The 72,089-nt window shown below is 46.2% G+C and overlaps 1 long non-coding RNA gene and 1 pseudogene across 1 annotated transcript; both read left to right on the top strand.

Moving 5' to 3' along the window:
- Positions 1–60,605: 60,605 nt before the first annotated feature.
- On the top strand, positions 60,606–64,613 carry LOC136507268 (uncharacterized; annotated as a pseudogene).
- On the top strand, positions 62,339–63,549 carry LOC136509635 (uncharacterized). Its single transcript, XR_010772405.1, has 3 exons — positions 62,339–62,706; positions 62,982–63,071; positions 63,150–63,549. It is a non-coding gene; the product is annotated as an uncharacterized lncRNA (long non-coding RNA).
- Positions 64,614–72,089: the final 7,476 nt, after the last annotated feature.

Genomic DNA, 72,089 nt, shown 5'->3' with positions numbered 1-72,089 from the left:
TGATCACTGCTACGAGCCAGAGTTCGGTCACCTTGGCAACTCTGCCTACGCCTGGATAGAATTCCGGACGCATCCGATATCGATATCTGATGCATCCAGTCACGTCAGGAACACTGCCACCTAAGATAGTACCGGACGCGTTCGGTACGGATGTCGAACTCATCCGGTCAACCCGTGACTAGCTCATTCAACTCCTTTTCAACTCTATCTTCTTTACCCTTGCTCAAATGTGCCAACCACCAAGTGTATCACCTTGTGCATATATGTTAGCATATTTTTACAAATGTTTTCAAGGGTGTTAGCACTCCACTAGATCCTAAATGCATATGCAATGAGTTAGAACATCTAGTGGCACTTTGATAACCGCATTTCGATACGAGTTTCACCTATCTTAATAGTACAACTATCGATCCTAAATGTGATCACACTCGCTAAGTGTCTCGATCACTAAACCAAAAAGCTCCTATCAATTTCACCTTTGCCTTGAGCGTTTTGTTTTTCTCTTTTTCCTTTTCCAAGTCCAAGCACTTGATCATCACCATGGCATCACCATCATCAAGTCATGATCTTCATTTGCTTCACCACTTGGAGTAGTGCTACCTATCTCATAACCACTTTGATAAACTAGGTTAGCACTTAGGGTTTCATCAATTCACCAAAACCAAACTAGAGCTTTCAATCTCCCCCTTTTTGGTAATTGATGACAACCCTTTCATAAAGATATGAATTGAAATTCAATTGAATCCATGTTGCTTGCCCAAGCATATTTATCATGTGTAAAAGGATATGAACAAGTTTCATGAATTACAAATGGTAGCAATTGCTCCCCCTACATATGTGCTAAGATTTTGGATTGTAGCTTGCACATATGCTTAGATAGGAAATATAGGAGACAATGTCTACCAAATGATGCTAAGGTATAAAAGATGGACCTTTGAAGCATGATACCTATCAGAGTGCACCAATATACCATCCTTAGCACCATTAGTAACTAGACATACATAAAAGCTAGAATACCCCATGAGATCAACATTAGAAGTAAGGGTCTAGTTTTCATAATGTGAGCATGAGTCTAGCTACTTAACCTATGCATGCTAGTTTTTCATTTGATCATTCAAACCTACAACTAGCATACACCACACAAGCATGGATATTTAAATTTAAAACTTGTGCCATGCAAGCAAACATATGAAATGCACATTCAAATGCATCCACCAAGTTCATGAGCTTGCTCCCCCTACTTGTGTGCTTAAAATTTTAATTGATCCCCTTCCTTTGTCATATCTCTCCCTCTATGTTAATTTCTCAATTTCTCCCCCTTTGTTATCTTTTCACTATCTTTGTACACTATTTCTCCCCCTTTGTCATCAATGACCACAAAGGTTCAAAATGTAGATAGGTTGAGATTATCAATGTAAATCAATGGGATGAGGATCATTTTCACAAATATGGTTCAATCTAGAATACTTGCCAAAGAAATTTCACTCGGTTTGATCAAAGGACAAGCTTCTTCACACCTCCAAATATGGGTTATCTTGTACCATGTTGAGTTAAACACTTAGAGCTAATTTTTTAGATAAAACACTAGGTTTACAAGCCCACAAACATGTCATATGCTACCACTAGACCAAATTAATCATAGAAGCAATAGTGGTACCATTCAAACATCAAAATCATTTGATTTTCATGAATGAGCCTATTAAATGTGAAAGATGACAAGATGCACGAAATATATCCTTAGCAAGGATGTATGCCATGCCAATCAACTTTTACCTTGGATTGCTCAAAGGAGAGGCATATCATATAAGTGGGGGGAGTGCATCAACACATATTTGAGAAATCCAATATGTTCAACTCATTCCTTAGCTTGCAAAACCTTTTCTCATCCAATGGCTTGGTGAATATATCGACAAGTTGATCTTCGGTGCCTACACTCTCAATACAAATGTCCCCCTTTTGTTGGTGATCTCTTATGAAATGATGGCGGACATCAATGTGCTTGTTCTTGCATGTTGAACTGGATTGTTGGTTAACTTGATTGCACTCTCATTGTCACATAGCAATGACACTTTCTTGAACTTGATTCTAAAGTCACTCAAGGTGGCCTTCATCCAAAGTATTTGTGCACAACAACTACCGGCGGATATGTATTCGGCTTCGGCGGTTGATAATGCAACACTATTTTGCTTCTTGGATGACCAAGAAATAAGTGATCTTCCCAACAATTGACATATGCCCGAGATGCTCTTCCTTTCAATCTTGCATGCCGCATAATCTGAGTCAGAGTAACCAACTAGCTCAAACTTTGCTCCTTTGGGATATCACAAACCAACATTTTGTGTATGCTTGAAGTACCTCAATATTCTCTTTGTAGCCTTTAAATGACTTTCTCTTGGTGAGGCTTGAAATCTTGCACACATGCATACACTAAACATAACATCCGGCCTTGATGCGGTCACATAGAGTAGGCTTCCAATCATAGACCGATACAATTTTTGATCCACCATATTGCCACTTGCATCACTATCCAAGTTGCCATTTGTTCCCATTGGTGTACTAATGGCTTTGCTATCACTCATGTCAAACTTCTTGAGCATGTCTTTGATGTAGTTGCCTTGACTCACAGATGTACCATTCTTCAATTGCTTGATTTGAAGACCAAGGAAGTAACTTAACTCTCCAATCATGGATATTTCAAACTCATTAGCCATCATCTTTCCAAATTTTTTCACAAAAGTCTTGATTAGTTGATCCAGATATGATATCATCAATATAGATTTGCAACACAAATAAGTCTTTGCCAATCTTCTTGGTAAAAAGAGTGGTGTCAACCTTGCCCATCATGAACCCTTTAGAGGGTAGGAAGTCCCTCAATCTCTCATACCATGCTCTAGGTGCCTGCTTCATGCCATACAATGCCTACTTCAACTTGTACACATGGTCGGGCTTCTTGTCATCTTCAAATTCGGGAGGTTGCTTAACATATACTTCTTCATTGATGTAACCATTGAGAAATGCACTCTTAACATCCATTTGATAGAGTTTGCTAATAAGATTCTAATTGCTTCCAATCTAGCAACCGAGGCATATGTTTCTCCAAAGTCAAGACCTTCATCTTGTGTATATCCTTGTGCTACCAATCTTGCTTTGTTCCTTACTACTATCCCATCTTGATCTTGCTTGTTTCTAAAGACACATTTTGTTCCAATCACATTATGTCCCTTTGGTCCCTCTACCAATTTCCATACTTGATTTCTTGTGAAGTTATTCAATTCTTCATGCATAGCATTCACCCAATCAACATCCTTCAATTCTTCATCTATCTTCTTTGGTTCAATTGATGACACAAATGAGAAATGCTCACAAAATGAAGCTAATCTTGATCTAGTTTGCACACCTCTTGAAATATCACCAATGATAGTGTGCAATGGATGATCCCTTGCAATATTAGTTGGTTGGAGTATTGGAACTTTATTGCTTGCACTTGCTTGATCATTGGATTGAAATGATGCACTAGCCACTTGATCTTGTTCATAATCATGAGACCCACTTGTACTATTTTGATTTGTATCATCTTGCACATTTGAGTTAGAGAGCACTTGCACTTGATCATCTTCATCATCATTCATTCGACTAGGCCTCAATTCACCAACATCCATGTTCTTCATGGCATTTGAAAGTTGAATGCCTTTAACATCTTCCAAGTTCTCATTCTCTTATTGTGAACCCTTGGTTTCATCAAACTCAACATCCTGAACTTCCTCAAGTGTACCACTATCCAAATTACAAACTCTGTATGCTTTGCTTGTAGTAGAATAACCAAATAGGAATCCTTCATGACATTTGTTGTCAAAATTGCCCAATCTAGTGCCTTTCTTCAAGATATAGCATTTACAACCAAAGACGAAAATATGCAATGTTGGGCTTTCTACCATTCAAGAGCTCATATGGTGTCTTCTCTTTTAATGGGTGACAATAGAGGCGGTTGCTACAATAGCAAGCTATGTTGATAGCTTCGGCCCAAAAAGACTGACTCACATTGTACTCACTAAGCATAGACCTTGCCATATCAATTAGTGTTCTATTTTTCCTCTCAACAAGGCCATTTGATTATGGAGTGTACTTGGCCGAGAATTGATATCTAATTCCAAATTCATCACATAGCTCATCAATTCTAGTGTTCTTGAGCTCACTACCATTGTCACTTCTACCTCTCTTGATGGTTGTTTCAAACTCATTGTGAATGCCCTTGATAAATGGTTTAAATGTTGCAAATACATCACTCTTGTCCACTAGAAAGAATACCCATGTGTATTTAGTGTTTTCATACACTATCACAAAGCCATATTTGTTGCCACCAATGCTAGTGTATTGAGTTGGCCAAAACAAGTCCATGTGCATAACTCAAATGCTTTACTAGTGCTCATCATGCTTTTCTTAGGATGGGTGTTTACAACTTGTTTTCTGGCTTGACAAGAGCTACAAAGCTTATCTTTCTCAAACACTATATATTTCAAGCCTTTAACCAAGTCATACTTGACCAATCTATTCAATTGTTTCATTCCAACATGACCAAGCCTTCAATGCCATAACCAACACATTGGATATGATCATGTCATTGGATATTGCAATCTTACCATGCCCTTTGACCTTGACTTTGCCATTGTCACCAAATGTGATACTATCATAACCATCATTGCCATTGGTATTGATTGAGTTAAACATTCTTGCATCACCGGTCATGTGTTGAGTGCACCCACTATTAAGAACCCAATGCCTTCCTCTGGCTTTGTAATTGACCTACAAAAGAAGATCAATTCTTTTTAGGTACCCAAACTTGCTTGGGTCCTTGAAGGTTAGTCACTTGGCTCTTTGGTACCCAAATGGCTTTCTTCTTTGAGCCCATCCATGGTGCACCATTGAACTTAACCTTTACACCATTTGTACCTTTAGTGTCGGGTTCATAAATCCAGGGTCCCTCATGGACCGGCTTCCCAACAAAGGCTTGGCCCAGCAGATAATGTTGTGAACGACGCACAACTCCTGGGCCAGCCCAAATACCTAAACGACAGGCCAGAAGGGCGATCCAATCTCTGATCAGAAGGCCTGGCCGAGGAGGAACGGTGCCCGCTTCCGACTCTAGCCTGCCTCTCCAACCGGAAGGCCTCACTAAGGAGGAACAACGCATGTTTCCGTCTCTAGCCTGCCTCCTGATGGCCTCTCTGACTGGAAGGCCTAGCCAAACACCACTTCTGACTCCAACCCCCGTCTTCGATCGGGAACGCACCGAACCCCTGCTTATAGCTCTTCTCTGACTGGCGTAGTTGGAGCCAGCTGGGACCAACCGATCGGGGACGCTTGCTTGGTGAGGACTAGGAAACAAACAGAGCAAGTAAGGCAGAGCACTCAAGTTAACTACAATACCAAGGACCATACCCTATACACATGTAGGACAGTACCGACATGACATGTCAGAAGAGTGCCCTACAATCTTCCAGGCATGTTAGAACCCAAGCAGTGTTGTGGGCGCCGACATTTGCCCTACAATATTATGGGCGCCCGCAACTCCCATACCAGACGAGCATGATAAAACCCCTTGCATGCCTCTAGGCATCAATAGTATGGCAGGCACCGACGTCTGTCATACTAGAAGAAGACAACGCAACCTCCCACATGCATATGACATTAACAGTGTTATGGGCGCCTATAATCATCTTGTACCTGATGGCGTAGGCAACAAGACTTACCATACGTACACTCTCTCTCACTTGTAAGGCCATCCCCTTCATCTATAAAAGGGTATGTGCTCTCTCTCAAAAGAGGAGGATCAGTCCACAACAACTCAAACAACACACATGATCCGAACGGCCAAGGATCCCAAGAAACAACAAGCGTTCGAACACTTAGCATATAGCGGAGCTCCTATCACTCTCGGCCCTTCAAACTAGAGTTCGATCAGACCTCTTGCACCCCCATCTTTCTCCCTTCCATTTGTAACCCCACAGCAAACTTCGAGCACCTAGGCTCAGGAATAAAGTCACCGACCGACTCAAACTAGACGTAGGGCACGTTGTCTGAACCAGTATAAACCCTGTGTCATTGAGTGCTAGGCCACATCCGATCACAATGTATGGCAAAACTACAAGTATTTATGTGTTGGTCATTTTTTGCATCGACAGCTGGCGCCGTCCATGGGGAGGATGCTATATGTTCACACTTTTGGTCATCGGATGGCCCACTTTTTCGCCATCTTCACCATGGCGGGCTCAAGCAATACGGCTTGCTTCGGCTCGCTGGAGTTTCCCACACCCCCACCTGTTGAGATGTGGGTTCCACCCATCTGCGAGCCATCCTAGGCCTTCCTCTTCGGTAGCCTAGACTTCATCACCGACCGGTTCGGCGTACTACACCTCCGCGAGGAGGCACTTGTTCTGGCACCCATCAATGGGGCGTCCTCCATCGGCTCTAGGACACACTATGACTTCAATGACGAGGCGCCTGCGCTTCATTCCGAGCAAACAGTCTGCTCAAACCTCGCTGTAAGTAATGTACATACTGTTATTTACTCACTATTTACTATCTTCCATCAATTATCTGGAGGGACCGCATTGTCCGCACCATAGCCACCATACAACCGGTTCCCCTACGGCCTCGCATCCCCCGTGGACGCGGACGCCCGGGGGCTCTGAAAAATGCTAACGCCACCTCCTCTCACATCCAAATTCGTGGGGATGGCGAGCTACACTCCCACCTATTTCTATGAACTCGTACATGACGAGGTTGAGAGTGACAGCTCTAGCATCGGTGACATGGCACCTAGCCACCGTCTGTCCCAGGAGTGTGCTATGGTGGACGCTCCGGGACAGCCGCCAGTGGTAGCAGAGTCCATGCAGACTAACACCCCTCTAGACCCTCGTGCGGGGGCCCTTGTGCTCGCACAAAAGCATGGCAAGGAGCTACGACAATGGCGGCAGAACCAGTCGCCCCTTGCGCCGGCATGCTCGACGCACCACGCTGCACCCCGTGCGCGTAACCCAGCGAGCGGCGCCCGAGGCCGCACCCGCCAGGTCCAGCGCAACATCATGGATGGGGGAACAATCCCCCATAGTTCGCTCGGGCTGGCCAGAACATCACCGCCATGGCAATGCTTCTATGCAGCCTTCCTGAGCCGAACGACCCCTAGGAACAGGCGATCCACTAGAACCTCTAGGCACTGGTGGAAACCACCGTCGTTCAATAGGCGAAGAGCTCCGCATCGCAACAACGACTCATGGCCTCTCTCCCCACCAGGGGAGTAGGGACACACCAGACAAATCGCTCCATCGGCTCACCACTACGGCCGCCGAGCATGGCGTAGGAGGCCGCAGCCATGCCACGGTCTGACCTGGTGCCCGCTCCACACCGGCCCCCTATGCACGAGAGGCTTGGGCTGAACTAAGACGCTCACAGCGTCAGCAGCAACTAGTGTCGGGCCTGGCATGATGATGACGTCCATCGAGTGGCAATGAGGGCAGGCGACATAGACCCCGGCTAGACCATCTCGGAGAGTGGTGAAACGCACCCCAGGTGCGGTCGCCGGCTGGACGATCGGAGCCCTAGCCCAGATGGCCTGGGACCACGGGCCTTTAGCCGATGCATCAAGAGAGCGCTGTTCCAGAGCGCTTCCGACCACCCACCAACATCGCCAAGTATACCGAGGAGATGATCCCTGGTATATGGCTTGAAGACTTCTGGGTCGCCTACCGAGCCAGTGGAGTGGATGATGACCACTTCATCATTCAGTACCTCCCTATTTACATAGGGGAACATGTTCGAGCTTGGCTCGAATTCCTCCCATGTGACAGCATCTGCGACTAGGCGGACCTCAAGAGGATCTTCGTCGGGAACTTCTAGGGGATGTATGTCCACCCTAGGAACTCCTGGGACCTCAAGAGCTACCAGCATGAGCCCAACGAGTGCCTACGGGATTACATTCATAGGTTCTTAAAGCGGTGCAACTCCCTTCCTAATGTCATCGACATGGACATCATCAGTGCATTCCTCTCTAGGACAACCTACGAGTCCCTGATCCACAAGCTCGGCTGCCTAAAGCCCCGTACCACCTACGACCTGCTCGATGTCGCCATGAACCATGCCTCTAGCAAGGAGGCAGTCGGAGCGGTCTTCAATGGAGGCCAGGACAAAGTCAAGGCCAAGCATGAGGATCAGGACGAGGGCCCCACCACGCAGAGGGGCAAAAAGAACAAGAACGATCGGCGTCGACCGGCCAACCCCGTGTTGGTCACCATGGCTGATCGCACGGGCAAGCAGCCCCGGTAGGGCCTGCCTGACTACTTCAATGAGCTCATGGAGACTCTGTGCACCAACCACACCTACCCCATCAAGCACCTCTACATGGACTGTGAGCTCCTCAAGCGCTTTCTACGATAGGCCGACGAGCCGTAGGAAGGAAAAGGCAAGGAGGTAGCAACAGAGAAAGGGGGCACGGTGGGCAAGGATTCGGATGACTGAAGGTCCCTATACGGCGACCGAGTTGATCCGACCGTGCGCCTACCGACTGAAGGACGACAATGGCAACATTCTCACCAACACTTGGAACAACAAACAACTACATCGTTTCTTCCCCTAAAATTCGGTCTTACCATTTTTTACTTAACGTTTGCTCCTATAAAGCACCCCAACCCGAACGCTTTTGGCCTGGGTCGCTCAGGGGCTCCATGGGGGTGCGATGCCACCTCTCTTTTTACTATCATATGATAAATACATTTTTTCCGAACGAAAGGGTAGTCCATTCCTTTAATTACCTTACATAACTTTGCTTTAAATATGCCGACCGACCGCACCCCACCTCTACCTATGGTTACGAGTAGCTGAGCCTTGCGGGCCATGCCCGGGCTCTTAAGGTTGCAGCCTATGGTAGAAACGGGCAGGTGCAGAAAAGAAAAGAATAAAAAACAAAGTTATGCTAAGGTAAAAATAAGGAACGGGCGGGACAAGCTTCCCCGAACAAAGTAGTTCCATCACAAAAAATAAAGTTACTGTATCCATGAATACACAGAAGCACTTTACTCAGGGGGCTCCCCCACGACATTGTCTCTTACATCGGCTAAAGTATTTCTGCTCTAAAAATTCTACTGTGGCTCCCCGATGGCATCGGCTACCGCCTCAACCGGCAAGAGTAGGGGCTACTCATCCTCCGACTGGGCAACGTTCAGCTCAGTCCAAGGTGGGGTGACATCCCCTTCTGACCCAGGCTCCACGCCATCCACAGGATAGGCGATGTCCTCCTGACGTGTGCCTTTGGCCATGTTCGCACGGCGAGCATCCATCAACCACTGGGCGGAAACTTGCTCGGCCACCAACTTTGCGTGTGGCAGCAAGCTCTCCCCAAGCGATTGGATGTCCTCAATGCTCCAGCCGTCAGCATACCCACTGTAGATGGTGGTGAAGTCTAGGTCTGGGTGGTACATCGCCACCGAAGTCAACACCCCCGACGTCCCATAGAACAGCCCATCGGTGATGAGGGCCCGAACCTCATTCGGAACCTCTGCCAGTCGGATGGCGGGCGCGCTGGTACTTGGCGCTGACCCGAAGACCTCCAAGATGACGAGCTAGGCAACATTGCGTATTCGGTCAAGTTCCCCCTCGAGAGCACATCGGTCTTCAAGGGACTTGGCCAGCACTTTTGCATTCTGGCCAATTGTCGCCTTGGCCGTCTCTAGGTCCTACTCCAACGACTCCACCTTTCCGCCTAGCTCTGGAAGAAGGATGACAAGCTCAGAAGGAGGCTAAAGAAAAAAAAACCAAGACACCAAAAGCAGAAAGGGTACGTACCAAGGCGGGTGTTCTCGAGGATGGAGAGTCCCTCCTCCTACTGAGTCACCTGCTCATGCAACCGGGAGTTCAACACCTTAGTCCCAAGCACCTAGCCCTAGAGCGCAAGCACTTCCTGGTCGGCCTCTAACCGGGCCTTCCTCTCCGACTCTAGGGCCTTCCACTCCACCTCTAGGGTCTCCAGGGTACTCTAGAGCACCACCTCGATCTCTGCTAGGGACTTCTATAGCGTCGCCTCAGTCTCCGCCTGGCTGACCTTCGCCGCCTCAAGCCCCCACTCGGCGGCGGTTGCTAGCTCCGCCACGAGCAGCTCCGCCGCCCAGTCTTGGTACTCACGATAGGCGAACTCTAGCTCGCGCTCGAGCTCGACGACCCAGGTGTGCTCCATCCGGAGGAAATGGGACTTGCAGTTCGACATCTCCTCCAGACCCTACAAAAATGAGAAGCAAGCGTGCTGAGGCAACCGATGAAAGATAAAGGGGTCAAAGATAAACGTAGAAAACTCACCTCTACGACACAATGCAGGTCAACCATGACCACCCGCTGAATGAACTTAACCCGCTCCTAGGCCTCCTCAAGCTTCACTGACAGTTGGGCATGATTGGACTCCATTGCGAATCCTCTTCCTCCAAGCACGTCCCAAAGCTGATCCTCCTGCTCATCCCAAAGGATGAACCGAACCTTCCTCAGGTCCTCGGGGCAGGGCCACACCAGGTCGGTGGCTCCTAGCCCACCGAAAGGCCCAGCTGACGATCTGACCATCGCTAGCTCCTATGATAGCACTGGTGGCTACACCTTGTCACTTGCTTCACCGTCAGAAGGGATCTCCACCACCTTGATTTCACAGGCCACCGGTAGGCGTTCTGGCTCTAGCCCAGTCGTATCTCCCCCTAGCACCTCTAGATCCGACCGGGAGGGCGAGCCATGCGGCCCTCTGCCCGACAAGGTAGGGAGCCTAGTCTCCCTCTCCTCTTCTGCCATAGCCGACAGAGGATGGGCCGCAAGGGTTACCTCCGACGCGGCCTCCACCGTCACCACTGGGATCACCGCCAACACCGTCACCGTCGTTGCCACCGTACTAGCAACAGACCCGAGGAGCGCCGCCCCTAGAAGGGAAGGACCCACCACCACCACCCTGCTCTCCCTGCCACTAACCACGTCGAGCTGCAAGGTGGGCCACCAATCCTCCCACATAGGGGTTGGGGCGATGCTCAGCCCCGTCAGCATCTGGCCGCTGCCGAAAAAATACAGGTCAGTCACACTCCAGAAAATTCAATAGCGAGATCGAAAAGAAACAAAGAAGGCATACTGGGATGGAGGCGGTAGGGCTCTGAAGCCCCAACCCGACAATAATGGGCTTGCCAGGCGAGGACCGCTCCTGGGCCATGACCCACGCCCCTCACTTCGACCAGGGGGGGGAGTCGACCCGACCGGTTCCTGCTCAGCTTGCATGTCGCCACGACTGCCGGGTCGAGGCGCGCCGACCAAAGCAGCTGTCGGGGCATCCCTCGGTTGTGGGTCGCATGCTAGCACCAGCCCCAAAGATGTACGGGCATGAACCCACACCTCTAACCGCCTTGCTTGCTCCGATGCACCCAGAGCAGGTGGGGACAAGGTCGGCGACGCCCCTGAAGGGCGCGGTGACTACATCCGCTTTGCCTCCCATTCGCCGACGGCGTCCACTCTCGCAGCATGCTTCCTCAGCGTGGGAACATCTGCCACCTGGCCTTCCTCCTCCTCGGAGAAGATCCCATCATCGCCCACCTCTGTGGGGTCCTCCAACTCGAGCTCTGACTCGATGTTGCTCCTATTTTCCCTAGCCCACACACACCGGGCTATCTCCATCTCCTTCTCATGCTTCCATCGAGCCTCCTCAGCTTTCTTCTTCTTCCTCTTAACCGCCAGCCCCTTAGGAAGGTGCGGCCAAGACTTATAAACTCTAAGTCCCTATGAAACAGGTGACTCAAAATAAAAAAAAATAGGAGAGCAAAAGGGAAAAGAACATGGAGTAAAGAGAAGGGAGCATACCAGTTTGGACACCATCACGACGTTGAGAGGTCTAGGCTTTCCATCGAGGGTCTCTTTAGGCCTCACCTGCAGCACTCGGTCAAGGCGACTCCAGACCTCGTCAATCGGTAGTTCCTCCGGCGACGCATGGTCGGGGTCCGTCGGGTCATTGTACTTCCACATCGGCCATGCCCTCTCCACCAGCAGAGCGACCCGATGGTAGAAGAGGGTGTGGAACACCCGAACCCCATCAAGGCAGCACCGCACGAGCTTCTAAAGCTCCACCTCAATAATCTCCACCTTCTTCTGCTGGCTGGTAGGGCCCACGACCAGCTCTCCTACCTCTTCGGCCTCCTGCCAGTGAAAGGTGGGAACAACGCCTCCTCCGGGTTCCTAATGTAGAACTATTGCCCGTGCCACCCTCGATTGGAATCGTAGGGGGGTGTACACAGGGTATGAGCCCGACGCGCTTGGTTTCTTCTGTAGCATGAAGCCCCCCACTAGCGTGATCATGAGCAGCTTCCCCTCCAACAAAGCTCGCCTAGAGAACATCCACCAGAAGAAGTCCATGTGTGGCTCCATCCCAAGGAAGGCCTTGCACATAGTAACAAAGCCAGCGATATGCAGCACCCTAGTCGAATTGAGATGCTGCAGCTCCAGGCCCCACTCATTGAGGAGCCCATGTAGGAACTAGTGCACGGGGTATCCTAGCCTGTGCTCATGAAAGGCGAGGAAGGAAGCAACCTCGCCGGCCCGAGGATGCGGGAAATCCTCCCTCGCAGGAGCCCTCTAATACGCCACCTCCTTCAGCGGTAGAAACCCCTTCTCAGCGAAGGCAGCCAACACCGATTCCCTCATGATGGATGACCTCCAGCTCGACATTGCACTCCGGGTTTGCGAATGGATCTGTGAGTTTTCTCCTCTCCCTCGCTCTCCCCTTTTCTCTCCTAGGAACCACCACGACACTCAAACGCTCTAGGCAAGAAGGAAGAAGGAGAAGAGGCGACAGATGAGGAATAGGCGAAGGAAGAATACGGAAGCCCTCTCCCTTCCCCTACTTAAAGAAAGAGGCACAACAGTTGGAAAAGGCGCAATGATTGGGGAATGGTAAAACGATGGGGGCAAAAACCCTCTCCCTTCCCCCATTCAATGTGGATGAGATATGATGGGACGTGCTCTGATCGATGGGATGCACCCTGCCCTATGGAACGGTGCCTGGTCAGATGGGACATGGCCTGGGTATGGCCCCCCACTACCACACGCCGAGCGTAAGAAATAAGGCACCACTGCGCGCAGGTGGCCCTCCGCCTTTCCAAGCAGGACTTGGAAAGGCCCAAATGACGAGATCTCCACCAGGAGAGACCAATGGGCTTCTTGAGTCAATCAGACGGCTCAGAAGAATGCCGAGAGACAGGTAAGGAGCAGAGGGATGCCCCATGTGGGCCATGTTGACTCCGTCATGAACAACGAGCATGGATCCCGGTTGGACATATCTGATAGGAGCTCCTCAAAACCCATCACTCGAGTCATCAAGGAAACATTACCAAACCCCCCGCTATTTCTTTATATGAACATTCATTCATCCGTGCACGCATTCATTCATTCCATACATCCAAAAGCATTGCATATGATTGCATATGTAGTTAAATGCATCACAACGCTCCGTGTTGCCTCACGAAGCGGCAGTTGCCTCATTCAACATGAGCAACGATCGACCGGGGTTTGAAGGCCTGCCCACGAAGGGCTCGAGGCCGCTTCACGCAAATAGAGCTAGGGGAGAAAATGTAGATGAGCCCCGAGCAGCCCTTGCCCAGTCTGCCCCAAAGCAGACAGGGTCATCTCAACCTTCTTGTTCGATCCTAACCTCTTGCCAAACCCACAGGATCTCCATCGAGGGGAGGCTAGAGGTCCACCTAGGTTGATCTCTGATATGACCCAGGCATCTGTTGGGTTGTAGGTTAAGGAGCAGTGGAGTGCCACATGAGGGCTGTGCCATCCCCATCATGAACGACAGACCCAGACTTCACTGAGTGCGTCACTCGAGCCATTGAGGCAGGCAATGTTAGCTCAGCCCCTCTAGTTGTGAGAAACCACAGACGGGGTAATGCACAAAACTCAACCGACCCCTACCAAAGCCCAACAGGGCTCTGGGGCTCAAGATCCCTAAACTTCCTCGGCTGCGCCCGACGCCAGGATCCACGAGCTCCGTATCACCCGATCCCTAAACTGCCTTGGCTGCACCCGATGCCAGGATCCACGACTCCGTCTTGCCTGATCCCTAAAAACTACCTCAGCTGCGCACGATGGGTCCACGAGTCTGCCTCACCCGATCCCTCGGCTATGCCCGATGCTAGGATCCATGACTCCATCTCGCCTGATCCCTAAAAACCATGTCAGCTACGCATGACGGGTCCATAAGTCCACCTTGCCCAATCCCTCGGCTATGCCCGACGCCAGGATCCACGACTCTGTCTCACCCGATCCCTAAAAACTGCCTCAGCTATGCATGATGGGTCCGCAAGTCTGCCTTGCCTGATCCCCCAGCTACGCCCGACGATAGGGTCCATGAGTCTGCCTCGCTCGACCCCTAAAACTACCTTGGCTATGCATGATGGGTCCACGAGTTCGCCTCGCCTGATCCCTCGTCTGCGCCCAATGCTAGGATCCGCGACTCCATCTCGCCCGATCCCTAAACCACCTCGGCTGCACACGACAGGTCCACGAGTCCGCCTCGCTCGATCCCTTGGCTGCGCCCGATGCTAGGGTCCACAACTCTGTCTTGCCCGATCCCTAAAACTACCTTAGCTACGCACGATGGGTCCATGAGTCTACCTCACCTGATCCCTTAGCTACGCCTAATGCCAGGGTCTACGAGTCCACCTCGCTCGACCCCTAAAAACTGCCTCAGCTGCGTAGGATGAGTCCATGGGTCCATCTCACCTGATCCCTTGGCTACGCCCGATGCCTGGGTCCATGAGTCCGCCTCGCTTGACCCCTAAAACCTACCTCGGCTACGCACGTTGGGTCTGCGAGTCTGCCTCGCCCGATCCCTCGGCTACGCCCGATGCTAAGATCTATGACTCCGTCTCGCTCGATCCCTAAACCACCTCGGCTGCGCATGATGGGTCCACGAGTCCGCCTCACTTGATCCCTCAGTTACGCTTGACGCTAGGGTCTATGACTCCATCTCACCTGATCCCTAAAGCTACCTTAGCTATGCACAATGGGTCCGCGAGTCTGCCTCGCCCGATCCCTTGGCTGCGCTCGATGATAGGGTCCATGAGTCCGCCTCGCTCGACCCCTAAAAACTACCTCGGCTATGCACGATGGGTCCGGGAGTCTGCCTCACCTGACCCCTAAAAACTACCTCGGTTGCGCACGACTGGTCCACGAGTCCACCTCGCCCGATCCCTCAGCTGCGCCCGATGCTAGGATCCATGACTCCATCTCACCCGATCCCTAAACTGCCACAGCTGTGCACGATAGGTCCGTGAGTCCACATCGCCCGATCCCTCGGCTGTGCCCGACGCCAGGGTCCGCGACTCCGTCTCGCCCGATCGCTAAAACAACCTCGGTTGCGCGCAACGGGTCCTGGAGTCCACCTCACCTGATCCCTCGGCTGCGCTTGACGCTAGGGTCTACGAGTCTGCCTCGCCCGACCCCTAAAAACTATGTCGGCTGCGCATGATGGGTTCGTGAGTCCGTCTCGCCCGATCCCTCGGTAGTGCTCGACGCCAGGGTCCGCAAGACCGCCTTGCCTGACCCCTAAAAACTACCTTGGCTGCACATGACGGGTCCGCGAGTCCACCTCGCCCGATCCCTCAGCTGCGCCCGATGCCAGGATCCATGACTCTATCTCGCCCGATCCCTAAACCACCTCGGCTGCGCACACTGGGTCCACGAGTCTACCTCGCTCGATTCCTCGGCTGCGCCCGACGCTAGGGTCCATGACTCTATCTCACCCGATCCCTAAAACTATCTTAGCTATGCATGATGGATCCACGAGTCTACCTCGCCTGATCCCTCGGCTGCGCCCAATGCCTGGGTCCACGAGCCTGTCTCGCCCGATCCCTAAAACCGCCTCGGCTGCACCCGATGCCTTGGTTAACAATTCTATCTCGACCATGGTGCATGCACACACGCCCGCTGAAAAAACCCCTAGGCGATTCTACCCAAATCGCCTGGGGGATAGGGGGCTACACCCACGGGTGCGCTCGTGCGCACCCGCTGACGAAACAAAACTTCCCCGCTAGCTAAAACAAAAAAACCCCAAACAATTCTACCCAAATCACCCGGGGGCTCGAGGGCTACACCTGCGGGTGCGCTCTCCGACCAGAAGGCCTGGCCAAACTCCACTTCTGACTCTGACCCCCCATCTTCGACCGGGGATGCACCGAACCCCTGCTTATAGCTCTTCTCCGACTGGCGCAGTCAGAGCCAACTGGGACCAATCGACCGAGGAAGCCTGCTCGGTGAGGACCAGGAAACAAATAGAGCAAGTAAGGTAGAGCACTCAAGTCAACCACAATACCGAGGACCGTACCATGTACACCTATAGGACAGTACTAATAGGACATGTCAGAAGAGTGCCCTGCAATCTTCTAGGCATGCTAGAACCCAAGTAGTGTTGTGGGCGCCGACAATTGCCCTACAGTATTGTGGGCGCCCGCAACTCCCATACCAGATGAGCATGGTAAAACCCCTTGCATGCCTCTAGGCATCAACAGTATGGCAGGCACCGACGTCTGCCTTACCAAAAGGAGACGATGCAACCTCCCACATGCATCTCACATTAACAATGTTATGGGCGCCTACAATCATCTTGTACCCGACGGCATAGGCAACAAGACTTAGCATATGTACACTCTCTCTCTCACTTGTAAGGCCATCCCCTTTATCTATAAAAGGGGTTGCGCTCTCTCCCAAAGGAGGAGGATCAGTCCACAACAACTCAAACAACACACATGATCTGAACGACCACGGATCCCAATGAACAACAAGCATTCGAACACTTAGCACATAGCGGAGCTCCTATCACTCTCGGCTCTTTAGACCAGAGTCTGACCGGACCTGTTGCACCCTCCATCTTTCTCCCTTCCGTTTGTAACCCCACAGCAAACTTCGAGCACTTGGGCTTAGGAATTAAGTCACCAACTGACTCAAACTGGACGTTGGGCATGTTGCCTGAACCAGTATAAACCCTATGTCATTGAGTGCTAGGCCACATCCAATCACAACGTATGGCAAAACTAGAAGTATTTATGTATTGGTCATTTTCTGCACCGACATTTAGTAAGCACATAGAAAGAGTCAATCTTAATTGAGGATACATTAGCATTTTTGCTCTTGTTCTTGCACTCATGCTCTTTATGACCAACTTGCTTGCAACTAGTGCAAAACCAACCATTGTTCTTCACAAAACTAGTCTTGTGAGGAGCAATGGCTGCCTTGCCTTTCTTGGGGGTATAGCCAAATCCCTCTTTGTAGAGAAGAGCTCTTTGGCTACCCAAGCACATAAGCAAGCGGTCCTCATCACCATAGGCCTTAGCCAAGGTGTGAGTGAGCTCATTGACATCCTTCTTGAGGCTCTCATTCTTAACTATTAGTGAGGCATCACAAGTGAAACCATCACTACTAGATGAGGTGGCAGTAGAAGTGCTACAAGAAGGATTAGTGGGAGCAACAATGATAGGCTTATAGAAAAATTCATCAATTAAGTCACAAGTTAAGCCAACATTACATGTCTCAATATGCTTCTTCTTATTTTGCTCATTAAGCAAAGAGGAATGAGCTTTTTCAAGCTTCTTATGAGCCTTGCCAAGCTTCTCATGGGCTTCCTCTATCCGCTCATGAGATGCATTGAGCTCATCAAAGGCTTGCTTAAGGGATTTTAGTTCATTACACAAGATTTTACATTCCCTTCTCTTAATGTCAAAGTGTTCTTTAGCATCATCTAGCATGTCAAGTAGTTCATCCTTAGTTGGTTCATCATCATCACTATCACTTTCATTTTCATTTTCTTTTTCATTATCATATTCCTCATCACTTCCATCATCACAAGTTTGTACCTTAGTGGGCTTAGCCATGAAGCATGATGGAATGTCGAAGAGAGAAGGCTTCTCATTGATAGCAATGGTTGCAAGTGCCTTCTTCTTGATGGTCTTGTCATCTTCACTATCATCGTCATCACTTGAGGAAGCATGACTACCACAAGTGACTACATATGAACCACCCTTCTTCTTCTTCTTGAAGGTCATCTTGTCCTTCTTTTCTTTCTTTTCCTTCTTGTCCTTCTTCTTGTTCTTCTTGTCATCATCTTTGTCACTATTATATGGGCATTGAGAAACAAGATGATCTCTGCTTCCGCAATTGAAGCATCTTCTTGACTCTTCCTTGTTCTTAGATGAAGACTTCTTTCTTCTAGCACGGTAGCCCTTCTTCATCATGAACTTGCCAAATCTCTTAACAAAGAGAGCCATCTTCTCATTATCCATCTCATCAATGCTCAAGTCTTCATCTTCACTTGATGATTCTTGCTTTGCCTTGCCCATGGATGATGTGGCCTTGAATGCCACACTCTTCTTCTCCTTCTTTTCTTCCTTCTCATCATCATTTCTATATGTATCATCCATCATTATATCTCCCAACACTTGGTTTGGTGTCATGGTGTCCAAACCACTCCTCACTAGAATAGTGACCAATGTGTCAAATCTTGAGGGTAAGCATCTCAAGAACTTATGGGAGAAGTCCTTGTCCTTCACCTCTTCTCCAAGTGCTTTGAGATCATTGACAAGCACTTGAAGCCTATGAAACATCTCTGGCACACTCTCATCCTCCTTCATCTTGAAGCTTGTAAACTTCTCCTTGAGAATGTATGCCTTTGCACCCTTCATAGCTTGAGTGCCCTCAAATGATTCCTCCAACTTCTTCCATGCCTCATGAGCTCTCTCAATGTTCTTGATTTGCTCAAATATTCTCTCATCCAAAGCATCATGAATGACACTAAGAGCAATGTCATTGTTTTGGAGTAGCATCTCTTCGGCAGCGGTGGGAGCCTCTTCATCATCAATCTCAATCTTGGTCTCCACCACCTTCCAAACCTTCCTATTGATTGACTTGATATATATTGTCATCTTAGCCTTCCAATAGGGATAGTTGCAGCCATCAAATTGGGGTGGCTTCTTGGTGTTGTTGATTTGAGCTATTTTGACATCGAAGGTTGTTAAGCTTCAAATCACTATGACCATGGCTCCGATACCACTTGTAAGGTTCTAATGGCTAGAGGGGGGTGAATAGCCTATTAAAATTTCTACAACAACACTTAGCAAACCAGTTAGACAAATATGAGGCGAAGCGAGTGTTGCGCTAACCTACTAAAAATGCAAGCCACCTACCACAATTCTAGTTTCTATTGTCTCTATCCACACAATAGCTATGTCACTACCACTAGTACAAAAACGAGCTGTACTCCCGGTTGGGAAACCCCTTCAGTCCTAGTTTCCCAACCGGGAGCACGAATGCGGGACTAAAGGGCCCTTCCTTTAGTCCTGGTTTCTCGCCCGGGACTAAAGGTCCACCTTTAGTCTCGATTGGTAATACCAACCGGGGCTAAAGAGGCCTCCTGGCCTAGCCACGTGGGCCAGCCCTTTAGTCCCGGTTGGTATTACCAACCGGGACTAAAGGTTTTCTTTATTTTTTGTTTCTATTTTCAATTGATGATTCATTTTGGTTTTCGAATAGGTTTTCGAATACGCATTCTACGCTGCTAATAATATACGTATTCTACACGCTTATAATGTTCGAACATTTTGTACAAACTAAAGTATGAAACTACCATATATATTACATGCATATACATATATTGTATGTTATTTTATGTACATATAATATGTATATATATTACAAATAAAGCTTGCATTGTATATTCTATCATATCCTTGGGATAACAAATTCACTCCATCTGGTTTGGCTTCCATGTTTCGTTCACATTATTGTAGAACTCGTCGGCGGGGTTTAAGACCTAGTCATTAAGAAATCCTGCTATGGTCTCTTGAATTGCTTTTAGTTGGTCACATCGTATGACTTTTTTCTTCAACCATAGAGTCTTCAATAAAAGTTAAAGGAAAAGTATTAATATATATATATGTGTGTGTGTGTTGGTCACGTGATTACTTATATATATGAGCAATAAAAGAAATTGTGAATATATGAATATATTTATATAACGTACTTTGAGGATCTCTTCAGGAGTTCTTTTTGAGTACGCCATGATGAACTTGCAAACATAGTATCCGCAGTAGTTGTTCCCATGTTCTTGCCTCAGAACCCACTTTTACGAGAAAAAAGATCCGGTGAATTGAAAGCATGCATGGTATTAATTGAATTATATATATATATAAATGTAGCTAGTACTTACTTTGTGTGTGATTACATCCAGTGGCGCTTTGCAATGTTTCATGTGGTGTTCCTCAATGAAACTTTTCCAAACACTATGCCCAATAAAATAAAAAATTAATTTGGCCTTTAATAATTGTTGCAGTTAAGAGATCGGGGTATATATAGTTGCTAGAGAGACCAAATTACCCTTGGATAATATCTATCATGTCTTAGTGCTCTGTTTGCTCTTTTCTTAATGAGTCTAAGATGCTCAATCGACTATTGGCCATATCGATGACCATCAATATCCAGTGATTGCTGCATATGTTTTTATACACAAATATGATCGACATTAACTAGAGTCAACATATATATATATATATATGGGAGATAGCTTAGCTAGTAAGCAAATAATTGAACAAATGTCCATATGATCGACATTAATTATTTAACACTCACTTGAAGTTATAGGGGAAGAGTATGTCCTTGTTTTGTTGGTTCACTAAGAACCTCATGAGATTTTTCTCGAGTTCAACTTTCCATTGAGGCGGGGGATTAGGGTGTTTGAATATGACAATTGGATCAACGAAACCAACACCATTATCCTTTCTCTTTTTGAGTTCTGTCATCTCATATCTGCATATATAAAAATATAGTGTGAGGATATATAATTTATATATATACATGTAGCTTTATATATATACACTTTAATAGTAGAAAATAATCACACTTACAGACAATAGCAGCTAATGAGACTTTTGTCGAGAGAGTCCAGGTGGCATAGTTGGTGTAATTTTGAAAACTCGACATATATAACGTCATCGCCATGGAAGTAATGTTGGTCTCTCCCCATTCACATGCCGCCATGTACCACTTGTTTAGCAGGTACATTTGCGTACCTAGTTCTACTAAGGTCTCAGGGTTGTATAGACTCTTTCCATGTTCAAATTTCTTCCAAGGATCCACTTTCAGAGCAGATGGTCCTTCAGCGAGCACTTGGGCAAGGACCAAACCGGTATCCTCGTAAAACCGAGTGAGGTCCTCAAATGACAAGAGGGGGGATGTCCAGTAAGTCTAAGTTTGAACCATATTCATTATAAATGACAAGAGGGGGGACTAATTGTTGCGATTATTGTCCGAGTTGTGCAACACCTTTCCCTGCTCTAGTCTTTTTCTGCGCCGCCTCAAATGACTTGGTGAGAGAGCGGTCGTAGTCTGATTTTGGCAGGGTCTTTTGAGATTCTCGCTTTTTCTGGTCCACCTTCTTTCTTAGAAGATCTGGAGGTAGGTAGAAGTATGGTTTCTTTGGGTTCTCCCTCGCTTCTCGTTGCTTTCTTACTTTTTCGAAGAAACTGTTCATATCTTTTTGTACTGTAGCATTTAATCCCTTTTCACTTTTCTCGTAAGACAGTTTTTGGGGAATAACTAGATTAGAGGAGGCTTTCTTCTTTGCCGGCTGGTGGGCCAATGGCTTTGTTTGTGGGGTGGACCTCGTATTAGCTGGCTGCTTCTTGGTCATCAAGGGAGGCAGGGCAGCCGTTGGAGACCTCCTTGGAGGCATTGGAGACCTCCTTGGAGGTGGCGGCAGTGGCGGTGTTGCCACCTGATTGCCCGGAGCACTATGTTGGTGGAGGCCCTACTGTGTGAGTACAAAAAAGAATAATTAGATATAAGAAATTGTTATTATTAATCATGCATGTCAATAGAAAGTTAGTGAAAAAAATTATTTCGTTCACTTTTGTCCGCACCTATTGTCTGACAGTTGAGGAGGCGGAGGTGGACTAGAGACCCTAGGAATAATGATGTAGCGCTTGCGCCATAGTATGAATGTCTTCTCTGCTTCTCCTAGAGTCTGCTCCCCATCACCTCCTAGAATGTCAAGAGCTAGATCACTAAAACCTTTGTTAACTCTATCCACTGCGACGCTAACATATCTAGGTGGTATTATTGCCCCATGGATTCTTGGTGTCTTGGTAGGATCTGGAGGAGAAAAAACACCGAGAGCCACCATGATTGTGGCATTCCCTTTTGGAATATGTAGCTCACATGATGTAAATGGTGCAGTGATGTCATCCACAGGGAAACGTAGCATTGCGTCATCTTGATTTGGCAACTCCGTGGAAGCGCAACTGCTTTTCAACTGATCAGGGGGCTAATATTAATGTTGATTCTTGGATCTAATGCTCGCCTTTGGGCACTCATTGCTATTTGCACTTGATTTATGATTTTATCCTGCATTCTAGCTTGCATGTCTTTTTCGCGCTTCTATGCTTGAAGCAACACCTCCCGTGACTCACGAACATATTCCTCCAACCTGCTGATCCGCGCTGCTTCCTCATCCTTCCTTCTTTGCCAGCTTTTGTAGGTATCTCTGTCATTAGAGAAACCATGCTCCCAAGAAATGTTCCATCCTAAACCTCTTGTTCGGCCACTGTGTTCAGGAGTCCCGATGGCATACATCAGTTCATCCTTCTCTCTATTGGGCCTGAACGCACCAATAGCTTTAGCTTGTAGAGCATAAGAAAATCTGTGTTGCTCTTTCAATTTTTTGGCCATGAACCAGCTTCCTGGTCTCTAGGTCCAGTCTTCCCCCATGAGTGAAAAACCAATTCTTCGCGTGTTTGGGCCAATTGAGTGATTCTGGTGTGATACCCTTAGCAAGAATGTCTGCTTCCATTTTTTCCCACTTGGGAATGGCAGTCGCGTATCCACCTGATCCCATGCCATGGTGGTATACCTTCTATCGGGCATTCTCTTGGTTCCTTCTCAGCCATTCCTCACCCTCTTCTGATGTCTTGTACTATACAAAATCATTCCAGTAGGGCCTCAACTTCGCGAGCGAGCCCCTAGTATTGAAATTGGGCGTTAGGTTCTTCTTGACGTATTTCGTGTATAGGGATTTCTTCCAAGTCTAGAATTGTGTGGCCATCTTCTTCATAGCCCACTTTCGAACTAGCTCCTTCAATTCATCATCGTTGATATCATCATAATCATCCTCTTGCAACGTGAAATGTTGAAGGATATCATCCCAAATTAAATTCTTATCAAGATCAGAGACAAAACTAACATGTGGCTCGTTGATCTTTTGCTTCCATTCATGGGCACTGATCGGAAGTCTATCCCTTACAAGGCACCCACAGTGTTGCACGAATTTCCTTGCATATGGACCAAGTGGTTTGCCTGTCTCGATATTGAATTCCGATATTATGTAGCGCCCCTTCAATGGCTTTTTTGGGCCTCGAATATTTTTGCTTTTCGCCATTGTGGTCGTCGATCCAGAGGGCTACATATAAAAAAAGAATAAATAAATATCATGTGTACACATAATAGAAGATGGATATTCAAATATATATATATATATATAATATTCAAATATATATATAAATATATATACCTCGCCAGTATTTTCTTGCACAATGTTTTCTTGGTTATTTTCAAGAGCTAGGTATTGACTCCCGTCATCTACATCCTGCTGGTCACCATCGGCAAATTGAGTGCCGGTGTTGATAATATCCATCATTTCTTCATCCATGTTGTCTCTCGGGGTAGCCATCTAGCTTTTACACCACTAGATATATCTATAAAAAATAAAAACCATATATCTATAAAATGGATCGAGTCATGTGCTTAAAATTAATTAAATAACTACACTCAAAATTCAAGTCTCCAAACCATAACTCACTCCGAGTCATGTGCTCTATCTATTTTTCTATTTTTTCTATGCCAAAAAAATATGCACATCACACACACACTCACTCACTCTGACTCACTCACTTACACACACAATTTACTGATCATCACTCACATACATGTACAACATGATCATCATTATATCACACACATATATACACTATATACTCATCAACTCCGGTGAGGATGAGGAAGGAGAGGATGCTGACATACGACACGCGTGAACGACGGTGGCATGTTGTTGAGTAACTGATAACGGAAGTTTATAATGTGACAAGGATGACATGTCATTTATAATGTGCAATTGTTGAGTAACTGATAATGGAAGTTTATTCATTACAAGCTCATTGAAACGGTAAATAGTTAGAAATATTCAATCTTAGCTAGGATATCTGGTTCATCGGAAAATCCAATTTTCGCTAAGAAATCCCGTTTGTCAAAAACTCTAGCTTCTAGAACTAAGAACTATTCTTGTCAAGCCACGCGATAAGGATGCCATGTCATTTGTAACACACGATTGCTAGGTGATTCTCAAAACAAATTAGAACACTATATACACGAGTTCCACTGTTTACCATGATTAGACTGCAGCGGCACACCATGAGATTTTGACAAACAGTAATTTGGATCAAGCTCAGCAAACATAATGGCATCAAATTCACATTTTGCCAAAGGCGACAGTGGAATGCCAAAGAAGCGATGCCAGCAGTGAAAGCAGTTTCATAGACATGTAATCGGATGAATTTGGCCCCCTAGAACTAGTCGAAATACCCACATGTAATCAGACAAATTAAGCACCTAAACCAAAACCTAAGCCCGAAGACTAGTCAATGTCTTGTCAACATTGCTCTGCCATACCCAGCAATGCTCTAGGAACCAGAATTTAGAAGGACATTTGCGTTAGCTACAAAACCTTCAGTTAAAGTAATCATACATGCTATACTACAACATAGATCCAGTGAGGATGGCACGGAGACGAGGCATTGCTGGATCATCGATCAGAGATGATGAGACGTGGAAGACGTGCTCCAGCAAGGGAAACGATGAGCACGCGATGATGCACGCATGCGCGTGAAGCCAGGGATGATGTGCGAGTGACGAGGCGATGATGACGAGGACGAGGCACTTCGGCGAGGACGAGGGACGAGCGGCTAGCTAGAGAGAGGAGGCATGCCCGTGCGGGCTGGGGACGAAGCGTGTGTGCGACGAGGCAGTGCCGGAGGTAGGCGCGTGCGTGGACGACGACAACGATGGAGGCGGATCTAGATCAGATCTGGGTGAGGGTGAGGACGACTGTGGTGGATTTGGATCTGCGTGTCGCGCTCGGATGGGAGAGGCGTGAGCTGGGCCGCCGGCAGAGACGTCGAGAGAGGTGCGCGTGTGTGGAGGTGGTGCTAGAGGCGATGAGGAGCAGTGGCGGTGTGGTGGCTCTCGGCGAAGAACAAGAGATGATGGAGGAGGAAAGAGAGGAGGCGCTATATAGGGGGACCTTTAGTCCCGGGTGATGGTTAGGTGAAGCCACAGCCCGGGACTAAAGGTCCTTTAGTTCCAGGTGATGGTTAGAACCAGGACTAAAAGTCTGACCTTTAGTCCCGGGTGCAGCCACGGCCCGGGAGTAAAGGTAATTTTGGCGGGCCGCGAAAACATAGCCCATCTTTAGTCCTGGGTGGTTGATCAACCCGGGAGTAAAGGTGAGCTACAGTTTGGCTTCCCGCCGGTTTCTTGAAGTTTTTCCTTTTTTATATATTTCTTTTATATAAATATGTAGAGGGTTGTTAATTGCCTAGTAAATAAAATATTAGCAAAAAAATTACAAAAAGAATTCCTGGACCTGGTTTTGCATTATTGTACATAAGAAAAATCTGTAACCTAAACTCTTTTGTTTTACCGTATAAATATTTAACATAGTGTAAATAATAATCATAATTTTCACCATGCAAAAATGTACTACTTAATTAAAATCATTAAAATTATTGCTTTTCGACAGGAAATTAGTTTTCACATCTTATTGACGTTGAAAATTCATTTAAATCGTAGAAAATATGAAAACACGATAAAAAAATGTAAAGTCACAATTATTACATAATAGGTCTAATACATCACCATATCAAGCCGGGACTAAAACAATTTTTTCACTAATTTTTTCACATCAGATGCATTGCTTTTGATTTTTGCTTTGTGCGACATGGAAATCCCACTATCAAACACAAATTTAATCTGAACATAGAAAAAAAAGGAAACACCTAATAAACATCTCTGAATTCACAATTATTACATAATACCTCTAATACACACTATTAAACATCACTATATATATCAAGCGGGCATAGTAGTGAACTTCTTCTTAACGTATATCCCTTGGTTATGATCGCGCCGTAACCATGGAGTGTCCTCATCATTTAGCTGGATGCTTGGGTCTTTGTTCACTGTGAAGGGTGGAATTTGGTCATCCTTTTCATAATCTTCTGATATGTCTGACTTGTCTTTAATTCCGATGATGTTTCTTTTCCCTAATAGAACTATGTGGCGCTTTGGCTCATTGATTGGGTCGTTGTTGTTTTTCCCTCTCTTCGGTTTTGTAGACATGTCCTTGACATAGAACACCTGATTCACATCCTTGGCAAGGATGAATGGTTCATCTTTGTACCCAATATTGTTGAGGTCCACAATTGTCATTCCATACTGGTTGTCGACTGCTACCCCGCCTCCAGTCGCCTTTACCCATTGGCACTTGAACAAAGGTACCTTAAAAGTAGATGCATAGTTTAGTTCCCATATCTCCTCTATGCGGCCATAATGTGTTTGCTTATTTCCATTAGGGTCGGTGGCATCTATGCGGACACCACTGTTTTGGTTGGTGCTCCTTTTATCTTGGGCAACTGTGTAAAATGTATTCCCATTTATCTCATACCCTTTGTATATGAGGATAAGCCATGATGGCTGCCTAGCCAACAAATACAATTTCTCATCAATACTCTCATCACCTTGACATTCTTTTTGCAACCAGTCACTGAAAGTTTCCATGTGCTGACGCATAATCCAAGCTTCAGACTTCCCTGGAAACTCAGATCGGAGCAACTCTTTATGTGTCTCGATATACGGATCCACCAAGGAGGAGTTTTGCATAACTATGTAGTGTGCTTTATTAAAATAATTGTCCTGCGTACCAATATATGTTTTCTTCCCTAGTGTCCCCTTTCCACTTAGTCTCCCCTCGTGTCGTGATTCAGGAACACCAATCGGGTCAAGGTCGGGAATAAAGTCAACACAAAACTCAATGACCTCCTCTGTTCCATAGCCCTTGGCGATGCTTCCTTCTGGCCAAGCACGGTTGTGAACATATTTCTTTAGGACTCCCATGAACCTCTCAAAGGGGAACATGTTGTGCAGGAACACAGGACCGAGAATGCTAATCTCCTTGACTAGGTGAACTAGGAGGTGTGTCATGATATTAAAGAAGGAACGAGGGAACACCAACTTAAAGCTGACAAGACATTGAACCACATCATTCTGTAGTTTAGCTAGATCCATTGGATCGATTGCCTTCTGAGAAATTGCATTGAGGAATGCACATAGCTTCACGGTGGCTAGACGTACATTTGGAGGTAGAATTCCTCTTAATGCAACTGGAAGCAATTACGTCATGAGCACGTGGCAGTCATGGGACTTTAAGTTTAGGAATTTCTTCTCTAGCACATTTATTACACCCTTTATATTCAAGGAGAATCCAGATGGTACCTTGATACTTGCTAGGCATTCAAACATGCTTTCCTTCTCTTCTTTGCTAAGAGTGTAGCTGGCAAGACTTAAGTAACAACGTCCATCATCTGTATTCTCTAGATGTAGGTTGTCTCGTTCTTTCAAACACCGCAGGTCCTATCGTGCTTCAAGTGTGTCCTTAGGCTTCCCATACACACCCATGAAGCCTAGCAGGTTCACACAAAGATTCTTCGTCAGGTGCATCACGTCGATCGCGCTATGGACCTCTAGGACTTGCCAATAGGGTAGCTACCAAAATATGGACTTCTTCTTCCACATGGGTGTGTGACCATCAGCGTCATTCGGAATAGGTGTCATGTGCCTTTCCAAATACTATTTTCACATCCTTGACCATATTGAGTACATCCTCACTAGTTCGGTTGCCTGGCTTGGTCTGGTGGTCTGCCTTACCTTTAAAATGCTTGCCTTTCTTTCTTAGGGGGTGATTCGTAGGAAGAAATCGATGATGGCCAAGGTACATGACCTTTCGACATTTTTTCAAGAATATACCTTTAATGTCATCGAAACAGTGGGTGCATGCATTATATCCCTTGTTTGATTGTCCTGAAAGATTACTTAGAGTAGGCCAATCATTGATTGTTACGAACAACAATGCTCGCAGGTCAAAGTGCTCCTGTTTGTGCTCATCCCACACATGTACACCTGGTCTGTTCCACAAAAGTAGAAGTTCTTCAACTAGTGGCCTCAGGTACACATCGATGTCGTTGCCAGGTTGCCTTGGGCATTGGATGAGCACTGGCATCATAATAAACTTACACTTCATGCATAACCAGGGAGGAAGGTTGTAGATACATAGAGTAATAGGCCAAGTACTATGACTACTGCTCTGCTCCCCGAAAGGATTCATACCATCCGTACTTAAAGCAAACCTTAAGTTTCTTACGTCATTTGCAAACTTCGGGAATTCTCTATCGATTGCTCTCCACTGGGACCCATTAGCAGGGTGTCTTAACATATTGTCTACCTTACGGTCTTCTTTGTGCCATCGCAACAACTTTGCATGGTCTTTGTATCTGAACAGACATTTCAAGCATGGTATTATAGGAGCATACCACATAATCTTGGCAGGGATTTTCTTCGTGGGACGTTCGCCCTCAACATCACTAGGGTCATCTCGCCTGATCTTATACCACGATGCATGACATACCGGGCATGCATCTAACTTCTCGTACTCCTCGCCATGGTAGAGGATGCAGTCATTAGGACATGCATGTATCTTCTGGATTTCTAATCCCAAAGGTAGACTACCTGTTTTGCTTCGTACGTAGTGGCGGGCAATTCGTTATCCTTCAGAAGCATCTTCTTTTGGATTTTTAGTAACTCCCCAAATCCCTTGTCAGATACACCATTCTTTGCCTTCCATTGCAGCAATTCTAGTGTGGTAGCCAACTTTTTCTGCCCTGCATCACAAGTTGGGTATAGCAATTTCTTGTGATCCTCTAGCATGCGCTCGAACTTGATCTTCTCCTTTTCACTTTCGCATTCTCTTTGTGCGTCACGAATGGCCTGACCAAGATCAACAGTGGGCTCATCTTCTACCCCTACCTCTTCTTTAGCTTCTCCCATTGTAGTATCATTGAAGGCACCATATTCAGCAATAATGTCATCATCGTCCCATTGTTCTTCTTCACCTTCTTCCATTACAACCCCAGTTTCTCCATGCTTCGTCCAACAAATATAGTTTGGCATGAAACCCGACTTCAACAAGTGTGAATGAAGACTCTTTGAGCTAGCATATTCCTTCAAATTCTTACATATGGCACATGGGCAGCACATGAAACCATCATGTTTGTTTGCCTCGGCCACACGTAAGAAAGAATGCACGCCCTCAATGAACTCTTGGGAGTGGCGATCAGCATTGTACATCCAATGCTAGCTCATCTGCATTACATGACATACATACCATATTAAAACCTAGAACATAACTAGTTAATTATACGACATGCTTGCCACCACACAAGGTATTAATTTATGAAAGTCTCGCTACAATGTAGACAATCCCAACTACCACTAAAAAAACTAAAGCTAAAATGCACTTCAGCAGCATAAGGATTTCACGACCAATCCCAACTAAAACAGACAGATCATGCATTTGTTCAACATCTATGGGCTTCTTCCATAGGATCACTGCCTCATCAGCCGCCTATGCAAGAGAGTTTTGCATGTGTTCAACATACTCTTCCTCCCAGTACCAGCCTGAACATCCAGTGCCATCCCACTAAAATTAAAACAAAAAATTAGAACTTTAATCACAATCATCATGAAAATAAGTATAAATTAACCATAATCATCAAATGCGACAAAATAACTCACATTGTGATTCGGACACTTGTAGAAGATACGGCCCTTGTTGGGACACTCCTTCCTCACCTGGTACTCCATCACAATCTTCTCCTCACACTTGCCACATGCAATGAGAGGGAGGTCCAGCCTCAGTCGCTTTGGAACCCGATGAGAGGCCGAGGACCCGAAAGCAGTTGCCATCTACTCTCTATACTCATTTTTAATGTAATATAAATTTATCATTTTATAAACAAATAAAATTAAAAAACTCTAAAATTCTCTATATCTCTAAACCATGAAGTGTGCTATGCATGCTAGCTGAATACTAGTTTTGAATAACTACTTTAACCTTCCTTCATCCAAATATGCAAACTTTAAAGTGATTTTGAGCTTAAATGGCTTACAAATAAAAAAATCCACCATAAAAAACCACATATATCTAGTCCACAAAATGAGATATGCTATTGATGAAACATGAGAGTATAAAGTTGGTAACCTTTAGAACCAAAGAATCGATGGAGGAATCGAAGAAATCTTGTGATTATCGACGATGAGGAAGAAGAGAGGACGGTGATGAAGCAAGAACACTGAGGTTGAACTGGCTCGGGCTCGGGGAGGAAGAAGGAGTATATAGGAGGGGACCTTTAGTCCCAGTTAGAGACACCAACTGGGACTAAAGGTCCCTTTCTAGTCCCGGACGAAGCCTCCAGCCGGGAGTAGACATTTACTCCCGGTTGGAGGGACCAACCGGGAGTAAAAGTTAACCTTTAGTCCCAGTTGGTAGCTTCAACCGGGACTAAAGGTCCCCTACAGCAAAAGCCTATCACAGTAGCCATTGGGCAGGGACTTTTAGTCCTGGTTGGATCTACAAACCAGGACTAAAGGTCTCTCTAGTCCCGGGCACGAAAAATACCGAGACTAAAGCCAAATTTTGAAGTGGATCAAAAGCCGTTTCTCTACTAGTGTACACTAAGTTAGTGTACTCTCAAAGGCTAACTAAAGAGCCACACTAACCAAACTAACAAGCTCTCACGACTAGCTACACCAAAGAGCTTGACAGCTAGTTTGCAGTAATGTAAAGGGAGAGATCAAGATGGTTATACCGCCGAGGCGAGGAATGAACCAATCAAATGAAGTAACCGTTGCCGCCCAATAGCCCTCTCTGACATGCTTTGATGCGACACATCGAACGCACTATAGTGGCCGATCAGACGCAGGAGGGGCAGCGTCTAGTCGAGTCCAGTGAGCTCCTAGAGCCGCTCAGCTATGATCGAATGCGTCCGGTGTGGCCGATCGAACGTAGGAGGGGCAGCGTTCGGTCGAGTCTAGAGAGCTCCTAGAGCCAGTCAACTATGACCGGACGCGTCCGGTGTGGCCGACCGGATGCACCCCTACGTTCGGTCCTCTCTAGACCAACACCTGTGCCCCACATCATCACAACTGGATGCTAGACAGTGATTGCTTAGCGTCCGATCACCTCGGCAACTCTGCCCACGCCTAGCCAGAATACTAGACGCATCTGGTATTGATATAGGACACGTCCAGTCACATCAGGAATACTACCGCCTAAGATAGTACCAGACGTGTCCGGTATGCATGTCGGACGTGTTCAGTCAACCCGTGACCAGCGCATTCAACTCCTTTTCAACTATCTTCTTTACCCTTGCTCAAATGTGCCAACCACCAAGTATATCACCTTGTGCACATGTGTTAGCATATTTTCACAAATGTTTTCAAGGGTGTTAGCACTCCACTAGATCCTAAATGCATATGCAATGAGTTAGAACATCTAGTGGCACTTTGATAACCGCATTTTGATACAAGTTTCACCCCTCTTAATAGTACGACTATCAATCCTAAATGTGATCACACTCGCTAAGTGTATCGATCACTAAACCAAAAATCTCCTATCAATTTCACCTTTGCCTTGAGCTTTTTGTTTTTCTCTTTTTCCTTTTCCAAGTCCAAGCACTTGATCATCACCATGGCATCACCATCATCAAGTCATGATCTTCATTTGCTTCACCACTTGGAGTAGTGCTACGTATCTCATAATCAATTTGATAAACTAGGTTAGCACTTTGGGTTTCATCAATTCACAAAAACCAAACTAGAGCTTTCAGCTACCCAAGCACATAAGCAAGCGATCCTGACCTCCATAGACCTTAGCCAAGGTGTGAGTGAGCTCATTGACCTCCTTCTTGAGAGTCTTATTCTCAACCATTAGTGAGGCATCACAAGTGAAATCATCACTACTAGATGACATGGAAGTAGAAGTGCTACAAGAAGGGTTAGTGGGAGCAACAATGATAGGCTTATGGAATGATTCATCAATTATATCACAAGTTAAGCCTACATCACATGTCTCAACATGCTTCTTCTCATTTCGCTCATTAAGCAAAGAGGAATGAGCTTTTTCAAGCTTCTTGTGAAACTTGCCAAGCTTCTCATGGGCTTCCTCTAGCCTCTCATGAGATGCATTGAGCTTATCAAAGGCTTACTTAATGGCTTTTAGTTCCTTACGCAAGCTTTTGCATTCCCTTCTCTTAATGTCAAAGTGTTCTTTAGCATTATCTAGCATGTCAAGTAATTCATCCTTAGTTGGTTCATCATCATCACTATCACTTTCATTTTCATTTTCATTATCATGTTCCTCATCACTTCCATCATCACAAGTTTGTACCTTAGTGGCCCTAGCCATGAAGCATGATGGAATGTCGAAGAGAGAAGGCTTCTCATTGATAGCAATGCTTGCAAGTGCCTTCTTCTTGGTGGTCTTGTCATCATCACTATCATCGTCATCACTTGAAGAAGCATCACTATCCTAAGTGACTACATATGAACCACCCTTCTTCTTCTTCTTGAAGGTCATCTTGTCCTTCTTCTCATCTTTCTTTTCCTTCTTTTCTTCCTTCTTATCATCGTCTCTATATGTATCATTGGTCATTATATCTCCTAACACTTGGTTTGGTGTCATGGTGTCCAAACCACTCCTCACTAGAATAGTGACCAATGTGCCAAATCTTGAGGGTAGGCATCTCAAGAACTTATGGGAGAAGTCCTTGTCCTCCACCTTCTCTCCAAGTGCTTTGAGATCATTGACAAGCACTTGAAGCCTATGAAACATCTCCAGCACACTCTCATCCTCCTTTATCTTGAAACTAGCAAACTTCTCCTTGAGGATACATGCCTTGGCACCCTTCACGGCTTGAGTGCTCTCAAATGATTCCTCTAACTTCTTCTAAGCCTCATAAGCCATCTCAATGTTCTTGATTTGCTCAAATGTTCTCTCATCAATGGCATCATGAATGGCACTAAGAGCAATGCCATTGTTTTGAGAAGCAATTCTTCGGCGGTGATGGGATTCTCTGGATCTTCTATCTCAATCTTGGTCTCCACCACTTTCCAAACCTTCCTATTGATAGACTTGATATATGTTGTCATCTTAGCCTTCCAATAGGGATAGTTGGAGCCAACAAATTGGGGTGGCTTCTTGGTGTTGTTGATTTGAGCCATTTTGACACTGAAGGTTGTTAAGCCTCAAATCAATGTGACCTCGGCTCTGATACGACTTGAAAGGTCCTAATGGCAGGAGGGGGTGAATAGCCTATTAAAAATTTCTACAACAACACTTAGCAAACCAGTTAGACAAATATGAGGCAAAGCAAGTGTTGCGCTAGCCTACTAAAAATGCAAGCCACCTACCACAATTCTAGTTTTTGTAATCTCTATCCACACAAAGGCTATGTCACTACACTAAGTTAGTGTGCTCTTAAAGGTTAACTAAAGAGCCACACTAACAAAACTAATAAGCTCTCACGACTAGCTACACAAAAGAGCTTGACAACTAATTTGCGGTAATGTAAAGAGAGAGAGAGCAAAATGGTTATACCGCCGAGTCGAGGAATGAACCAATCAATTACAAGAATGAATATCAATGAAGACCAATCACCTGGGAATCAAATGATGACACAATAATTTTTTACCGAGGTTCACTTGCTTGCCGGCAAGCTAGTCCTCGTTGTGGCGATTCACTCACTTAAAGGTTCACGCGCTAATTGGCATCACACGCCAAACCATCAATAGGGTGCCACACAACCAACACAAGATGAGGATCACACAAGCCATGAGCAATTTACTAGAGTACCTTTTGGCTCTCTGTCGAGGAAAGGTCAAGAACCCCTCACAATCACCACAATCAGAGCCGGAAACAATCACCAACCTCCACTCGACGATCCTTGCTGCTCCCAGCCATCTAGGTGGCGGCAACCACCAAGAGTAACAAGCCAAACGCACATCGAAACACGGACACCAAGTGCCTCTAGATGCAAACACTCAAGCAATGCACTTGGATTCACTCCCAATCTCACAAAGATGATGAATCAATGATGGAGATGAGTGGGAGGGCTTTGGCTAAGCTCACAAGGTTGCTATGTCAATGCAAAATGGCCAAGAGAGTGAGCTTGAGCCAGCCATGGGGCTTAAATAGAGAGCCCCGACAAATAGAGCCGTTGTCTCCTCTGTCTAGTGAAACATGGGCTGACCAGATGCACCGGTGCATCCGCTCCTCCTCTTCTCTACGTGCCACCACGTTAGCAGGACTGGACGCTGAAGAGTGTTCAGCCAGAGTCCGGTCACCTGCGTTGGTCTCAGGCTGAGAGTAGCCCGAGCACACCATTGGTTTTATAAATGACCGGACGCTGCTCCCCCGAGTCTGGTCACCACGTGACTGGCGTCCGGTCACTGTTTCATAGTGACAAACACCTCTTTTACTTCACTAACTTCTCCACCCTTGCACATTTGTGCTAAACACCAAGTGTATCACCTTGTGCATGTGTGTTAGCATATTTTCACAAACATTTTCAAGGGTGTTGGCTCTCCACTAGATCCTAAATGCATATATGCAATGAGTTAGAGCATCTAGTGGCACTTTGATAACCGTATTTTGATACAAGTTTCACCCCTCTTAATAGTACGGCTATCGATCCTAAATGTGATCACACTCACTAATATCTTGATCACCAAAATAAAAAACTCCTATCTAGTTTCACCTTTGTCTTGAGCTTTTTGTTTTTCTCTTTCTTCTTCTCCAAGTCCAAGCATTTGATCATCACCATGGCATCACCATCATCATGATCTTCACCGTTGCTTCACCACTTGGAATAATGCTAATTATCTCATGATCACTTAGATGAACTAGGTTAGCACTTAGGGTTTTATCAATTCACCAAAACCAAACTAGAGCTTTCACAAGTCATATCCAACAAAAACCCCGATGATAGTGAGATTCTTACATGTTGAGAAGGATCCTTTTAGACCATGGGAAGGAGAAGATATATTGGGACCACATGTCCCATATCTTAGTGCCGTCGGAGCACTAATGTATCTTGCTAATAGTGCATCCAGCTAGATATTGCATTCACAATAAATTTGCTGGCAAGACATAGTGCTACCCGAAACAAACGTCATTGGGCATAAGAGATCTTGGATTATTCTGTAGTAGAAATCAAGATCCAATTTTGTTGGGATATACATATGTTGGTTATTTATCAGATCCCCACAATGACAGATCATAAATAGGCTTTGTATTCTTGCAAGGTGGAACATCAATATCTTGGAAGTCTTCAAAGTAGACTTTGATGTCTACTTCCACTAATTATTCTGATGTAATTGCTTTATATGAAGCATCACATGAGAGCATATGGCTTCGTAGAATGATAAACCACATAATGCAATCATGTGGTATTGGTGCACTTGAAACACCAACCATTATCTTTAAGGATAATGTGGATTGTGTTGTGCAGATAGAATTAGGTTATATTAAAAGCAATTTGATGAAACATATTACTCCAAAGTTGTTCCATCCACATGAGCTACAAAAGAATGGAGAAATTGAAATCTTGCAAACTAAGTGTTATGATAATCTTGAGGATTTATTCACAAAGTCTCTACCATACTCCACATTCCACAAATGTGTTGAAGGAATTGGTATGAGAAGGCTTCGAGACTTGCAGGGGAGAGTCCCTGTCATAGGCCTAATGGGGGCAGAAGGCCCATCTAGCCTAGGTGCCAAGGGCAGCAGCAATGCCGCCTAGGGGAAAGGTGTGCATAGCAAGGGCGGCTCCCGTCGCTCCACTATCCATACATGGAGTAACTTCAATAAAGGAAAGAGAATAGGAATAGAATCGGTTGTGATTAGGTAGATAGGGAGGAGTCCATATCTATAAGGACTTTCCTCATTAGATTACTTAGGATACAAGTCTACTCAAGACTATAAATAGAGAGGCTATGTAATCATTGAGATCAAGAAAGAACATCCTCAGGCTTATCCTCCCCTTCCCTCTCCCTCTCCCCCTGCATGAACTCCTCCTCTCCCTCTTACTAGCACCGCCGCCCTCTCCTTGTGCCACCGCCCATAGCCCCTAAACCCTAGCCGCCGCCACCCCTAGAGGCCCCCTCCCAACCGGCCTCTTACAGTCCCTCTAAATCATAACTTGTATTCTGACATCACATTGCATTTTTTTCTTTATATGAGTTTTACTCTTCTGGAGTTTCCTCGTGTAAAGCTTTTAATGAGGCGATGTCAACACATAGTGAATATCATAATATCTACTTTTTCCTAAGGGTTTTTTCAAAGATAATATTTATGACATTGATCTTTGATCAAATTGTTTTTAGACTGTCTTTAGGGCCACCTAAAGGGTCTACTAACATCAAAAGTAATATATCATAGTGTTCTTCCTTATTTTCTCATAGGTTTTTCCAAAGCTTCAAGATGATGACAGATGAACAAACAATGATGTCTAAAAGGAATGAATTGATCAAGCGGGAGTGTTAAGATTAATTAATTAGTGATCAAATAGTTAATCATGTCATTAACAACTGCTAATGGCGGTTCCTGTAGACACAATAGAGAGGCACCTGCCCATGTTGAGCATGCACTACTGGATTCAGGTTCTTTGCCGAGTGCCTGAGGCACTCGGCAAAGGCTAAATTGCACTCAGCAAAGCCTTTGCCGAGTGCGGCACTCGACAAAGAACACACGGCAAAAAATTGATCGGCAAAGCCATCTTTGTCGAGTGTCTTTTATCGAGCACTCGGCAAAGAAAAGCGACCGTCGCGGCGCCGGCCCCGTTGATGGTGGCTTTGTCGAGTGCCAACCCTGTAGGCACTCGGCAAAGATTTTTTTATTTAAAAAAAAATTCTTTGCCGAGTGCCCCCTGGCCGGCGCTCGGCAAAGTTTGAATTTTTTTTAAAAAAATTATTTGCCGAGTGCCCTATTGCCGTCACTCAGCAAAGTTTGATTTTTTTTTAAAAAATCTTTGCCGAGTGCCCTCTGGCCGGCACTCGGCAAAGTTTGAATTTTTTTTAAAAAAAATTCTTTGCCGAGTGTCCTCTGGCCGGCACTCGGCAAAGTTTGAATTTTTTTAAATTATTTTCTGAGTGCCATGGTCATGGCACTCGGCAAAGCTAGAAAAATGGTTTTTCGAGCACCCAATTTTCCAGCTTTGCCGAGTGTTGTGACCATGGCACTCGGCAACGGGGTCACTTTGCCGAGTGTTGAACAACAAACGAAAAAAATACAACGTGCACTCATCTCGGCCACTGCAACTGTGGTGAAGGCCTAGTTCCATCATTCGGAGGTGCATGAGGTGGATTATTCGAACCACCGTCAGATGGAGACTGCACAAAGGAGAAAAGATTGCATGTGAGACAAGATTATTTGGATAGCTAATCTAGGAAGGTAGATGAAACGACCTGATTTCCATGAAGGGAAATCCACAGAGTCGAAGTGTAATAAGACCGTTGTAGATCATATTACCCAAATTTCTAGTTGAATACCACATCCATACAACGATAATATCAGAGTACAAATAGTGCGGAATTACATAATTTATTACATCGCCACATTGGCGGAATCAAAAGTAGCATTCATTCAGAACAGCTTGAAGATAAGATTGCCAAACTCGAGCGTAGGAACGAACCCCTCAATCGTCAAACTCCTCGAAGCTATACTCCTCAGCAGAACCTGTGTGCCAAAATTTATCAGTACAATTTGTACTGGCCACTCCCACCTTATGAGCTATGCTTTGTGTAAATTGGATGCAAGTTGGATATAATCAAAAGGAACCTATAAGGCTGGGGTTTCCTATGTATTAGCATATCAAGTATATATTAGTCTAGTCAAGTTTTAACACCATTCCCACACACATTCCACCCCATTCCCTTCTAGAGCCAGGTTTCGATCCTAGGATCGATATACCACCATCTCCACACCATCACCATACCCTCGCTCAGTCGATAGGCCAACTCCCTCTCGGCACTGTCTCAAGGCCCGTAGCCCCTGGCTACGACCGATACTCTCTCATGGGGGAAGAAGAAAAGGACTCATCTCTTTATCTAGTTTAAGCGAAACCCAGGAAAGGTCCATAGCCGACAAGTCGGCACATGTATCGATCAATCAACCATACACTCTGTAGAGGTTTTACATAACCACAAGATCTGCCTTCTTCGCTGACTGTCGTCAACTAGGCTGATTTCGGTTGCTTGCTAGCCTAGGATAATGCCACTCTACCATTCAACCCTAGTACACCCCAAGTCTAGTCTGGGGTGGCTGAAACTGTGAGTCATGAGCCGGGTCCACAAGGTCTCCATGAAGTCTTGAAAGGGTGTGGGGGAATCCTCCGCACCCCGTACCTCCTTACACTATCCGCTATCAACCTAGCAGTAGTGGCAATATCCTACCAAGTAGTCCGGCTGTCCCGCACCATATAGGGCGAGTGGTACGTAAGGCTTCCCGATGAATCTGAGTACTAGTAAGTCCTTAGGGATAACCAAGCTAGAATGTCTTCATCAGGGTTTCCATTTACCATGCCACCACAGCACCTCCATCCTAGGCTCCTCCCATCACAGGTTCACACCTAGGACCACCTCATATACCATTTACCCACCATAGGTATCCATTTCAGGGGTGCCCAGGTAGCACCCTATGACAAGACTTGCCCCAGGCTCGTCGTATACTCCAACTTGGTTGACACAACCCTCACCCTCCACACACCCAAGTCACACACACAGCACTCTCTCCATAGTCCAGATAACACCAGTTTCCACCATGCATTTAATGTAGTGTAAGCATAGTAGAGGTATAAGCAATGAAATATAGCAGTAAGCGTGTGTCTAGCCTAATTACAGGATATGCAGGGGTAAGGTTGCGTCAAGGTAAAGGCCATCAGGTAGGCATACTACCATGCAAGTCCTACCATAGTGTGAATATAAAAGTAAAGCAATAGCGGTTCTATATTAGCCATGCGTAATAGGTGCTACGAGATTGGGTGGGATGTGGCACCTTCAGTGTAGTCATCCCCGTACTCCTCATGGTACTCACGATCCTCGTCCGTCTGGTTCTCCTCTGAGTCTGCATACGATCGAATTATAGTCGCGTTAGCAACGTCTATAGAATAGCACAAAGAAGCAATGAAAATTCAAAAGAGCCAAATGCACTCAAACATGGGTTCATTGCGTAAAGCTTGATTTTAGATGAATTTTGGTCCTGGTTTCGTATTTTTCTAAGGTCGTATGAATTAGTTATGAATTTCTGAAGTTTTAATCATTTCTGAAAATGGGAAAAGGCTGAATTAATCCTGGGCTGACACGTGTCACACTGTGACTGGTCCACATGGCATGCTAACATCAGTGTGATGTCAGCATGACATCATCATCTCAGCTCTGAGCTGACAAGTGGGGGTCCTGCTGACGTCAGCATGACGTCATCAACGTCATCAGTTCCGACAGGTGGGACCGGGGCTCTTGGGTCACTGACATGTGGGTCTGGTCAAAGTCAACGTCAAGTCAACAGGCGAGTCAACGGTCAATGGATCATAGTCACTGACAGGTGGGGCCAGAGTTGCTGTCGTCAGCAGCTGACGTCATCGTGATGTCACCTCGGTTGTGTTTGTTACTGATAGGTGGGACCTGCGTGACGTCATCATGATGTCAGCATGACGTCACCTACTGACAAATGGGTCCAGAGTCTCTGTGTCGCTGACATGTGGTTCCGGTCAAAGTCAACATTGACTGGTCAACGGTCAACACAGACCGGGTCCAAACTGGGCCGGTTGGGCCTGGATACGGGCTAGGCTTTGGCCCGCCATGTGGCATGCTGTGGCGCTACCACATCATAGCCAAGGGCCTCCACTGGGCTTTGTCCACGGTTTGGCCCACACCGCATGGCTCACGGTGAACTAGTGTTCACGGTCCATGGACCATAGGCTGGGTCTTTAGTGGACCGAGTCTATCCTTCTTCCCTTTGGCTTAGTCTACGTGCACCGGGTGCAGGCGTGTGTGGCCAGCGAGGAAGGATTCCTCTGCTCCCTTCCCCAGCGTGCTCCCACCGGTGGTGCGCTCACCGATGAGCTCCCACAGCGGCGCTGGTGTCCAATTGAGGTGGGGAAAAGCTTCACTAGGCCTCGCGTGTGTATGGTGGTGGGGTCAAGGTGGTGGCCAGGGCTTCCTAGGGCGTTGGCCACAGTGATCGGTGGCTTGGTCGTGGCAGTGCTCGTCGGCAGGGCATCTCGGGGCTGTTCCAGGGGTCTTGGTGCCCCGTTTCCTTTCAGACGGCTAGCGGGAGATAGGGTATAGCATCGACGACGACCATAGGGCGTGGCAAAGTCCATGCACAGTGGTCGTGGCCAAGGCGCTGCGGCCGGCTATCGGGGTCTCGGTCTACGCGACTATCCTCAGGGCATCACGGTGGTGCTACGACTACTTCCTAGTCCGGCGAGGTGGTCGGGTGCGCACGGGGTGCCCGCACCATGATGGCGGCGTCGTGAGCATGGCATGCGCATGCTCTGCTACGGCGTCCATGGGCTAGGAGGAGGTCTCAACGAAGGACTCACCGAGTGGCGCTTGGCGGTGTTCAGTGGTGGTGCGGTGGCAAGGTGCGTCATCAAGATAGGCGCTTAGGGCAGTGCTCCAGCTCTGGTGATCGGCGTCTCCGAGCTCCCTGCTCGTCTCCCTCTTCCGAACTCCTTCTCAGCCCTCTTCTCTCGGTGCGGTGCGGGCTATTGGGCCATCGAGCGGCAGCGGTGGCTAAGGAATCCCTAGGTGCTCTGGGCATTGCTTTATAGCCCCGGGGTCCGAGCTTCATCCATGGCGGACGGGGAGGATGGCTGGCGATGCGTCATTGGCATCGGACGGTATCACGGGCATAGGTGGTTGGCCTAGGGGTTGCGTGGGTGTGGCACCAAGGGGACAGGGCCAAGTGATTCGTGTGACCCCGGGCCCACGCCTATCGTTTTGGTCGGGACTCGGTCGGAGGAGGTGCCGGCGTGGGGAGGAAGAAGACACTATGCCGGGGAGTGGCTAACGCGTGGGGTCCGGTGGCAGTGGCATCAAGGGGAAGCAGAAGGGCGCGCGGGCGTGAGCGCATGCTGGGCTGGCTTGTTGGGCCGGTCGCTCAGTCGCGTGAGTTGGGCCAGCCTGCGCGCGAAGCAGGGCTGGCTTGTGGGCCGAGCAGGGTGAGCCGGCTGCGAGGCCTTCTCCCTTTCTTTTCTTTTTCTGTTTTATTTTTCTTCTTCTTTGTTTGAATTCAAATTTGATTTGGAATTTGAATTCAAAACTGGTGTACCTCATCCATTAGATTATTAGATGTGAAGTCCACAACACTCTTATACATTTTAGGAACTTTATTTATCTATTTTGTATAACAAAAATAGGTGTAGTTTTGTTATACAAAAATAGAACTAGTTTTCTCTTTAAGCATTTATTCTTTGGTTTGATCTATAATTACTTTATGGTTTATTACTTTTAAAAGAGTTGTTAAGCATTTCATAAAGCAAATGGAAATCCAAATCACCATTTGAATTAACAAGGTATGCTACATTTTATTTGTTATTATTTAAATAAACATAATTAACAAATGACATGCCATGCTCATGAAATTACCTAGTTGGGTTACATCCAATGCAACACCTAGGGTTGGCTCCTACAGATGTCACTCAACATTGCATAGGGTAACAACAAAAATTTTGTAGTTGTGATTTTTGGTGTGTGGATTTTTGGGTTGTTACAGTAGAGGCCATACAAGCAAAGCACAAGCGAAAGTAAAAAACTTTCATACTCACAGGAGTAGCTGGAGCTACAGGACACGGAGGCAGAGGTGGAACCAACAGCCCAGCTGGCAGAGAGAAGCCCACACATTGCCCAAGCCCTTATAGGAACTCCGTAATGTCCATCAGCCTCTGTGCCTGGGCCTACCGCTTGGCCCGCTCGGCCTCCCGCTTGGCCCACTCGACCTCCAGCTGGGCCGCCATCCTCTGGTGCCCGGCCTCCAGCTCCTGACGTTGCCTCATTTCTTGTTCTAGCTGGGCCTGCAATATTTCACTCCAATGTTTTAGTAATGCAAAGCTAATTAAGGTGTGTAAAGATCAATGTATGACGAGTAAAACAGGAATAACCTCGAGTGCGTCGACCCGGTGCTATGCAGTGGTTGGCCGTGTGCGAATGGCCAGGCTCTCGCTCATGCTCCGTGCTTAGATCTAGGAGAGAGAGGGAGTAGAGGCCGCGTCGATGACGTCGTCGCCAAGCCAGAACCGCCCATGCTTCTTGCCTTGCCCCGCCCTCATGACGGCCTCTCCATCAAAGTCTTGGGTGCTTGGATCGTGGTATGACCCATGAAACAACCTCACCACCTTAGTGTACTCACTGATGCGAGAGTGGACGCTCGAGTTCATGTATGCCTCAGGTGGGTCCTCTAGGTTGAAGGAGACGTTGGACGTCTCCTTGTCCTTGTGGGCCATACACCATGCCTGGAAGTCCGAGCAAGCTTAGCCACTATGTGACGTCGACTGCGAGAAAGACAGCATGATGATTAGAAATCAGGCAGAACTAAGCGTCACAATAGATAAATGAATTCGCGTACCCATGCTTGTTTGTATCCGGCGAGGCTACGGCTGCCTTGATGGTGTGCTGGACCTTGCATCTGCAAATGATAGTCCCGGGCATCCCTGTGCATCTTGAGGTACTCCTCCATGAACCACCTCTCCACCATCATCACACAACACTCAAGATACGCTTGGCACCACCAGGGAATCATCTACACGTCATCAAGTATTGGACATATAAGAAGATCAAATTAAACCAACTTAATCTCAAAACGAATCAATATTGATGTTCTTCATTTACCTCAAGGTATAGCTCTCAGGTTAGCTACATCTCTCTTGCGTCTTTCTTGGTTTTCCTCTCTCCAAGCTTTGACCTGTAGTAGGTTATGATGGCCTGGATGCGCACCTCATGACGCATGTCGGAGACGAGTTTTTTATAGGCTTTGGTAGTCGCCTGCTCCGCCCTGGCCTTAAATCCCTCCTCGCATCTGTAATAAGTCTACATACAAAAGCGTTGTATCCATTCATTATTTCAAGAAAAGTACAATGAATACGACATATTGAGCAATGTTGTGCGAGGGAGACTTACCCAAAGCTCTGCCTTCACCCGCGCCGCCTTGTTGGGGTACTCCGCATCGGTGGTGACAGCGTAGTGGTCAAATGAGTAGGCCGGCTCTGTCTTCGATGCGTACGTGACAATGTCGGGGAAGTGTTGCCTACACAGAAGACCCAGGATGCCGTTGACTAGCCATGCGCAACCACTCGACACAACCACCCTGTTCCTACACAAGTGATTAAGAAAAATTATTAGTTTTTTTTCATCATATCATATGAAGTAGTGGTGATAACATATAAAGTTACTTACTTTTGCCCTTCGGGGCGAATCACTGGGCGTTGGTGAGGAAGCGGAACATGTGGGAGGCTTGTGGGACCTCGCAAGTAGGCACTCGAAGAGGAGTCCGAGGAAGCGGAACCTGTGCCTGCCGCCTCCAACTCATCGTCCTCGTGCGGCCCCTCCTCCTCATTCGTCTACCGAACTAGCTCATCGTCCGACTCGTCCATGGGCGCCACCTCCTCCTCTAGCTCCTCACATGGTGTGGGAGGAGATGGCCCCCTCCTGCGTCTAGCGGTCCTCCTCCTCCTCCTGTCCGATCCCTCCGCCGCCCCCTCCGCCTCCTCCTACAACCGGCGTGGTCTTTGGTAAATCGAGTTCATGGACCTATGACGGTCGCCCACCATCTTTGTTCAATCACCTACAACAAAAAAGAAAAACAAGACGTACTTAGAAATAGGTGCAAAATTGAACAAAACATAATTACAAAAAACATAGTAATACATGTATTAGAAATATTTGCAAAAATGAACAAAACATAATTACAAAAACATAGTATTACATGTATTAGAAATAATCTTCATGATTGAGATTAGCTGGATCATAGGTCTCGTCATCACTATCAACATTGTCCAACTCATCAGCACTATCCAAAGCAGGAATGTTATCTTCATTGTCATTGCCTAAACATAATCGCTCAAGCATTTGTATGTCCTTCAGATTTCGCACCTTGTCTCCAGTGTCCTCGTCATCATCCCTTTCATTGTCTACCTCCATTCCTATCTCTTCGGTTAAGTCTATGTCAAACCTTCCTTGTAGTCCCTCTTCTTGATAGAACTCTCCATCATATGTGTTTGGGTTGAAGTTGTAATCTTCATCGTTTGGGACAGGTAGTTTACCGTGTGGCGATACCTTGTGCACAATAGACCAACCCTTAAGATGCTCAGCGTCTTTGCACGCGTATGACGTATAATAAACCTAGATGGCCTATTGAGCCACAATGTAGACATCTTTTCTTGGATAGACGGAATCCTATCGAATCTCAACTAGCCCAAGCTTAGGGGTCCGTCTCGTTACTCCAGGATGAAACCAGTGGCATTTGAATATGACAGGAGTAAGAGGTTTGGAACCATAGAATGATAGTTTGTAGATTTCTTCAATTCTTCCATAATAATCGAGTCCATCAGTGTCGGGCGTAATTTGTGGTTTTTTGATTGGGCCGACTCTGCTCGTAGCTTGCTGTGTGAAAATGATATCCATTCACGTCATAACCGGTAAATGACTTGACCCTAACAGCACAGCCATTTGCAACCTGTCTCAGCTCGTCACTTATAGACGCATCAATTTGGGCTTTCTGTTTGAACCAACAAATGAAATCGGGGCTCCCTAGTCCCACACCCCGTGAAAGAAGGGTATCATTTTCTTGCGGGGTAGGTTGCCTTGATCCATGCTAGGATTGACGAAGAAATTCCCTATACCAACGAGAAACAAGGGGTTGGATGAAGAAACAAGGACATATGGCGAAATGAAACAAGTTCATTTAGAACTTACCCAATGAACGGCTGCACCTCGACAAGGTTGGTCAACACATATAGCATGATACTGCGCCACTCTTCATTTTTCAATTGCTTAGTGGTCGATGCACTTGCGCTTCCGAGTTGCCCTTGGAAAAGGCTAAGGTTCGATTCATTTTCACTAGCATTGTAACGAGGGGGTGGATTATAAATGCTAGGAAGTTTCTCAGTGTAGTATTTCTCTGTGAAGTTCGACACCTCCTCTAGAATGTATGCCTCTGCAATGGAAGCCTCAATTTTGGCTTTATTTCTACATTTTTTGTGAAGAGTATTCAGACATCTCTCGATTGGATAGCACCAATGGTTCTGCACGAGCCCCCCATCCATGCCTCATACGGGAGGTGCACAATCAAATGCTGCATCGATAAGAAGAAGCCAGGTGGAAAGATTTTCTCCAACTTACAGAGCAACACGGGTGCCGCTTTTTCCAAGTCATCAATGATGGTCCGAGAGAGCTCCTTGGCACAAAGCTGGCAGAATAAGTAGCTCAACTCTACCAGCACTAGCCAGACATGCTCTGGGACATAGCCTCGAACCATCACCAAAAGAAGCCGCTCAATCCATATGTGGTAGTCATGACTCTTCATCCCATTTACTCGCAGAGTGCCTAAGTTCACTCCCCTCTTTAGATTCGCTGCATACCCATCAGGGAACATTAGCGTCTTGATCCATTCAAGTACTTCTCTCCTTTAGTCCTTTTTCAAGACGAAATCGGCCTTAGGCCTTCTCTAGGTCTTGCCACGACTAGGAGGCTGCATCTCTTGATTTGGTCTATCGCACAACATTGCCAGGTCCACTCTAGCCTTAGGGTTGTCCTTAGACTTTTCAGTGTCCATGAGTGTTGTCCAAAGTGCCTCAACGACATTCTTTTCAGTGTGCATTACATCAATGTTATGTGGCAGAAGAAGGTCATCGAAATAGGGGAGCCTCGTCATGCCTGAGATATGAGTCCACATATGTTGCTTACCATATCCCACAAAACCACCTTCTTCATTGGGCATGAGAGCATCTATCTGAGCATGAACCTCGGCACCAGTCATCATCCGTGGTGCAGGGTTTATCACTTTGACACCTTTCGTAAAGTTCTTGATGTCTTATCTGAATGGATGGTCAAGAGGTAGGAATTGATGATGTCTGTCGAACGACGAATACTTGCCACCCTTCTGCAACCAAATGAACCTCACACCTTCCTTGCATATTGGGCATAGGAACTTCCTGTGAACACACTAGGCATAAAATATCCCATACGCCAGGAAGTCATGCAGGTAGTAGTGGTACCAAACGTGCATTTTGAAGGTTGTCTTTGTAGCTCGATCGTATGTCCATAACCCTTCGTCCTAAGCACGGACAAATTCATCAAACACGGGCTCCATGAACACATCCATATTACTCTCTGGGTGTCCAGGAATTATCAACGACAAGAATACATTATGTCATTGAAAGGAGACACTGGGGGGAGATTAAGGGGGATAACGAAGACGGACCAACATGTGTATGGGGCAGCCATCATTCCATAAGGATTGAACCTATCTATTGCTAGTGCGACACGTACATTACGAGCCTCATCTGCTTTGTCATGATGTTTGTCATTAAAGCGGATCTAAGCTTCAGCATCAGATGGATGTACCATCTTGTCAGGACTGTACCGTTTGCCATTTTTGTGCTATGCCATCTGTTTCACGGATTCTTCGATCATGTATAGCCGTTGGATCCTCGGTAGGAACGGAAGGTATCGTAGGATTTTCATGAGGATCATAAGTTGCCTCTTCGGGCCATCATCAGAGTCTAGCTCCAGGTACCTAGAGGATTTATACTTTGGACAGAACTTTGCATGCTCGTGTTCTTTCCTAAATAGGACGCACCCCTTCGGACAAGGAGTTTCTATAACTCGTACATGCTCTTTGGCAGAATGTGGCCCTCCGGAAGTAGGGTGCCAATCACGACCAATATCTTATCGAAGCCAGGTCGACTCAAGTTTAACTCGGACTTCAACCCCATTAAGCGTCCAATGGCATCTAGTTGAGACACCGTTGACCGATCGTGAAGGGGTTTCTGTGCTGAGTCCATCATGTCATAGAACGCCTGTGTGGCTGCCTCCATCTCCTCCTTCTCACGTCCCTCATCGAACTGTCCTTGATGAAAGTCATCTAACATGTCTGCTACCCCGTCATCAGCATCAAAAGCCTCCACTTGTGGTCTCACCACCTCCTCTCTCATATGATGGGCTTCACCATGGTGGACTCACCGGGTGTAGTCTAGCATAAATCCATTCTTCACAAGATGTTTACCTATTTCCACCTTGTTTACCCTTCTCCTATTTCCATATTTGTTGCAGGGACACAAAACTAGGCAATGTCCTTTAGCAGCCTTGCCAAATGCACTGTTCAAGAAAACATCGGTCTTGTTCATCCATTCTGTGGTGTAATCACTCTGTGTAACACCCGGACTTTTTAATTTTTGCAAGTTTCTAAATTTGGATAGAACTAAAGTAGAGATATGACCAAATTTATAGTTGGAGGAAAAACTATTTACAATTAAAAACTCAATTCAACATAGGCTTCAATTGTTTTGTTGCATTCATCCCGTTTGCATCTTGGTTTTATGATGTGATAACTTTCAAAACACGTTTAGGAGTCGTTTGAGTCTCCCGGGAATTTTTCTTGCTTTCCGGGAATTAAATTCCTTTTTCCCACAGCTTAATCTTTTTATTGAAACCTTCCAATAACCTTTTCATGAGCTCCAAACTCCATATTTTGATCCATCATGTTCATATCTACCTCCGGAAATTTTCTCAGAATTTTCTTTAATTTCTGTGATTTTTCGTGGCTTAAATATGATTTCAGGAATTTCCTAGAATTATTTTTAAATAGGAAATAAATCCCGAAATTAAGAAATTCCGAAACTTTTCCAAACCCTAGGACTATATATATGCCGGATGTTCCTCTCGACGCAAGGGTTCCAGAAGTACAACCCGTTTCCGCAGCCGCCACCCGTAGCCTCCTAAATCGGACGCCGAAGTTCGGAAGAGGCTAGGTTTCCGGCGAACATTCCGGCGAGCTTTTTCGGGCAAACCGTCGCGTTGCCGGCGACAACCTACCACCACCCAGAGGTAGATCTCTTCGTTATCTACGCCGTGGTATATCCTATTACACGAATCCATCACTGATTGATCTGTTTCCATCTCTTTTTTTGTTCTCCAGCGAACTATCTCCATTGCTACCTTCTTCTCTCTGTTTGCTGGCAGCTGGCCCTGCCTTCACTCTGGCCGGCCAAGCCAACCCCACGGTCGGCCCAGATAGCTCCCTGGATGGCCCAGCCCTGCCCTCACGGCCACCCCCTCTTCTCCTTGTGCTCTTCTGCTGGTCTCCCAGCCGCCCAGGCCTCTGGCGGTACTGTAGGACGCACATAGCTACAGTACCCGACCCAAGGAAGAAGAAGGACCCGATTGCAAATAAATATTTTCTGGTTTCATGGATTAGTCCCTGATTTCTCTGCTGGTTAGTCCCTGGTCTTCGGGAGGCTGTAACTTCTTCGTTTCAACTCCGTTTTCCGTGTTCTTTTATCCACGTGATCGTAGCAACGAGTAATACTGTTTATTATAGGTTTTATAAACTTTTAATGTGCTATGGTGTACTGTTATTTAATTGTTTTGTGGGCCCATGCTTGTTGTTTGTGCGCTAGAAGGTGCCGACACCGTGAACTTCAGGACCAGGAATTCGACACCTCTGATCCGAACCAGTTCGAAGGCAAGTGTCCTTGACCATACTTGCTCCTACTTTTGTTTTGATTTGAGTTAGTGTAGTTAGACCATTAGTTGCATGCTAAGTCATAATTTGAATCCTATGTTAGGGTTTACTAGAACTTGATGTTATCATCCTTGTAACCTGGATTGGTTGGGTAGCTGTCTTGCTTAGCTTGCAGTCTTGGGTTGGAAAGGTTATCATTTAATATTGATTAATGATTTATGCAACTTGGGTTGGTAATGTTTATAGCAACATGGTGAATAGGAATCCAGCAGGATGGTTGGTTTTGGTGGAGGTGTGTGCCAGATTTTGGGTAAATGTTTTCTGGTGGATTGTTGGAATTGGTGGAATGGATTGTGCTCATTCCTGCTTGGATTCTAAGGACCGGTTCATGGACAAGGTAACCCAGCTTAATAGCGCAACCTCGAGGGCTATATGGCTCTGGCCCTGGCCAAGTAATTAGTTTCCTCCAAGTTATGCTACATCGGGTCGGTTTGTGTGGCACAAGAGGGGCTTCTGCAGTGGTGTTGGTACCCACTGTTAGCGGTTAGAAACCTTAGTAAATGTGTAAAACAGACTTGGAGGGACTTTGTAAAGGCCTTGTAGTATGACCCCGCTGAGCACCTAGGTAGTGTGAAGCGTGATGGAGAAACATGACTCGTGGTGAAAGTGTGCAACCTCTACAGAGTGTAAAACTGATATATCAGCCGTGCTCACGGTCAAGAGCGACCTGGACTTCTTCTTGATTAGATGGCTCTGGTTTAGTTGGGAGGCTTGGATGGAATCCAAGTGTTGGTTTGCTTGGATGGAATCCAGGTGGGGTGCTCGGATGGGATCCTTATGTTGGTTTCAGTGGTTCTCTGAGGAGAAGGAAGATCTCACCTAGTTAAATAGGTGCTTAAGGTTTAAGGTAATAGGTGTGTTGCTTAAGTGCTGGTCTTAACCTCTGTAAGCTTGTCCTTGTTATAAGCCTCATATCATATTTTCCCACACTTGCTGGAGTACATTTCGATGTACTCACCCTTCCTCTTTGTCCCCCTGCTACCCCACCTAGGCGCTAGGAGACAGTGAAGAGGAGTACATTGAAGACGGTGCCTTCGACCCTAATGACATGTACTAGGCTGGTGCTGCCCTCGGTCGACATTCCTGTGAAGATGGAGTCCTTTCCACTAGAGTTAGAATAAAGTTTATGAAATTTTCTTTCAGACCCACGGGTCATTTTGTAATGAAGTTTAAGTTTTAAGTTTTGAACAATGCAGTGATACTATCATGACATCATTATATGTATGAATAATTGATCCTGGCATACATATGATGTGCACTCGATTTTGTCCTTAAAATTAGGGTGTGACAGAGTGGTATCAAAGCTATTGTTGACTGTAGGACGCTAGCCTAGGTAGACATGATGGTTTTATAAGACTAGTTTGATAAAAAGTTTTCTCGTCCTCAATTTCTCTTACTTCCTTGATGCTCAATTTAAAAGTTTTGGTCCAAAATAGGCTCCTCCGTTCATAAGGTGCATCCCTATGTGTGGAATGCTAGTCCGTTGTGTGATTTGGTGCATGTGCAAATGAATGATTTGGATCTTTGTAATGATTGTTGGTGTGTTGTTAGCCATAAGACTACAACGACATCATTTGTTTACCAGTTTTATTTTATAGTTAGTTGGGGTTTTCTTTCTATCCTATCTCACTCTTGTCCATGATCATATCAGATGGTGAACACCAGGAGAGGTGGTGGCTTTGGAGACAATGATCTGAACAACAACCCCCTCGGCAATGATCCCAACAACAACCCTCCAAACCCTCCACCGCCAGTTTATGATCCAGTACAAATGGCGGCCATGCAAAATCAGATGATGCAGACCATGGCTCAGATGATGACTGCTCTGCAACAGATGGCTCAACCCAATCCCGCTCCACTACCTCCACCACCTCGCCAGGAAGACACTCTCAGGAGGTTCATGATGACTCAGCCTCCAATCTTCAAGCATGCTGTGGAGCCAATGGATGTAGATGATTGGCTCCAGACCATTGAGAGCAAGTTGGAGATTGCTCATTGTGTGGGTCATGATCGAGTTCTATATGCCGCTCATCAACTGCAAGGTCAGGCCAAAGATTGGTGGGCTGCCTACACTGCTGCTCATCCCAATGCTCAAGCTATCACTTGGCAGGAGTTCTGTCAGAGTTTTCGTTCTCATTATGTGCCTTCTGGTGAAATCAAGGTGAAGCGCAAGGAGTTTCTAGAACTCAAGCAAGGCTCAATGTCAGTTCGTGAATATCTCACTAAGTTCACGCAGCTGTCCCGTTATGCCTCCAGTGATGTCGACACTGATGACAAGAAGCAAGACTGTTTTAGAGATGGTTTGAACCCTGGATTCGCTATGCTCTGTCCTCCAATGAGTATGACACCTTCCAGAAGCTGGTTGACAAGGCCTTTACTATTGAGAGAGAAAGGAAAGTTCTTGAGACTGATCGCAAGAGGAAGATGGCTTTTCAGGGTCAGTCTTCTAGTAGTAACACTTCGCCCCCGCTTCAACCAACCTGGGCAAGTTGTGCGCCAAGGAGGTCAGTATCAACAATAGCAACAGCAGCGAAACTTCAACCAAGGATCTGGTCAGTACAAGCAGCAGATGTCAACACAGCAGCAGCAATGCCAGATGGTTCAGACCCAGTAGCAGAACCGCTCAACTCAAGGGACTAGCAACATTGGTCCTTGTTTTAAATGTCATCAGATGGGGCATCTTGCCAATCGGTGCCCGTTGAAGCAGCAAGACCAACCAACAGCTCAGAATGGGAACCAAAATCGTAATGGTGGACAACCTCAGCAGCAAGCTCGACAGAATTACAGTCAGGGCAAGGTTAATCATATCGCTATGGAATCAGCTCAACAAGCCCCGAATGTTCTAATTGGTATGTTCTCTATCAACTCCAACCCTATTACCGTATTGTTTGATTCTGGAGCTTCACATTCATTTATATCAACATGATGCATAGCACTGATACAACATGCCTATGCTTTTGATGAAAAACAATTTATTAGTTGCTTCTCCTGGAGGAGAAATGATATCAAGGCATGTATGCCCAAGACTAAGTATAAACATAAGGGGGGTAGAGTTTCTCTCCAACCTCATTGTTCTGGACTCCAAAGGAATTGATGTAATTCTGGGAATGAATTGGTTAACCAAGTACCAAGGGGTGATTGATTGTGCTCAGAGATTGATCAAGATGAAGCACACAAATGGAACTGAGGTTGAATATCAAGCATGGTCAGAACCAATCGGCGAAGTCAAACTCAACCAAGCCAACGTAGTTGTGGATATTCGAGTGGTCTAGGAGTATCCAGATGTCTTCCCTGAGGATCTACCAGGTATGCCACCAGATCAGTGAAATTGAGTTTGTTATTGAGTTAGTCCCAGGAACTGCACCTATTTATAAAAGACCATATAGAATGGATGCAAATCAATTAGCTGAGTTAAAAGATCAAATCCAAGATCTCTTAGATAAAGGGTATATACGTCCTAGTACATCTCCATGGGGAGCCCCTGTTATCTTTGTTCCAAAGAAAGATGGGGGTACACGAATGTGTGTTGATTACCGTGCATTAAATGAAGTTACAATCAAGAACAAGTATCCTCTCCCTCGCATTGAAGATTTATTTGACCAATTGAAGGGTGCATGTGTGTTCTCTAAAATTGACTTAAGATCGGGGTACCATCAGTTAAAGATTCGAGCATCAGATATTCCTAAAACAGCTTTTGTTTCTCGTTATGGGTTATATGAGTACACAGTAATGTCTTTTGGGTTAACAAATGCTCCAGCATACTTTATGTATCTTATGAACAAGGTCTTCATGGACTACTTGGACAAGTTTGTTGTGGTGTTTATTGATGACATTTTGGTATTCTCTAGAAATGAGGAAGAGCACGAAGAACATTTAAGATTGGTATTACAGAGGCTGAGAGAGAATCAACTATATGCAAAGCTTAGCAAATGTGAGTTTTGGTTGAAGGAGGTCTCCTTTTTGGGTCATGTCATCTCAGAAGGAGGAGTGTCAGTTGATCCAGGTAAAGTGAGGGATGTTCTAGAATGGGAAGCGCCCCAAAATGTTAGTGAAATTAGAAGCTTCTTGGGAATGGCTGGATATTATCGGCAGTTTCATTGAAGGGTTCTCGAAGATAGCAAGACCTATGACCAAGTTGTTGGAGAAAGGATCAAGGTTTGTGTGGACAGCATAATGTCAGGCTAGTTTTGATGAACTGAAGAAGAGATTAACTTCTGCTCCAGTCCTAATCATGCCAGATGTTCAAAAAAGTTTCTCTGTTTATTGTGATGCTTCACGACAAGGTCTAGGTTGTGTTCTGATGCAAGAAGGTCATGTAGTAGCTTATGCCTCGAGACAGCTTAGAAAGCATGAAGTGAATTATCCGAACTCATGATTTAGAGTTAGCGGCAGTAGTTCATGCTCTAAAGATCTAGAGACATTATTTGATTGGGAAGAAGACTGAAATCTACACAGATCACAAGAGCTTAAAGTATATTTTCACTCAGCAAGACTTGAATCTTCGGCAACGTAGATGGTTAGAACTGATAAAGGATTATGACTTGAATATCAACTATCATCCAGGCAAAGCCAATGTGGTTGCAGATGCATTAAGTTGGAAGAGCTATTGCAATGTGTTGGAGTTACTAGGAACAACGACCTGAGTTGTATGAAGAGTTTGCTAAACTCAACTTAGGCTTTGTATCCAACACTGAAGTGATTGCCATGGAAGTAGAGTCTACATTGGAACAAGATATCCGCAAGGGTCAGTTGACAGATGAGAAGATCATAGAGATCAAGGGATTGATTAAAGAGGACAAAGCCCCAGGATTCACTAGAAGATGAACAAGGTGTGTTATGGTTTAAAGGAAGGATTTGTGTCCCCAACATAAAGTCAATTAAGGAGTTAATTCTGAGGGAAGCACATGATTCAGCATACTCTCTACACCCTAGTAGTACAAAGATGTATAATGATCTCAAGCAGCAATTTTGGTGGTACGGCATGAAACGAGAGGTAGCTGAGTATGTGGCGTTATGTGATACTTGTCAACGAATCAAGGCTGAACATCAAAGACCCTACAGGTTTGCTACAACCACTGAAAGTTCCAGAGTGGAAATGGGAAGAAATAAGTATGGATTTTATAGTTGGCTTACCTCGTACACAGTCGGGTTATGATTCTATATGGGTAATAGTGGATAGGTTGACAAAGGTGGCTCATTTCATCCCAGTCAAGGAGTCATATCGAGGAGCTCAACTTGCAGAGTTGTATATGTCGCGGATTGTGTGTTTGCATGGCGTGCCCAAGATCATAGTGTCAGACAGAGGTACACAGTTCACGTCATGGTTTTGGAAACAACTGCATGAATCAATGGATACTCGATTGAATTTTAGTTCAGCATATCATCCACAGACGGATGGTCAGACAGAGAGAGTCAATCAAATTCTAGAGGATATGCTGAGAGCTTGTGCCTTACAGAATAGCAAAAGTTGGGATAAACATCTACCTTATGCAGAATTCTCCTACAATAATAGTTATCAAGCAAGTCTTAAAATGGCACCATTCGAAGCCTTATATGGGAAAAAGTGCAGAACTCCTTTGTTTTGGAACCAAGTTGGGGAAAGAAAGGTATTTGGTCCAGATGTTATAAAAGAAGCCGAGGAACAAGTAAAAGAAATCCTGAAACAACTTAAAGACAGCTCAGTCTAGACAAAAAAGTTATGCAGATAAAAGACGACGAGAGTTGACTTTTGAAGTGGGAGATTTTGTATATCTTAAGGTGTCACCGTTTAGAGGTCTCAAACGATTCAATGTTAGAGGAAAGCTTGCACCAAGGTATATCGGTCCGTTCAAGGTGATTGATAGGAAAGGAGTGGTAGCCTATCAGCTAGAACTGCCTTCACAGCTTTTAGGGATACATGATGTGTTCCATGTATCACAATTAAAGAAGTGCTTAAGAGCCCCTGAAGAACAATTGTCTCTTGATGAACTTAATATAAGAGATGATTTGTCTTTCTTAGAACCTATCAGAATTCTGGAAACCTCAGAAAGAGTTACTCGGAACAAAAGAGTCAAAATGTGCAAAGTTCAGTGGAAGCATTATTCAGAGGAAGAAGCCACTTGGGAAAGAGAGGATTTGAAGACAGAGTTCCCTCATCTCTTTGACAACCTTTCCAAATCTCGAGGGCGAGATTCATCTTAAGGGGGGTAGGTTTGTAACACCCTGGACTTTTTAATTTTTGCAAGTTTCTAAATTTGGATATAACTAAAGTAGACATATGACCAAATTTGTAGTTGGAGGAGAAAACTATTTACAATTAAAACTCAATTCAACATAGGCTTCAATTGTTTTGTTGCATTCATCCCGTTTGCATCTTGGTTTATGATGTGATAACTTTCAAAACACGTTTAGGAGTCGTTTCGAGTCTCCCGGGAATTTTTCTCGCTTTTCCGGGAATTAAATTCCTTTTTCCCACAGCTTAATCTTTTTATTGAAACCTTCCAATAACCTTTTCATGAGCTCCAAACTCCATATTTTGATCCATCATGTTCATATCTACCTCTCGAAATTTTCTCAGAATTTTCTTTAATTTCTGTGATTTTTCGTGGCTTAAATATGATTTCAGGAATTTCCTGGAATTATTTTTAAACAGGAAATAAATCCCGAAATTAAGAAATTCCGAAACTTTTCCAAACCCTAGGACTATATATATGCCGGTGTTCCTCTCGATGCAAGGGTTCCAGAAGTACAACCCGTTTCCGCAGCCGCCACCCGTAGCCTCCTAGATCGGACGCCGAAGTTCGGAAGAGGCTAGGTTTCCGGCGAACTTCCGGCGAGCTTTTCGGGCAAACCGTCGCGTTGCGGCGACAACCACCACCACCCAGAGGTAGATCTCTTTGTTATCTACGCTGTGGTATATCCTATTACATGAATCCATCACCGATTGACCTGTTTCCATCTTTTTTTTTCTCCGGCGAACTATCTCCATTGCTACCTTCTTCTCTGTGTTTGCTGGCAGCCAGCCCTGCCTTCTCTCTGGCCGGCCAAGCCAACCCCACGGTCGGCCAAGACAGGTCCCTGGACGGCCTAGCTCTGCCCTCGCGGCCACCCCCTCTCCTCCCTGTGCTCTTCTGCTGGTCTCCCAGCCGCCAGGCCTCTGTCTGCACTGTAGCACGCGCGTAGCTACAGTGCCCGACCCAAGGAAGAAGAAGGATCGGATTGCAAATAAATATTTTCTAGTTTCATGGATTAGTCCCTGATTTCTCTGCAGATTAGTCCCTGGTCTTCGGGAGGCCGTAACTTCTTCGTTTCAACTCCGTTTTTCGCGTTCTTTATATCCGCGCGATCGTAGAGACGAGTACTACTGTTTAGTATAGGTTTTATAAACTTTTAATGTGCTATGGTGTACTATTATTGAATTGTTTTGTGGGCCCATGCTTGTTGTTTGTGCGTAGAAGGTGCCGGACACCTGTGAACTTCCAGGACCAGGAATTCGACACCTCTGATCCGAACCTAGTTCGAAGGCAAGTGTCCTTGACCATACTTGCTCCTACTTTTGTTTTGATTTGAGTTAGTGTAGTTAGACCATTAGTTGCATGCTGAGTCATAATTTGAATCCTATGTTAGGGTTTACTAGAACTTGATGTTATCATCCTTGTAACCTGGGTTGGTTGGGTAGCTGTCTTGCTTAGCTTGCAGTCTTGGGTTGGAAAGGTTATCATTTAATATTGATTAATGATTTATGCAACTTGGGTTGGTAATGTTTATAGCAACATGGTGAATAGGAATCCAGGCAGGATGGTTGGTTTTAGCGGAGGTGTGTGCCAGATTTTGGGTAAATGTTTTCTGGTGGATTGTTGGAATTGGTGGAATGGATTGTGCTCGTTCCTGCTTGGATTCTAAGGAACGGTTCATGGACAAGTAACTCGGCTTAGCAGCGCAACCTCGAGGGCTATATGGCTCTGGCCCTAGCCAAGTAATTAGTTTCCTCCAAGTTATGCTACATCAGGTCGGTTTGTGTGGCACAAGAGGGGGCTTCTGCAGTGGTGTTGGTACCCACTGTTAGCGGTTAGAAACCTTAGTGAAGGTGTAAAACAGACTTGGAGGGACTTTGTAAAGGCCTTGTAGTGTGACCCCGCTGAGCACCTAGGTAGTGTGAAGCGTGATGGGGAAACATGACTCGTGGTGAAAGTGTGCAACCTCTGCAGAGTGTAAAACTGATATATCAGCCGTGCTCACGGTCGAGAGCAGCCTGGACTTCTTCTTGATTAGATGGCTCTGGTTTAGTTGGGAGGCTTGGATGGAATCCAAGTGTTGGTTTGCTTGGATGGAATCCAGGTGGGGTGCTCGGATGGGATCCTTATGTTGGTTTCAGTGGTTCTCTGAGGAGAAGGAAGATCTCACCTAATTAAATATGTGCTTAAGGTTTAAGGTAATAGGTGTGTTGCTTAAGTGCTGGTCTTAACCTTTGTAAGCCTGTCCTTGTTATAAGCCTCATATCATATTTTCCCACACTTACGGAGTACATTTCGATGTACTCACCCTTCCTCTTTGTCCCCCTGCTACCCCACCCAGGCGCTGGAGACGGTGAAGAGGAGTACATTGAAGACGGGGCCTTCGACCCTGATGACGTGTACTAGGCTAGTGCTGCCCTCAGTCGACATTCCTGTGAAGATGGAGACCTTTCCACTAGAGTTAGAATAAAGTTTATGAAATTTTCTTTCAGACCCACGGGTCATTTTGTAATGAAGTTTAAGTTTTAAGTTTTGAACAATGCAGTGATACTATCATGATGTCATTATATGTATGAATAATTGATCCTGGCATACATATGATGTGCACTCGATTTTGTCCTTAAAATTGGGTGTGACACTCTGACTTCTCCAACCCGTGTACATCCACTAACGGTCATCCATCCTCTAACATATGTATCAGTGAGTAATGTAACCATCAATTGGATCTACATGGTGTTCCTACTGTCTAATAGGTGAGGATAGGTCCTAATCCCATCCGCGGATGCATAGATGAGGTTAGTTTCCATGCTCTACTGTGGTCCAAGACAGAATTTCGATAGCACCTCCCCTCTGTTCTCCAGATACACGTCCTGCCAAAGAAGAGTGCGTATCCGGAGAACAACAGGGAGGTGATGCTGAAACTCTATCTCAGACCGAAGCAGACCATGGAAACTAACCCATCTACGCATCCGTGGGCTATCCAAAAAACATGGACAATCCAAAACAGATATGGTCATAGATATGCAAAGATCTGCATACCTCCAACCGTATCTCTTTCGAACGGGAGACACCTAACTGGGTTACATGATCTACGACCATGATACGGAAAGAGGGGTTATACCTAGGGTGGCGGCGGAGTCAGGCTAGCAGGGACGTGGAGAGGCAACATGGTGCAGGTAGACCAGCACGGCGACGGGAACTCGTACTCGGCTCCGACGGGCTCTTCTCTACAAAAAATGGAACAAAATACTGTCATTTAAAAAAAATCGGCAGAACCTCCCCTGCACGGCGAGGTTTCCAAAACCTGCAAAAAACAGCGGCACGATGCCCGACAAGCACATATGTCTCAAGAGAAGCCATGTAGTTTGGATATCAATCCATGCAGAAGAATGTATCCAAGTAGTACCACTACTTCTACTACTACTTCCACTATTGCTACTACTACTACTACCACTATTGCTATTACTACTACCACTAGTTCTACTACTACTACTACCACTACTTCTACTACTACTACCACTAACACTACTACTACAACTAATACTACTACAACTATCACTACCACGACAACCACAAGAGAGAGGGCATACCTGACGGGTGCCGGGGGTAGGGGCGGGCGGCGTCGGGGTTGGGGTCGGGGTCGTCGGAGTCGGGAACGGGGTCAGGCACGGGCGGCGTCGGGGCGGGCGGTCCACGGGGCGTGGCCGGGGGCAGGGCTGGCTCCTTGGCGTTGGCGGGCCGACGTGGGCGAGCTGGCCACGCTCGGCCACTCACGGGCGCGGGGGCGCGGGCAGGCGTCGACGCGCGGCCCGGTGGCTGGCGGGCGCGGGGGCGGCCGCGGGCGCGGCGCACGGGGAGGGGAGGGCGGCGCACGGCTCGGTGGCCGAGCCGGGCCGGCGTGGCCGCAGAGGTTGGCGCGCGGCTCGGGGGCGGGGCCAGGCCGGCATGGCCACGGAGGGCGGTGCGGGGGCGGAGGCGGGCCAGCGTGGGCGTGGATGGTGGCGCGCGGTGCATGGGCGGGGGCGGGGTCGGGCCGGCGTGGGCGCGGGGGCTGGCTGGCTGTCTGCTTGGACTGCCCGGCCGAACAAAACTGATTAAGTGCCCCACCCGCCCTTTGCCGCGTGCTGGATCAGGGAGGCACTCGACAAAGGAGGCAAGATTTAATTTTTTTAAATGTCTTTGCCGAGTGCCCCAGATCTCGTATGTAGAGATGTACTGGTTTGTAAGCATCGTACGTGACAATGTGCACAAAATCTTCTGAAATTTTTATCATAGCCTGCACATACGATATCATGATATCTCAATAAGTTTCATGATTTTCGGACTTTGTTTGCTTTTTATAGAATTTAAAAATACTTCGCACGCAAGTTCGCGGTCATGTTTCGTGAACAAGATGTCCGAAATTTCGGGTCCGTTCCTGGATACGGCTTCAAACTACAAACACTAACATGACTATCAATTTTTGAATCATTAAATTCCATTATTCGTACCACGTGTGGTTCAAATTTATATTTTTCGAAAAAAAATTCAAGTAAACAAAATAAAGTAACTAAATATATCAAAAAGCCAAAAAAAATCCCCAAATTCTAACTAGGAGTTCCTGGTACTTTAAAAGAGCTGCACAAAAAATTTGGAGGCCAAAAACAAAAAAAACAAAAAAACTTTGCCAAGTGCCGGGGCATGGCACTCGGCAAAGGGTGTCTTCGCGGCACTCGGCAAAGGGTGTCTTCGCCGAGTGCCAAGAATAAGGCACTCGGTAAAGAGGGTTTCGATTTTTTTTTAAAAAATTTCCTCTTTGGCGAGTGCCTCCAGATCTGGGGCACTCGGCAAAGACATTTCAAAAAAAATCTTTGCCGAGTGCCGTGTCAGGGGCACTCGGCAAAGTATTTTCCAAAAAAAAAAACCTTTGCCGAGTGACTAACAGCAAGCACTCGGCAAAGAAGGACGTGGCCGAACACCGTTACGCGGGGTAGCCTATGCCGAGTGCCGCGCTTTTGCCGAGAGTCTGGCACTCGGCAAAGAAATCCTTTGCCGAGTGTAATTCTTTGTCGAGTGCCCGGCACTCGGCAAAGAACTTTTTGCCGAGTGCAGCACTCTGATTTTTGACACTCGGTAAAGCAGTTTGCACTCGGCAAAGGCTCTATTTCCGGGAGTGATGTATATATACATTTACACTGTTCATAAATGTATCGATCGGTCATTTCATCCATCCATCGCTTTCGTTTTTCCAACACATTCGATTCGTATCAGACATGCATTTTGCCGCAAGATTACCCTCGGAAAGAAAAAAAGCCACTAAATAATAAATACTCCTTAAAACGGCGCGGAAGATGGCGGCGCCGCTGGATGTCGAGGCGAAGCGGGGCGAGAGCGACCACAGCCACAAGAGATCGGGTCTGATGGAGAAGGCACAAGGCAGCCGGTGAAATGGTTAGCCGCGGCGATGCCACCAAGACGCCGCGCGAGGGGAACAACGACCACCACGCCGTGGAGATGGAAGACGACGACGACGAGGAGGTGGAGATGGGGCCACACGAGATCTTTGGGATCCACCGCAAGGAGTGGATCGTTAGTTATGGCAAGTACGACGACGACGCCTTCTACAAACTGAGTACGTTTTCGTTGGGTCTGGTCGTCTGGATTGGATCTCTCTCCTTGCTGTTTCTCATCTGCATCTTCCGATGATCTTCGCCATTCTTTCCTGATTTCTATCTATGCCTGGCAAAAGCTGTTTTATTATATGAATCGTACGTCTGATGGCCACATTATTAATTTGACAGCCGAGCTGCTTCCGATGCGTCACACGGATGGGCCGGTGCTACCCATCTACCTTCAGCCTATGGACACCATGGAGGTTTTATTTCTTCGTCAAGGTGGCTTATCTCACTGGTGGCCTCCAGTGGCCTCTGGACGTCTATGGTGATGTTGCCGTGCGCGATTCCCTGGACTGGAAGCGCAACTACCTCTTCCGCCGCGACAGGAACAATTGCCAGACGCTCACTTCATCGCAGGCACCCAAAGCTTCATCCCTTTCACTCTCATTTCATCTAATCCACTAGCTGCGCGCACACTACACATTGTACATACAGGAGTATTATTCATGGTTAATAATCTGCTTTGGCTCGCTATATATGTTTTCTTTGCTCTTACCTCTTAGTAGGGATGAAAACGGATCGGGTACGGACGGATATCACCGATATTACATTTGTTTTCATATTTATGTCCGGATTCGGATTCGAATACGGATAGTGTCAACTATGTCGGATAGGATACGATTGGATATCGACATCATAAATATGCGATTTGAGTATTCGGATACGGATACGGTATCGGATGTTGGATATCCGGACTCGGATACGGACAAATCTCAACCCCTCTAAACGGATTCGGTTTCGAATACGGTCGGAAAATATTCGTACCGTTTTCATCCCTACCTCTTAGTTTGTTGCTTAAAATCTGAAATGGAGCTAACAATTTGACGAAATATATATGGGTGCTCATGAATGAAACTATTCTAGCTAAGTAGGAATACAATACTTCACTTGTCTAATGTGGTTGGAGAGATGTCATGGTAATTCAGTGAGTACTATTTATTCTTTGAAGCTCATGAATGAAACCATTCTAACTAAGTAGGAATACAGAATACTTCACTTGTCTAATGTGGTTGGAGAGATGTCATGGTAATTCAGTTAGTACTGTTTATTCTTTGAAATGTTAGAATTTGTTTGTCAAAATGAAACTCTGATAATTATTTATTTCAATGGGCATTTATCCCCTGCTCAGTAATTCTGCATTCTACTGAAAGCCGCTACTCTATTTCTTTTATCTCACAGGATAACTGAACCAAAGTTTTAAATCTCCGGCTATAGCTGCAGCTATAGCCGGAGATAGCCGCTGGGGACGGAAGCAGCTAAGCGATGCAGTTTTTTGCGCTAAGAAATGATAGCAGCTAATAGCTGACTAAATCCGGAGATAGCCGCTAAATGGGCCACACCTTAGCGGCAGCTAAAATTTTGGCCGCCCGCGAAACTGACGCAGCACGGGCCACGGCCCAGCTTGAGTCACAGCCCACCTCCGTCCCGTAACCCTAACACTCGGTCACTCGCTCATTCCACTTCCACCCACGAGCGTCGCCGCGTCGGTCTCTCTCGGTCTCGGAAAAAAAAAGGGCACGCGGCGGCGGCGGCTTCTCTTCCGGCGGCGGCGGGCCGGAGACGGCCGTGCGGCCTGGCCGCTCTCCCGTTCTTTGTCTTCCCCAACTTGGTTCTTCATCTTCCCCATCCCGGCATCGGCATCGAGCAGATCAACAGAGGTCGACGGCTGTGCCCTTTGGCGGCGGCTCGTGGAGGCGACCGGTGCCGGCGGCTGCTTCGACCGAGGGATGTCGTGCTCGCCCCCGACGTGGAATACCGCCTCCACGAGATCATGCAGGTCAGGCCCCGCCCCCCTTGCCTAGATTTGGTTTTGATTCCGTCGCCCTAGGGATGTCCTTGGAATTGTTAGCAGTCGAGGTGAATTTGGGGAGCTCAGTAAGCGATGTTTTGCTGATTTGCTACATCTGAGCTAAGTGCTGGTTGTGTGCTTCGGCCAAATTAATTAATAAGTGTATGCGATGAGCATCATTTACTTTTCGGGGATGCTATGAATCTGTGGGCTGGAATTGTTCCCAGTTATCCAAAATTTACTGGTTGTGTAAAATGGTGTAGGGCAAAAGAAGCATCCCTTTTTCTGTATGTTCTCATCAAGATTCCCAACAAATAAGTCAGAGATTGTGAAAGATGGATCATTTGCAGCAGGTGAACAACTGAATATGTGAACTTAATTTGATTGTTGAATATCATATTTTTATTCTAACTTGTTTAATGTTTATGTAGCAAAATGGTGGCTGCACCATGGCACAAGCACACCAAATCTTAGGAAATTGATAGCAAGGATTCTGAGTCTGACCTGCAGCTCCTTAGCTTGTGAGAGGAAAGTCCGGAGCCTGCAGTCTTTGATGAGAAATGGCCTAGTGAAGCCTGAAGCTCCATCATCCGATTTAGAAGATTGTGCTAATGGTACTCTAATGCAGACTACTGACTCTGATAAGTCTCTCTCTCCCTATGTCTCTGAGTCTGATTAGTGAGACTAGAAGAAATGAAGATTGCAATATTGCCTCGTATTAGTAATTTAGTATCCACTGTCTGATTGCAATATTGCCTTGTCTGATTAGTGAGAGTAGAACTCTTGATGACCTTTTGTGTTGCACTGGTAGCTTTATTCAACTGGTTATGTAACTATCAACTATCAACTGGTTATTGCCTTGTCTGTTAGTTTTAAATGGCCCAGTGCAGCCTATTGTAATGTACTCCTGTAATCTATAATGTACTCCTTTCAACTGGTTATGTATCAATCGGTAATGATTATGAAGTTATGTCAAGGTCATGTCTTTTTTTTTCATTTTTTTTGCAAAAACAGCTAAATGGCTTAGCTGCAGCTATCTCCCGCTATAGCTGTGCTTAGCTGCTGAGAAGGTCAGCAGCTAAGAGGCTTAGCCGGCTATTTAAAACTTTGAACTGAACCCATTTGTGTCTGACATATGCAGGACTCACTCTTGGAACTTACAGGCCCTAGCCGTGCAGTCATGCTTCTGGACGAGCCTATCTTTGAGATCGACCTCAAAGTAAAGGGCAAAGGGTGCTCAGCATTGTCTGAGGACGACAAGGTTTTATGCTTGGAGTACTTCGGGTACAACTGCATCGCTTACCGTGGATCCTCCAGCTACGCCAAAACGAAGGAGGTAACAAGAGAGAGCTGCGCGATGGAGTTCATGTTCGCACATATCATAAACTCCGTGGAGGCAACCACCACCGCCCGCATCATCAACGCGTCATGCAGCTTCAGCGCCCGTTTCAGCGCCCGCACACGAGCATCGGCGAGGACGTCGTGGTGCTGCTGGACTCTCGTGGATAGAAGGTGGTGCCCGTCGAGGACGGGGAGGTCGTACTGCAGCGCCGTGTTGTTGTCGTCGAGGAGCAGGGGAAGCTGATCCTTGGCTTGGATGCAGTGCTATTTGGTGATGGTGGTGCTTCTGGGAGTGAGAGCTAGCACTGCTGTTTCGCAGGTCGGCCTTGAGAAGCGTAGCTTATTTTGATGTTGGTTTGGTTAGGATCCAAATATATCTGGGCATCGGGCCGGCCCGGCCTGGCACTGCACAGTCACGGGCCGGCACGGCACGATGGCTATCGGGCCAAGGAGGCACGCCGTGCCCTGCGGGCCGTGCTTCATCAGCCTGCGGGCCTGGCCTTCGGCCCAGGCATGGGCCTGTGGGCCATTTTTCGTGCCGTGCTGGCCCGTGAGGCACGGCAAAAATAGCAGGCCGTGCCAGCCCACAGCCCGTTAAATCTAAAACACCTCCAAATAAACATCTCAATCCATTTTTTTCAACCATGAACACATAAGTATGAATTTTGACCAACACAATTTTTTCACACTTAGCCATTTAGGACACTTAGGCAATAAACAGCAGCAACAACAAGATGAAGACAACAGATTTAAATATCAAAAAGAGCTGTTTTGTGCAATGCTGCCTCATTAAAAACCTACCTAGGTAAAACTCATCCTTGTGAGAAACCCTAGGCAGAAAAAAAGAGTGCAGCCAGCTCCAAATGTCTTAATCTTACATAGTTATTACAGACCATTGTTCAAATGTTCAAATGAAAACTAAGCAAGTGAGTGAGTGACACATCCACTCTCAACTCACACAAAAGTACTCCAACACTCCCAGTCAACCAATGCCTCTCAGCCACCAGATGCATCATCTTCACCTTCTGGTTCATCCAGGAACAGATTCTCGAATGCATCTTCAATTTCCTTGGTATCAGCAGCTTCATGTTGTTCCCTCTTCTCTTCTAGCTCCCAGTCCTTCAACAAGGTCAGCATCTCAACATGTTCTGGTTTCAAGCTCCGGCACCGTTCTTCTAGGATCCTCCCTGCTAAGCTGAAACAAGACTCTGAAGAACAAGTGGAAACAGGAACTGACATGATATCTCTGGCCATAATAGCCAGGATGGGATAGGTTAGTTTGTGGTCCTTCCACCACAGAAGAATGTCAAAACCATCCTCCTAAGCAGTTATGCAGTCGCTGTCCAAATAGCTTGAAAGTTCAGAAGCAGTAGAGTGAGAAGAAGAACAGGCAGTGCCACTGGAAGGAACAGGCAGACCTGATCCTCCAAAAATTACCCCCCAAGCCTGTTTTCTCTTACCAGTGGGTGGGGTAGGACCAGCAACCCTTTGTGACCTGGTTGCACCAAACTTTCTCAAATATTTCTCAAACATTTTATGCAACTCAGTTTTCAAATCAGCATAGTAAATAGTGTAATCAGTACCAGTATATTCAGTAAGTAAATGGAGGACCCTTTGCATACCTCTGAGCTTAGCTCTAGGGTCAAGAATGAATGCAAATGAGTATAAGAGATGAATGTCCTTCCAATACTTAAGAAATTTATGCTGCATAGGGTACACAAAGGGTCTAAGATTAACATCCCTTTCACATGCATGCAAATGGGTTGCAATCTCCAGAACAAGGTGCAGCACAAGAGGACTGGTAGGATAATAAACACCAGACATTGTAACAGTAGAGTCATAAAATACTTTTAGGAACTCCAATATTTTCCCAGCTACGTGCCAATGGGCTGGAGACAACAGTGCAGAACCATAATTTGAATTTATGAACACAGAAAATACTTCACTGTAAGGAACCAAGTGTTTTAGCATGAGATAAGTAGCATTCCATCTAACATCCATGTCTAAGCCAAATTTTCTAGGTCTCATACCTTCTTCACAGTAGTTTCTAAACATAGCAATTCTTTGATTAGAGGAGTTCAAAAAATTAATTGCAGTTCTAAAATCCTCTATATAAGGTTTGATTCTTTTTAGTCCAGATTTGACTATCAGATTAATAATGTGACAAGCACAGCGTTGATGCACAAGACTGTAACCAGGTGCAGGATCATCAGGTGCAGGATCACAACCAAGATAACCAGCAAACATGGGTGTCAAAGTTTTCATAGCCTTAGCATTAGAAGATGCATTATCTAAAGTGATAGAAAATATTTTATCAACCAAGCCATACTCCTCAACAACAGATGCAATGGAAGCAGAAATGTTTTCACCAAAATGCTTAACTTGAATCAACCTAAGACCAACAATCTTATTTTGTAATTCCCAATCAGCATTCACATAGTGAGCAACAACAGATATGTAATCCTCTTTAGCATTACCAGACCATATGTCCGAAGTCAAAGCAACAGATGCAGAAGCATGCACACAGTTCCTAATCATAGCACGACGTTCAGCAAATAACTTATCCAGATCTCTAGTGGTGGTTCTTCTAGATGATCTAACAAATCTTGGGTTATGAGAATTTTTAATATATTCCTCAAATGCATCAGTGTCACCAAAACCAAGAGAAAGATCAAGCCTAGCAATCAATCTACACAGTTCAGTTCTAGCAACAGCAGGATCATAGTTCCAATTATGCAAAGACCCATCAGCATTAAAAGCTAGTCGAGACTGAACCCTAGAAGCATTATCAAGTTTCTATTTGCAAGATTTTTGGTGCCTAAGAATGTGACCAGTACCAGCAGCAGATCTAGCACTCAACACAGTTCTACACATCTTACATATAGCTCTAACACGCACATCGACACCATTAATCTTCTCATAAACCTCCTCAAAGTCACCCCAGCACTTAGACTTGCGCTTACCAAGTCCAGAAACAGCACCAAAGGAAGGAGTACGAGTACCATTACCATCAGCATTACCATTAACACCAGTGCTGTTGGAGTGGGTGTTGGAGTCCACCGTCCCTGTCCCCGTTGCCCCTGCATCGACGGCATCGACGTCGATCGCCGACTGTGTCCCGTGGGTGGCGTCATCAAACACCACAAAGGGGTCACGGCCGTCGTCGTCGTGCTCCGGGGATAGCCCAGCCACGACCAAGTCATCATCGCTAGTCATAGGGAACATGGCATCGTCGCCCTGCGGGTCACACGCCATGGGGCCCTCGGCCGCGGACGGCTGAACTCCAGCACCGTTCCTCAACGGTGCGCAGCTACGGCTTGGCCACGGTGCCATTGCCCGACGTCCGTCTACGCCAAGGCTAGTTGACGACGAGGCATCGGCAGCAGACCTGCAAAGAAAAAGAACACGAAAAGAAGAAAATGATGAGAAAATGATCCCAAAAACAGAATCAAAACACTGAGAAACGTATAGATCTAGGGGCTAGGGTTAGGGTTACGAATGGGGATGGACTTGCCTGCGCAACCGGAGCCCGGCGCCGGAGAAGACGAGGGCCACACAAGGGCAAGACGGGATTAAGAAGGACGGCGAGCGACGGCGGAAGAGAGACGGGGAGGCGGACTCACATGTTCATCGACAAACAGAGGAGAAGGAGTAAAAAGGAAGATGGAGAGGGACTGAGGGAGCAGGGAACTCAGGGAGAGGTGATGGAGCGGCAGCGATATCACCGGATCCAAGGACGACGGTCGCACCGGCGGCGAAGATGGATCGACGAGAGGAGGCGAGTGGCGACGAGCGAGAGCGACGAGCGACCGAGCGGGTGTCGAGTGCGGCGGCGGTTGGGAGGAGAATGGGGTTAGGGTTAGGGTGGGGGTGGGGGCCGGGGGGGGTCGCGGTTTATATATGGGGAGGAGGGGGGAGTTCTTGGGCCGGCGGCCGCCGGCCTGATTGCCGTTGGGCCGCTACGGGCCTGCTGTTATTTTGCGGGCCGTGCCGTGCCGGCCTGTGGGCCTAGGGTGCGGCCCAAGCACGGCCTGCACCCCCGTGCCGTGCCAGCCCGGGCCCATTGACCTTCGGGCCAGGCCGGGCTAGGGTCGGGCCTAAATAGCGGGCTCCGTGCCAGGCTCACGGGCTCGGGCTTTGTGCCCAGATATAGATCCAAATGTGTGTCGCCTGGTCACTGCTTTCTTAAGACTAGGGTGGGTACTCGTGGGTTATGGCCACAAACCTGTAAGCATATATAACCTTGAGGAATTTCTCGTGTGCCATTAAAAAAGATCGCAATGCCCTGTGTGTCTGTAAAAGTTCAGCGGTCTCAGCACCATTGCTCCAACTTTTTTGTGCCCTCCATGCCACTGCCGTCAGTTTGGGCTCTAACGCCGTCAACTGCAGGTGTGAAAAGTCAAAAATACCCTTAAGTCTAAATATGTCATTAATTTTTTTTGAGTATCTTAACGACTCAAATGAAAAAACTCAAAACTAGAAAGTTGTAGAACTCGTCGAGATCTATAATTTTCATATAAAAATTATTTTCATTTAATTTCGCCAAAAAGATATGATTTTTCTAAGATATATTAATCAATCAAATCATATTTTTTTGCGGAATTAAATGAAGATAATTTTTATATGAAAATTATAGGTTTCGATGAGATCTACAACTTTCTAGTTTTGAGTTTTTTCATTTGAAGTCGTTAAGATACTCAAAAAAAATTAGTGACATATTTAGACTTAAGGGTATTTTTGACTTTTCACCCCTGCAGTTTGACGGCGTTAGAGCTAGAACTGATAGCAGTGGCATGGAGGGCACAAAAAAGTTAGAGCAGTGGCGCTGAAGATCGCTAAACTTTTTCAGAGACACACAGGGTATTACGATCTTTTTTAATGGTACACAATGAATCCCCCCTTAACCTTTGGCCACTGCTTGCATTATTGCTTGACAAGTCATGTACCTACGTGTATTGTCTGCAATATATGCGTCAGATATGTATGCATGTGCTCTGGACTACCTGTAATGTACCTACTGAAATGATGTGCATTGTGTTTTTGGTGGTGTGAGATCTGGAGGCCCTGTTTGAAAAGCAGGAACTAATTCCTATAAAATTCATGTGAAATTCCTGTGTTCTAGGCCTTGAGTATTGATTGAGAGTAGAGAGTTGGAATTATTTTGCGATAATGCTTCCACGTGGCGTCCGGCTGCTCGGACGCCACTCACCCCGCTCCGCTCCGCTGCTTCAGTGCTTCACAGCTTCTAAAAAAACAGCGCCTCGTCTTCTCCATCGCAGGAGCCGCTCACCGCGGGCAACGCACCTGCCCGCCTCGGCCTTCTCTAGCACGACGGTGCCGCACCCACCCCCTTCCTGCACTGCACCGTGCTCCGCACCGCACCACTATCCTGCACCGCGGCCCCATCCACCTTGCCCGTCGCGGAAGCTGAGGCAAGGGAGACATGCGCCCCCATCCACCTCGTGCCATCGGCAGGAAGAGAGGTTGTGGCCACCGGCGGCGCTATGTTTCAAGTGTTTCAGACGTTTTTACACATGTTGCAAGCCTATGTTTCAAGTGTTTAAGTTGTTTCAGACGTATGTTTTAAGTGTTTTATCTGGATGTTGCATATGTTGCTATGGCTATACACGCATGTTTCAAAGCATATGTTTCAGATGTTTTCATATTTATGTTGCAAGTGTTTCATCTAGATGCTGCAAAAGTAGATCCAGAAGTTGCATATGTTGATATGGTTATACACGCATGTTTCAAGAGCATGTTTCAAGAGCATGTTTCAAGTGTTTTCATCTGTTTCATATGTATGTTACAAATGTTTTATCTGGATGTTGTATATGTTGTAATGGCTATTATGTTACAAATGTATGTTCCTAATGTTATATCCTTTTTAGATGTATGTTGCAATTATTTTATCGAGTGCTGCAAAAATAGATCTGGATGTAGGGTTGTCGAGCAAGGAAGAGAGCTAGTGCGGGGAGCCATGGTGGTGTTGACTAGTAAGCTGGCGGCAGCGCTCCACTAGAGGACACGCAGGCTCCACGCTATCCTACGCGGCCTGTTCCCTGTGACATGGTGCCTCCACTACCCCGTCGGAGGTCATGGAGCAGAAGCTTGTGGCACAGCGCTAGGAGATGCAAAAGCTGGCTATGCAGAATGTCTGGCTTTGCTGCGAGCCACGCTGGAGGTGACGCGGGCACGGTGACGATGGGACGCGAGTGATGCGGGCGTGGCGGGCGGGCTCCCCTATTATGTTGGCACGTGTGTGTCGAATGGGAGCTACGTCCTGAGCGGGCCTGGGGTCCGGATGTTCAGGCGCTAACCTTACTTATTATTTTGTATAGGAATAAGGATTGACAGTAGGGAGTTGGTGAGGTTATTTGTCAAATGGAATGCATACTTGAGCCGACTTTATAGTCTACACCCGTACACAGGTCTGAATTCTTCCCGTTTCTGAAACGAAGGCCTTGTTTAGTTCCAAAAAGTTTTTCCAAAAAGTGCTACAGTAGCCATCACATTGAATCTTACGATACGTGCATGGAGCATTAAATGTAGACGAAAAAAATTAATTGCACAGTTTGGTTGGAACATTTTGAGCCTAATTAATCCATGATTGAATACTAATTGCCAAATAAAAATGAAAGTGCTACAGTAGCCAAATTCCCAAATTTCACCCAACTAAACACAGCCGAAGTGCAATAATGTGGAGCGTGCACCAGAAGGGTTTTGCATTCACCACTCACCAGACACTCAGGCCTTATTTAGTTGGTGAAATTTTTTGGGAAATGGTACTGTAGCACTTTCATTGTTATTTGGCAATTAGTGTCCAATCATAGTCTAATTAGGCTTAAAAGATTCGTCTCGTGAATTTCGTCTAAACTGTGTAATTAGTTTTATTTTTTATTTATATTTAATGCTTCATGCATGCGTCCAAAGATTCGATGTGACGGGGAATCTTGAAAAATTTTGCAAAATTTTGGGAACTAAACATGCACTCAGGAAAAATGAATGGTTAAGTGATTGCTAAAGGATGTAATTGTAACTTTTAGCCAAAAACCTATTTTTACACGAATTTTCTCATAATTAATTTTGGGCCATAATTCTTCCACATGTCCACCAGTCGGCTGGCTCTTTCATTAGACTTTGCGATCTGCACTTGGCAGCTCCATAAGATTAACTATTTTCATAAACTAGAATTAAAGAAAAAATCCCTCTCATAACTCTCCTCTGTGCATCCAGAATAAGAAAGAAAAAACAATTCAGCTACTAGAATTCATGCAGGGTCTTTCCAACATTGAGCCTGTTCGTTTCGGCTTATTCGCTCGTATTTAGCTTATAATCCACGATTTAAACAGTGTTTTTCTCTCATGCCAAATCAGCAAGTAGTACTTTTCAGCCATGGCTTATAAGCCAATTCAGCCGAAACGAACAGGCTGAATAATAACTCATAATGCTAACTAATTAATTGAAATCATCCGAGGATTAAGCTGGTGTTTGTAACATGACGTTTTTTTTACATTTGCCACCGGTCCCAGGCTCACAGCAAGGGTGTCAGTGCATGTGTTCACACAGGCGGCGCTTAACTCACTACCGGAAACAGGCCAGTTGCCAAGAGCCAGCGTCTTTGCCGAGAGCCAAATGTCGGACTCTCGGCAAAGAAAGGTTTGCCGAGAGTCAGCCCTCGGCGACGGTAGGCCGTCGGCAAAACCATATTTGCCGAGGGCCAGGCCGTCGGCAAAGAATTCCTCTCGGCAACCGGACCCTTTGCCGAGGGTCCGGCCGTCGGCAAAGAAAGGCCGTCGGCAACCTGTGACGGCAGGCAAACGGCCTTCACCTGCCGTCTGTTTTGCCGAGGGTCAGAATTTAGCCCTCGGCAAAGAATTACTTTACCGAGTGTCGTTTCTGTGCTCTCGGCAAAATATTTTTTTTTTGCTTTTTTTGCTTCCAAATTTTTCCCCTGGGTTTACTGTTGTACCTTAAAGTACATATTAAAATTTGGAGCTTTTTTATTTTATTAGCTATATTTAATAAGTTTG

The sequence above is a fragment of the Miscanthus floridulus genome, chromosome 15, assembly GCF_019320115.1.
Source record: "Miscanthus floridulus cultivar M001 chromosome 15, ASM1932011v1, whole genome shotgun sequence".
Lineage (NCBI taxonomy): Eukaryota > Viridiplantae > Streptophyta > Magnoliopsida > Poales > Poaceae > Miscanthus > Miscanthus floridulus.
Note: the sequence above shows the minus strand (reverse complement) of the source record. Positions and strands in the feature narration are given on the sequence as shown.